This window comes from Triturus cristatus, chromosome 10 (genome assembly GCF_964204655.1).
Source record: "Triturus cristatus chromosome 10, aTriCri1.1, whole genome shotgun sequence".
In the NCBI taxonomy this organism is placed as follows: Eukaryota; Metazoa; Chordata; class Amphibia; order Caudata; family Salamandridae; genus Triturus; species Triturus cristatus.
Window position 1 is genome coordinate 738,421,554 of NC_140593.1, and position 72,089 is coordinate 738,493,642.

A 72,089-nucleotide genomic window follows, 5' to 3' on the forward strand; every position below is an offset into this window, starting at 1 on the left:
TGCGCCCAGGTGGAGCGCCGAGAGCATCTGGGGATGCTAGGGCTGCCCACCTGCGCCACCACCCGGTCCATGACCGCCCAACCAGCCGCTGCAGCGGCCCCCGACGAGCCTACGGGGCAAGAACTGCCACCCTCCTCCGGCACGGAGGAGCTTGACGATGAGGCCGGGCCATCCGAACTTTCCCCCGACGAGGCCGCCTCCCTCAGCGAGATCCCCGAGCTGGCCCAGTGGCGCCACGACGGGGGCCTCACCCGTGAACAATTCCAGCAAGAGCAGAAGGCCTGCCCGTCCCTCGAGGGGGCCCGACAGCAAGCGGCCGCCCAGGCCTCGGGGGACCCCACGGGAACCCACTGGATCTATTGGGACAATGACTTGTTGTATAGCGAGGAGAAAGTCGCCGAGCTGGGAGCCGGCCGGGTGTTGGTGGTTCCCCTCCGATTCCGAGAGTTCCTCCTGAACCTGGCGCATGACGTGCCTCTCGCCGGACACCTCGGGCGAGACAAAACTTACAGCCGCCTAGTGACCCATTTCTATTGGCCCCGAATGCGGAGAGACGTGGACCACCACTGCCGGTCCTGCCAGACCTGCCAGGCTAGCGGAAAGACTGGGGGTCGAGTCAAGGCCCCCCTCCAACCGTTTCCAGCCGTCCACACCCCGTTCGAACGAGTGGGGATCGACATCGCGGGGCCCCTCGACCCCCGAACCGCCCTGGGACACCGCTTCATCCTGGTACTGGTCGACCACGCCACCCGATACCCCGAGGCCATCCCACTCCGCACTGTGACAGCTCCAGTGGTGGGTCGGGCCCTGATGGGCATCTTCTCCAGGGTGGGGTTCCCCCGAGAAGTGGTGAGCGACAGGGATACGAACTTTATTTCGAAGTACATGAGATCCCTCTGGCAACAATGTGTGGTCACCTACAAATTCACCACCCCTTACCACCCCCAGGGGAACGGACTGGTCGAGCGGTTCAACAGAACCTTGAAGGGGATGATCAAGGGTCTGGAAGAGCCCCTGAGGAGGAGATGGGACGTCCTGCTGCCCTGCCTCCTGTTCGCCTATCGAGAGGTACCACAGAAATCCCTGGACTTCAGCCCCTTCGAACTGTTGTATGGGCACCCCGTCCGAGGGCCCCTCAGCCTGGTCAAGGAGGGCTGGGAGGCGAACGTCCAAGCTGCCCCCCCGACGTCTACCGGTACCTCCTGGCCCTGTGGAACCAAACTCGGAAGTTTCGGGCCCTGGCAGAAGCTAACCTCGAAGCCAGCCAAGAAGACATGAAACGCTGGTATGACGAAAATGCCTCGACCCTCGAGTTTGAGCCGGGCCAGCAAGTCTGGGTCATGTCGCCCGTGGACCCCGGCGCCCTGCAGGACAAGTGGACCGGGCCCTTCAAGGTGATTGAGAGGAAGAGCCCCATCACCTACCTGGTCGACATGGAGTCCCCAAGGAACCCCCTCCGGGTCCTACACGCCAACCGGCTCAAGCCCCACTTTGCCCGAACCGAACTAAGCCTGCTGCTGGCTACCGACGATGGGGGCGAAAGCGACTCCGAGCCCCTACCCGACCTCCTGGGGTCCTCGGGCCAAGACGGCTCCTTGGAGGGCGTCCACCTCTCCGCCACCCTGACCCCAGAACAGCGCCATGACTGCCGGAAGCTGCTGCAACCCTTCGTTGCCCTCTTCTCTCTCACGCCCGGGGTGACCCCCTGGTGTGTCCACGACGTGGACACCGGGGACAGCCCCCCTGTGCGACACCGCGCCTACAGAGTGCCCGACCGAGTCCGAGCCTGCATACAGACCGAGGTCTCCAAGATGCTCGCCCTCGGAGTCATCGAGCCATCCGACAGCCCGTGGCCGAAGGCCGCCGCCCCCGGCACCCCCCCCGGAACTCAGATTTTGTGTAGACTACCGGGGCCTGAACGCAGTCACCAAGACCGATGCCCACCCCCTGCCACGGGCAGACGAGCTGATCGATCGCTTAGGGGCCGCCCGCTACCTAAGCACCTTTGATCTTACCGCTGGGTACTGGCAGATCAAGCTCATCCCCGGCGCCCAGGAACGATCCGCTTTTTCCACCCCCGATGGGCACTACCACTTTCGGGTGATGCCCTTCGGTATGAAGAACGCCCCAGCGACCTTCCAGAGGCTGGTGAACAAGGTCCTGGCCGGACTCGAAGCTTTCAGCGCGGCCTACCTCGACGACATTGCAGTCTTCATCAACCACTGGGCCGCGCACCTAGGACACCTCGGAGAAGTCCTGGCCGCTCTCCAAAGGGCCGGGCTCACGATTAAGGCCAGCAAGTGCCAGATCGGTCAAGGATCTGTGACCTATCTGGGCCATCAGGTGGGGAGTGGCCAGGTGGCGCCCCTCCAGTTGAAGGTCGATGCCATTCAGGCGTGGGAGCCCCCCGCAACCCAAACCGCTGTCCGGGCCTTCTTAGGCCTCACCGGCTACTACCGGCGATTTATTAAGGATTATGGCAGTATTGTGGGGCCCCTCACGGAGCTCACTTCCAAGAAACAACCCAAGGCAGTGCACTGGACGCCCCGCTGTCAGACCGCTTTTGAAGCCCTCAAGGCGGCCATGTGCGCTGCCCCTGTGCTACAGGCCCCTGACTACAGCAAGGAATTTGTGGTTCAGACCGATGCCTCGGAGTACGGGGTTGGGGCGGTCCTCTCCCAGATGGACACCGAGGGCCTCGACCGACCTGTGGCCTTCATCAGCCGCCGACTGCTACCACGAGAACAGAGGTGGAGCACCATCGAGTGGGAGGCCTTCGCTGTGGTATGGGCTCTCAAGAAGCTCCGGCCCTACCTTTTCGGCACCCACTTCAGAGTCCAAACTGACCACCGGCCCTTGCGGTGGCTAATGCAAATGCGGGGCGAGAACCCCAAGTTGTTGCGATGGTCCATCTCGCTGCAAGGGATGGACTTCACCGTGGAGCACCGGCCCGGCAACGACCACGCCAATGCCGACGGCCTGTCCAGATTCTTCCGCCTCGGCGAGGAGAACCCCCAAGGAGATAGGTGACTCTCCCTGCCTTCAGCTGGGGGGGACGCGTGTTGGAGCCGGCCTCGTGGCGTGGTCCTGTTCCCCCTCGCTACGCCGCACGAGGTCCCATGCACCTCGGGGCTCCTCCATTTTGGATTGTACGTGACTCTACGTAACCCCCTACGTGACCCCGCTCCACCCAGCCTCGGTCCCAGCGAGGCCCGACATCGATGCGCCAACCCCTGGCCCGGGGGATACCACGTGAACCCTTACCACTCCCGGCGGAGGGCAGTATCGATGGGACCCCCAACCGTCCTTCCACACCTAGGTGCGATCGCCCACAGCTCTCTGGGGCCTGGCGCCTCTCCTGCTGGGCATCTGGCCGCTCCCAACCCGGCCTCGCCGCCCCCCCCGGCGCAAGGGTCCGGACATCAAAGGGCTCCAGACCTATATCTGGGGCGACCAGGCAACAAGAGGGCAGTTGTATCCCGGAGTCAGGAGCCCTGCTGATCAGATCGCGGCTGACCCTACGGAGAAAGACTCATCCTGAAACCACACTCTGAGCCCTGCTGACGACGTCGCGGCTCCACCGTGCTTAAAGACCTTCACGAACCTTTGGGGCCCTGCTGACGCTGTCGCGGCCCGACCTTGTTGAACGTACCATCGGAGCCCAGCTGACCTCGTCGCGGCTCGACCGAAGCGGAACTACCACCCGAGCCCTGCAGACGCCGTCGCGGCTCTCCACGTCCGAGCTGCTTTGAGACCAGCACGCAAGGTCTGGCGCAGAGCCTCCCCGTACCGGGCTGATACTAAGACTGTCCCGCTACCCTATCCCTTCAAGGACATTGAGACTCTTTCTGGATCACTCGATCCCACTGTAAATATTGAATGTGCTACCATTGATAAAGAACCAAGATAAGTAACTGATACGGAGCCCTGTGTGGTGGTGTTACTGGGCCTAGTACGATCACAGGAGAAGGACCTCTCCTAGGAGGCTTCTCAGCGGAGCTCGGCTATAACTTTGCGGTAGGAAGGTGTCCCGGAGTAGTCCCCCCGACTCCCCGGTGGTCCTCCCTCCTACAACTACTCTCTACTACTCACTCTCTACTACTCACTCTACTACTCACTCTCCTACTTGCTCTCTACTACTCACTCTACTAACTCTACTAATCACTCTCTACTAACTCTCTACTACTCCTACTACTCACTCTCTACTATTCTCTACTACTCTACTACTACTATAGTACTCTCTCTACTACTCTACTACTCTAGTACTCTCTCTCCTACTCTCTCTCTACTACTCACTCTATTACTCACAATTACTCACTCTCTACTACTCTACTACACACTCTCTACTACTCACTCTACCACTCACTCTACCACTCACTCTCTACTACTCACTCTCTACTACTCACTCTATTACTCTCTACTACTCACTCTCTACTACTCGCTCTCTACTACTGGCTCTCTACTACTCACTCTACTACTCACTCACTACTACTCACTCTCTACTACTCACTCTTTACTACTCACTCTCTACTACTCTCTACCATTCACTCTCTACTACTCTCTCTACTACTTGCTCTCTACTACTTGCTCTCTACTACTTGCCCTCTACTACTTGCTCTCTACTACTCTCTCTACTACTCGCTCTCTACTACTCACTCTCTACTACTCACTCTCTACTACTTTACTACTCACTCACTACTACTCTCTCTCTACTACTCGCTCTCTACTACTTGCTCTCTACTACTCTCTCTCTACTACTCACTCTCTACTACTCGCTCTCTACTACTCGCTCTCTACTACTCTACTACACTCTCTACTACTCACTCTACTACTCACTCTCTACTACTCACTCTCTACTACTCCCTCTCTACTACTCGCTCTCTACTACTCCCTCTACTACTCACTCTAATACTCACTCTACTACTCACTCTCTACTACTCTACTACTCACTCTCTACTACTCACTCTCTACTACTCTCTCTCTACTACTCACTCTCTACTACTCACTCTCTACTACTCACTCTCTACTACTCGCTCTCTACTACTGGCTCTCTACTACTCTCTACCATTCACTCTCTACTACTCTCTCTACTACTTGCTCTCTACTACTCGCTCTCTACTACTTGCTGCCTACTACTCGCTCTCTACTACTCCCTACTACTCACTCTCTACTACTCTCTCTCTGCTACTCACTCTCTGCTACTCACTCTACTACTCTCTCTCTACTACTCATTACTACTCACTCTCTACTAACTCTCTACTACGCACTCTCTACTACTCACTCTACTACTCTCTACTACTCACTCTCTACTACTCACTCTCTACTACACACTCTCTACTACTCACTCTACTACTCACTCTACTACTCTCTCTCTACTACTCGCTCTCTACTACTCGCTCTCTACTACTCGCTCTACTACTCACTCTACTACTCACTCTCTACTAACTCTCTACTACTCTCTACTACTACTCTACTACTCACTCTATACTACTCACTCCTACTCTCTACTACTCTCTACTACTATAGTACTCTCTACTACTCCCTACTACTATAGTACTCTCTCTAGTACTCTAGTACTCTCTCTACTACTCACTCTATTACTCTCTACTACTCTCTCTCTACTACTCTCTCTACTACTCTCTCTACTACTCTCTACTACTCACTCTCTACTACTCACTCTCTACTACTTGCTCTCTACTACTCTGTACTACTAGTCTACTACTCACTCTCTACTCCTCACTCTCTACTACTCACTAATACTCTCTACTACTCTCTGCTACTCTAGTACTCTGTCTACTACTCACTCTCTACTACTCTCGCTCTACTACTCATTACTACTCACTCTCTACTAACTCTCTACTACGTACTCTACTACTCGCTCTACTACTCTTTACTACTCACTCTCTACTACTCGCTCTCTACTACTCGCTCTCTACTACTTGCTCTCTACTACTTGCTCTCTAGTACTTGCTCTCTACTACTCACTCTACTACTCACTCTCTACTATCTCTACTACTCTCTACTAACTCTACTACTCTCTACTACTCTACTACTACTCACTCCTACTCTCTACTTCTCTATACTACTATAGTACTCTCTCTACTACTCTCTACTACTCTAGTACTCTCTCTACTACTCTCTCTCTACTACTCACTCTATTACTCTCCACTACTCACTCTCTACTACTCGCTGCATAGTACTCGCTCTCTACTACGCGCTCTCTACTACTCTACTACACTCTCTACTACACTCTCTATACTACTCACTCTCTAGTACTCACTCTAGTATTCACTGTACTACTCTCTACTACTCACTCTCTACTACTTGCTCTCTACTACTCTCTAGTACTCATTCTCTACTACTCTCTCTACTACTCATTACTACTCACTCTCTACTAAATCTCTACTACTCACTCTCCACTACTCACTCTACTACTCTCTACTACTCACTCTCTACTACTCATTCTACTACTCACTCTCCTACTTGCTCTCTACTACTCACTCTACTAACTCTACTAATCACTCTCTACTAACTCTCTACTACTCCTACTACTCACTCTCTACTACTCTCTACTACTCTACTACTATAGTACTCTCTCTACTACTCTACTACTCTAGTACTCTCTCTCCCACTCTCTCTCTACTACTCACTCTATTACTCTCAATTACTCACTCTCTACTACTCTACTACACACTCTCTACTACTCACTCTACCACTCACTCTACCACTCACTCTCTACTACTCACTCTCTACTACTCACTCTATTACTCTCTACTACTCACTCTCTACTACTCGCTCTCTACTACTGGCTCTCTACTACTCACTCTACTACTCACTCACTACTACTCACTCTCTACTACTCACTCTTTACTACTCACTCTCTACTACTCTCTACCATTCACTGTCTACTACTCTCTCTACTACTTGCTCTCTACTACTTGCCCTCTACTATTTGCTCTCTACTACTCTCTCTACTACTTGCTCTCTACTACTCACTCTCTACTACTTTACTACTCACTCACTACTACTCTCTCTCTACTACTCACTCTCTACTACTCTCTCTCTACTACTCGCTCTCTACTACTCATTCTCTACTACTCGCTCTCTACTACTCGCTCTCTACTACTCTACTACACTCTCTACTACTCACTCTACTACTCACTCTCTACTACTCACTCTCTACTACTCCCTCTCTACTACTCGCTCTCTACTACTCCCTCTACTACTCACTCTAATACTCACTCTACTACTCACTCTCTACTACTCTACTACTCACTCTCTACTACTCACTCTCTACTACTCTCTCTCTACTACTCACTCTCTACTACTCACTCTCTACTACTCGCTCTCTACTACTGGCTCTCTACTACTCTCTACCATTCACTCTCTACTACTCTCTCTACTACTTGCTCTCTACTACTCGCTCTCTACTACTTGCTGCCTACTACTCGCTACTACTCACTCTCTACTACTCACTCTCTGCTACTCACTCTCTGCTACTCACTCTACTACTCTCTCTATACTACTCATTACTACTCACTCTCTACTAACTCTCGACTACGCACTCTCTACTACTCACTCTACTACTCTCTACTACTCACTCTCTACTACTCACTCTCTACTACACACTCTCTACTACTCACTCTACTACTCACTCTACTACTCGCTCTCTACTACTCGCTCTCTACTACTCGCTCTCTACTACTCGCTCTACTACTCACTCTACTACTCACTCTCTACTAACTCTCTACTACTCTCTACTACTACTCTACTACTCACTCTATACTACTCACTCCTACTCTCTACTACTCTCTACTACTATAGTACTCTCTACTACTCCCTACTACTATAGTACTCTCTCTAGTACTCTAGTACTCTCTCTACTACTCACTCTATTACTCTCTACAACTCTCTCTCTACTACTCTCTCTACTACTCTCTCTACTACTCTCTACTACTCACTCTCTACTACTCACTCTCTACTACTTGCTCTCTACTACTCTCTACCACTAGTCTACTACTCACTCTCTACTTCTCACTCTCTACTACTCACTAATACTCTCTACTACTCTCTGCTACTCTAGTACTCTGTCTACTACTCACTCTCTACTACTCTCGCTCTACTACTCATTACTACTCACTCTCTACTAACTCTCTACTACGCACTCTACTGCTCGCTCTACTACTCTTTACTACTCACTCTCTACTACTCGCTCTCTACTATTCGCTCTCTACTACTTGCTCTCTACTACTTGCTCTCTAGTACTTGCTCTCTACTACTCACTCTACTACTCACTCTCTACTAGCTCTACTACTCAATACTAACTTTACTACTCTCTACTACTCCACTACTACTCACTCCTACTCTCTACTTCTCTATACTACTATAGTACTCTCTCTACTACTCTCTACTACTCTAGTACTCTCTCTACTACTCTCTACTACTCTCTCTCTACTACTCACTCTATTACTCTCTACTACTCACTCTCTACTACTCACTCTCTACTACTCGCTCTCTACTACTGGCTCTCTACTACTCACTCTACTACTCACTCACTACTACTCACTCTCTACTACTCACTCTTTACTACTCACTCTCTACTACTCTCTACCATTCACTCTCTACTACTCTCTCTACTACTTGCTCTCTACTACTTGCTCTCTACTACTTGCCCTCTACTACTTGCTCTCTACTACTCTCTCTACTACTCGCTCTCTACTACTCGCTCTCTACTACTCTACTAAACTCTCTACTACTCACTCCACTACTCACTCTCTACTACTCACTCTCTACTACTCCCTCTTTACTACTTGCTCTCTACTACTCACTCCACTACTCACTCTCTACTACTCACTCTCTACTACTCCCTCTCTACTACTCGCTCTTTACTACTCCCTCTACTACTCACTCTAATACTCACTCTACTACTCACTCTCTACTACTCTACTACTCACTCTCTACTACTCACTCTCTACTACTCTCTCTCTACTACTCACTCTCTACTACTCACTCTCTACTACTCGCTCTCTACTACTCTCTACCATTCACTCTCTACTACTCTCTCTACTACTTGCTCTCTACTACTCGCTCTCTACTACTTGCTGCCTACTACTCGCTACTACTCACTCTCTACTACTCACTCTCTGCTACTCACTCTCTGCTACTCACTCTACTACTCTCTCTATACTACTCATTACTACTCACTCTCTACTAACTCTCGACTACGCACTCTCTACTACTCACTCTACTACTCTCTACTACTCACTCTCTACTACTCACTCTCTACTACACACTCTCTACTACTCACTCTACTACTCACTCTACTACTCGCTCTCTACTACTCGCTCTCTACTACTCGCTCTCTACTACTCGCTCTACTACTCACTCTACTACTCACTCTCTACTAGCTCTCTACTACTCTCTACTACTACTCTACTACTCACTCTATACTACTCACTCCTACTCTCTACTACTCTCTACTACTATAGTACTCTCTACTACTCCCTACTACTATAGTACTCTCTCTAGTACTCTAGTACTCTCTCTACTACTCACTCTATTACTCTCTACAACTCTCTCTCCACTACTCTCTCTACTACTCTCTACTACTCACTCTCTACTACTCACTCTCTACTACTTGCTCTCTACTACTCTCTACCACTAGTCTACTACTCACTCTCTACTTCTCACTCTCTACTACTCACTAATACTCTCTACTACTCTCTGCTACTCTAGTACTCTGTCTACTACTCACTCTCTACTACTCTCGCTCTACTACTCATTACTACTCACTCTCTACTAACTCTCTACTACGCACTCTACTGCTCGCTCTACTACTCTTTACTACTCACTCTCTACTACTCGCTCTCTACTATTCGCTCTCTACTACTTGCTCTCTACTACTTGCTCTCTAGTACTTGCTCTCTACTACTCACTCTACTACTCACTCTCTACTATCTCTACTACTCTCTACTAACTCTACTACTCTCTACTACTCTACTACTACTCACTCCTACTCTCTACTTCTCTATACTACTATAGTACTCTCTCTACTACTCTCTACTACTCTAGTACTCTCTCTACTACTCTCTACTACTCTTTCTCTACTACTCACTCTATTACTCTCTACTACTCACTCTCTACTACTCACTCTCTACTACTCGCTCTCTACTACTGGCTCTCTACTACTCACTCTACTACTCACTCACTACTACTCACTCTCTACTACTCACTCTTTACTACTCACTCTCTACTACTCTCTACCATTCACTCTCTACTACTCTCTCTACTACTTGCTCTCTACTACTTGCTCTCTACTACTTGCCCTCTACTACTTGCTCTCTACTACTCTCTCTACTACTCGCTCTCTACTACTCGCTCTCTACTACTCTACTAAACTCTCTACTACTCACTCCACTACTCACTCTCTACTACTCACTCTCTACTACTCCCTCTTTACTACTTGCTCTCTACTACTCACTCCACTACTCACTCTCTACTACTCACTCTCTACTACTCCCTCTCTACTACTCGCTCTCTACTACTCCCTCTACTACTCACTCTAATACTCACTCTACTACTCACTCTCTACTACTCTACTACTCACTCTCTACTACTCACTCTCTACTACTCTCTCTCTACTACTCACTCTCTACTACTCACTCTCTACTACTCGCTCTCTACTACTGGCTCTCTACTACTCTCTACCATTCACTCTCTACTACTCTCTCTACTACTTGCTCTCTACTACTCGCTCTCTACTACTTGCTGCCTACTACTCGCTACTACTCACTCTCTACTACTCACTCTCTGCTACTCACTCTCTGCTACTCACTCTACTACTCTCTCTATACTACTCATTACTACTCACTCTCTACTAACTCTCGACTACGCACTCTCTACTACTCACTCTACTACTCTCTACTACTCACTCTTTACTACTCACTCTCTACTACACACTCTCTACTACTCACTCTACTACTCACTCTACTACTCGCTCTCTACTACTCGCTCTCTACTACTCGCTCTCTACTACTCGCTCTACTACTCACTCTACTACTCACTCTCTACTAGCTCTCTACTACTCTCTACTACTACTCTACTACTCACTCTATACTACTCACTCCTACTCTCTACTACTCTCTACTACTATAGTACTCTCTACTACTCCCTACTACTATAGTACTCTCTCTAGTACTCTAGTACTCTCTCTACTACTCACTCTATTACTCTCTACAACTCTCTCTCTACTACTCTCTCTACTACTCTCTACTACTCACTCTCTACTACTCACTCTCTACTACTTGCTCTCTACTACTCTCTACCACTAGTCTACTACTCACTCTCTACTTCTCACTCTCTACTACTCACTAATACTCTCTACTACTCTCTGCTACTCTAGTACTCTGTCTACTACTCACTCTCTACTACTCTCGCTCTACTACTCATTACTACTCACTCTCTACTACGCACTCTACTGCTCGCTCTACTACTCTTTACTACTCACTCTCTACTACTCGCTCTCTACTATTCGCTCTCTACTACTTGCTCTCTACTACTTGCTCTCTAGTACTTGCTCTCTACTACTCACTCTACTACTCACTCTCTACTAGCTCTACTACTCAATACTAACTTTACTACTCTCTACTACTCCACTACTACTCACTCCTACTCTCTACTTCTCTATACTACTATAGTACTCTCTCTACTACTCTCTACTACTCTAGTACTCTCTCTACTACTCTCTACTACTCTTTCTCTACTACTCACTCTATTACTCTCTACTACTCACTCTCTACTACTCACTCTCTACTACTCGCTCTCTACTACTGGCTCTCTACTACTCACTCTACTACTCACTCACTACTACTCACTCTCTACTACTCACTCTTTACTACTCACTCTCTACTACTCTCTACCATTCACTCTCTACTACTCTCTCTACTACTTGCTCTCTACTACTTGCTCTCTACTACTTGCCCTCTACTACTTGCTCTCTACTACTCTCTCTACTACTCGCTCTCTACTACTCGCTCTCTACTACTCTACTAAACTCTCTACTACTCACTCCACTACTCACTCTCTACTACTCACTCTCTACTACTCCCTCTTTACTACTTGCTCTCTACTACTCCCTCTACTACTCACTCTAATACTCACTCTACTACTCACTCTCTACTACTCTACTACTCACTCTCTACTACGCACTCTCTACTACTCTCTCTCTACTACTCTCTACTACTCACTCTGTACTACTCACTCTGTACTACTCACTCTCTACTATTCACTCTCTACTACTGGCTCTCTACTACTCTCTACCATTCACTCTCTACTACTCTCTCTACTACTTGCTCTCTACTACTCGCTCTCTACTACTTGCTGCCTACTACTCGCTCTCTACTACTCCCTACTACTCACTCTCCACTACTCACTCTCTACTACTCACTCTCTACTACTCTACTACTCTCTCAATTACTCACTCTACTACTCTACTACACTCTCTACTACACACTCTTTACTACTCACTCTACTACTCACTCTACTACTCACTCTCTACTACTCACTCTCTACTACTCACTCTCTGCTACTCACTCTCTGCTACTCACTCCACTACTCTCTCTCTACTACTCCTTACTACTCACTCTCTACTAACTCTCTACTACGCACTCTCTACTACTCACTCTACTACTCTCTACTACTCACTCTCTACTACTCACTCTCTACTACTCACTCTCTACTACTCACTCTACTACTCACTCTACTACTCGCTCTCTACTACTCGCTCTCTACTACACGCTCTCTACTACTCGCTCTACTACTCACTCTACTACTCACTCTCTACTAACTCTTTACTACTCTCTACTACTACTCTACTACTCACTCTCTACTACTCACTCCTACTCTCTACTACTCTCTACCACTATAGTACTCTCTACTACTCCCTACTACTATATTACTCTCTCTAGTACTCTAGTACTCTCTCTACTACTCACTCTATTACTCTCTACTACTCTCTCTCTCTACTCTCTCTACTACTCTCTCTACTACTCTCTACTACTCACTCTCTACTACTCACTCTCTACTACTTGCTCTCTACTACTCTCTACTACTCTCTACTACTAGTCTACTACTCACTCTCTACTACTCACTACTACTCTCTACTACTCTCTGCTACTCTAGTACTCTCTCTACTACTCACTCTCTACTACTCTCGGTCTACCACTCATTACTACTCACTCTCTACTAACTCTCTACTACGCACTCTACTACTCGCTCTACTACTCTTTACTACTCACTCTCTACTACTCACTCTACTACTCGCTCTCTACTACTCGCTCTCTACTACTTGCTCTCTAGTACTTGCTCTCTACTACTCACTCTACTACTCACTCGTTACTAACTCTACTACTCTCTACTAACTCTACTACTCTCTACTAACTCTACTACTCTCTACTACTATTCTACTACTACTCACTCCTACTCTCTACTACTCTATACTACTATAGTACTCTCTCTACTACTCTCTACTACTCTAGTACTCTCTCTACTACTCTCTCTCTACTATTCACTCTATTACTGTTGGACCCGGCCTCGTGGCATGGTCCTTACCCCCGTGGATTGTGCCCGTTCCCCGCCCCGGCCTTCACGGGCCACCCTTCTGAACTGCACCGAGGCCCTTCATCCTGAGCTGCACGAGGTCGCTTACCCCTCGTGGCTCCGCCATCTTGTTGGCACCCACGTGACTCTGTGCACCAGCCAGCGCGACCCCGCTCAACCCGGCCTCGATCCCAGCGAAGCCCCGACATCGAGGCACCACGAACTGGCCAGGGGGTGCCGCAGGAACCATTCATCGCCCCCGGCGGAGGACAGTATCGATGGGACCCCCAACTGTCCTCCCCTCTGGAGGTGTGATCGCCCTGCAACTCCCCTGGGCCTGGCGCCTCTCCTGCTGGGCGTCTGGCCACCTCCACCCGGCCTCTCCGCCCCCACCGGGCGCCTGGGTCCGGACATCAAAGGGCTCCAGACCTATATCTGGGGCAACCCCGCCACAGATCGGCAGTTGTATCCCAGTTTCGAGAGCCCTGCTGATTGAATCGCGGCTGACCCTACGGAGAAGTACTCTTGTCGGAACCATCACGAGCCCTGCTGACTGCGTCGCGGCTCCTTCTTGTGAACACTTTGAAACCACCTGGAACATCGGAGCCCTGCTGACGCTGTCGCGGCCCAACCTCGCTGAAAGCTCCCTCGGAGCCCTGCTGACGACGTCGCGGCTCGAGCTGAGCAGAAACCATCTTGAGAGCCCTGCTGATTGGATCGCGGCTCTCCACGAACTGTATGCCAGAGCCCTGCTGACGCCGTCGCGGCTCGACCCCTCCGAGATCCGGAGGTCCTCCCGCTTGAGGATAAGAACTGGGCCCCAGGTACCCTCGTACCGCACTCCTGCCAAAGACTGTCCCGCTACCCCTACCCTTCCAAAGAGACACTGAGACTTTTGGTGGATCCCTCGATCCCTTCGTGTAAATATTGACCTCGTAACCGTTTTATTGCTGATAAACAATTGCTTGTCTTGAGACAACCTCCTTGAGTCCTGTGTGGTGGTGTTACTGGGCTAGTACGTGATAGGAGAAGGATCTCTCAGGAGTGGTCTCGCCAACTCCTCGGGGTCCGCCTTCCAACAATTACTCTCCACTACTCACTCTCTACTACTCGCTGCATAGTACTCGCTCTCTACTACTCCCTACTACTCACTCTCCACTACTCACTCTACTACTCACTCTCTACTACTCTACTACTCTCTCAATTACTCACTCTACTACTCTACTACTCTACTACACTCTCTACTACACACTCTCTACTACTCACTCTACTACTCACTCTACTACTCACTCTCTACTACTCACTCTATTACTCTCTACTACTCACTCTCTGCTACTCACTCTCTGCTACTCACTCTCTGCTACTCGCTCTCTACTACTCACTCTCTGCTACTCACTCTCTACTACTCTCTCTCTACTACTCTCTCTCTACTACTCTCTACTATTCACTCTACTACTCACTCTCTACTACTTGCTCTCTACTACTTGCTCTCTACTACTCACTCTACTACTCACTCTACTACTCACTCTCTACTAACTCTCTACTACTTTACTACTCACTCTCTACTACTCACTCCTACTCTCTACTACTATAGCACTCTCTCCTACTCTCTACTACTATAGTACTCTCTCTACTACTCTCTACTACTCTAGTACTCTCTCTACTACTCTCTCTACTACTCTTTCTCTACTACTCACTCTATTAGTCTCTACTACTCACTCTCTACTACTCGCTGCGTACTACTCGCTCTCTACTACTCCCTACTACTCACTCTCCACTACTCAATCTCTACTACTCACTCTCTAATACTCTACTACTCTCTCAATTACTCACTCTCTACTACTCTACTACACTCTCTACTACACACTCTCTACTACTCACTCTACTACTCACTCTCTACTACTCACTACTACTCACTCTATTACTCTCTACTACTCACACTCTACTACTCACTCTCTACTACTCTATACTACTTGCTCTCTACTACTCTCTCTACTACTCTCTCTACTACTCTCTCTCTACTACTCTCTCTCTACTACTCTCTACTTTACTACTCACTCTCTACTACTCTCTCTCTACTACTCGCTCTATACTACTCGCTCTCTACTACTCGCTCTCTACTACTCCCTCTATTACTCTCAATTACTCACTCTCTACTACTCTACTACACACTCTCTACTACTCACTCTACCACTCACTCTACCACTCACTCTCTACTACTCACTCTCTACTACTCACTCTATTACTCTCTACTACTCACTCTCTACTACTCACTCTCTACTACTCGCTCTCTACTACTGGCTCTCTACTACTCACTCTACTACTCACTCACTACTACTCACTCTCTACTACTCACTCTTTACTACTCACTCTCTACTACTCTCTACCATTCACTCTCTACTACTCTCTCAACTATTTGCTCTCTACTACTTGCCCTCTACTACTTGCCCTCTACTACTTGCTCTCTACTACTCTCTCTACTACTCGCTCTCTACTACTCACTCTCTACTACTCACTCTCTACTACTTTACTACTCACTCACTACTACTCTCTCTCTAGTACTCTCTCTCTACTACTCGCTCTCTACTACTCACTCTCTACTACTCGCTCTCAACTACTCTACTACACTCTCTACTACTCACTCTACTACTCACTCTCTACTACTCACTCTCTACTACTCCCTCTCTACTACTCGCTCTCTACTACTCCCTCTACTACTCACTCTAATACTCACTCTACTACTCACTCTCTACTACTCGCTCTCTACTACTCCCTCTACTACTCACTCTAATACTCACACTACTACTCACTCTCTACTATTCTACTACTCACTCTCTACTACTCACTCTCTACTACTCTCTGTCTACTACTCACTCTCTACTACTCACTCTCTACTACTCGCTCTCTACTACTGGCTCTCTACTACTCTCTACCATTCACTCTCTACTACTCTCTCTACTACTTGCTCTCTACTACTCGCTCTCTACTACTTGCTGCCTACTACTCGCTCTCTACTACTCCCTACTACTCACTCTCTACTACTCACTCTCTACTACTCACTCTCTGCTACTCACTCTCTGCTACTCACTCTACTACTCTCTCTCTACTACTCATTACTACTCACTCTCTACTAACTCTCTACTACGCACTCTCTACTACTCACTCTACTACTCTCTACTACTCACTCTCTACTACTCACTCTCTACTACTCACTCTACTTCTCACTCTACTACTCCCTCTCTACTACTCGCGCTCTACTACTCGCTCTCTACTACTCGCTCTACTACTCACTATACTACTTACTCTCTACTAACTCTCTACTACTCTCTACTACTACTCTACTACTCACTCTCTACTACTCACTCCTACTCTCTACTACTCTCTACTACTATAGTACTCTCTACTACTCCCTACTACTCTAGTACTCTCTCTACTACTCACTCTATTACTCTCTTCTACTCTCTCTCTACTACTCTCTCTACTACTCTCTACTACTCACTCTCTACTACTCACTCTCTACTACTTGCTCTCTACTACTAGTCTACTACTCACTCTCTACTTCTCACTCTCTACTACTCACTACTACTCTCTACTACTCTCTGCTACTCTAGTACTCTGTCTACTACTCCCTCTCTACTACTCTCGCTCTACTACTCATTACTACTCACTCTCTACTAACTCTCTACTATGCACTCTACTACTCGCTCTACTACTCTTTACTACTCACTCTCTACTACTCGCTCTCTACTACTCGCTCTCTACTACTCGCTCTCTACTACTTGCTCTCTAGTACTTGCTCTCTACTACTCACTCTACTACTCACTCTCTACTAACTCTACTACTCTCTACTAACTCTACTACTCTCTACTACTCTACTACTTCTCACTCCTACTCTCTACTTCTCTATACTACTATAGTACTCTCTCTACTACTCTCTACTACTCTCTCTCTACTACTCACTCTATTACTCTCCACTACTCACTCTCTACTACTCGCTGCATAGTACTCGCTCTCTACTACTCCCTACTACTCACTCTCCACTACTCACTCTACTACTCACTCTCTACTACTCTACTACTCTCTCAATTACTCACTCTACTTCACTCTACTACACACTCTCTACTACTCACTCTACTACTCACTCTACTACTCACTCTCTACTACTCACTGTCTGCTACTCACTCTCTGCTACTCACTCTCTACTACTCACTCTCTGCTACTCACTCTCTACTACTCTCTCTCTACTACTCTCTCTCTACTTCTCATTACTACTCACTCTCTGCTAACTCTCTACTACGCACTCTACTACTCTCTACTACTCACTCTACTACTCACTCTCTACTACTTGCTCTCTACTACTTGCTCTCTACTACTCACTCTACTACTCACTCTACTACTCACTCTCTACTAACTCTCTACTACTTTACTACTCACTCTCTACTACTCACTCCTACTCTCTACTACTCTCTACTACTATAGTACTCTCTCCTACTCTCTACTACTATAGTACTCTCTCTACTACTCTAGTACTCTCTCTACTACTCTCTCTACTACTCTTTCTCTACTACTCACTCTATTAGTCTCTACTACTCACTCTCTACTACTCGCTGCGTACTACTCGCTCTCTACTACTCCCTACTACTCACTCTCCACTACTCACTCTCTACTACTCACTCTCTACTACTCTACTACTCTCTCAATTACTCACTCTCTACTACTCTACTACACTCTCTACTAATCACTCTACTACTCACTCTACTACTCACTCTATACTACTCACTACTACTCACTCTGTTACTCTCTACTACTCACTCTCTACTACTCACTCTCTACTACTCTCTCCTACTCACTCTCTACTGCTCACTCTCTACTACTCACTCGCTACTACTCTCTACTACTCACTCTACTACTCTCTACTACTCTCTCTCTACTACTCTCTACTACTCTCTCTACTACTACTCTCTACTACTCTCTAGTTCTACTCACACTCTACCACTCTGTACCATTCACTCTCTACTACTCTCTACTTTTCACTCTACTACTCTCTCTACTACTCACTCTCTACTACTCTATACTACTTGCTCTCTACTACTCTCTCTACTACTCTCTCTACTACTCTCTCTCTACTACTCGCTCTCTACTACTCTCTACTTTACTACTCACTCTCTACTACTCTCTTCTACTCTCTCTCTACTACTCGCTCTATACTACTCGCTCTCTACTACTCGCTCTCTACTACTCTACTACACTCTCTACCAACAATTACTCTCCACTACTCACTCTCTACTACTCGCTGCATAGTACTCGCTCTCTACTACTCCCTACTACTCACTCTCCACTACTCACTCTACTACTCACTCTCTACTACTCTACTACTCTCTCAATTACTCACTCTACTACTCTACTACTCTACTACACTCTCTACTACACACTCTCTACTACTCACTCTACTACTCACTCTACTACTCACTCTCTACTACTCACTCTATTACTCTCTACTACTCACTCTCTGCTACTCACTCTCTGCTACTCACTCTCTGCTACTCGCTCTCTACTACTCACTCTCTGCTACTCACTCTCTACTACTCTCTCTCTACTACTCTCTCTCTACTACTCTCTACTACTCACTCTACTACTCACTCTCTACTACTTGCTCTCTACTACTTGCTCTCTACTACTCACTCTACTACTCACTCTACTACTCACTCTCTACTAACTCTCTACTACTTTACTACTCACTCTCTACTACTCACTCCTACTCTCTACTACTATAGCACTCTCTCCTACTCTCTACTACTATAGTACTCTCTCTACTACTCTCTACTACTCTACTACTCTAGTACTCTCTCTACTACTCTCTCTACTACTCTTTCTCTACTACTCACTCTATTAGACTCTACTACTCACTCTCTACTACTCGCTGCGTACTACTCGCTCTCTACTACTCCCTACTACTCACTCTCCACTACTCAATCTCTACTACTCACTCTCTAATACTCTACTACTCTCTCAATTACTCACTCTCTACTACTCTACTACACTCTCTACTACACACTCTCTACTACTCACTCTACTACTCACTCTCTACTACTCACTACTACTCACTCTATTACTCTCTACTACTCACACTCTACTACTCACTCTCTACTACTCTATACTACTTGCTCTCTACTACTCTCTCTACTACTCTCTCTATTACTCTCTCTCTACTACTCTCTCTCTACTTTACTACTCACTCTCTACTACTCTCTCTCTACTACTCGCTCTATACTACTCGCTCTCTACTACTCGCTCTCTACTACTCCCTCTATTACTCTCAATTACTCACTCTCTACTACTCTACTACACACTCTCTACTACTCACTCTACCACTCACTCTACCACTCACTCTCTACTACTCACTCTCTACTACTCACTCTATTACTCTCTACTACTCACTCTCTACTACTCACTCTCTACTACTCGCTCTCTACTACTGGCTCTCTACTACTCACTCTACTACTCACTCACTACTACTCACTCTCTACTACTCACTCTTTACTACTCACTCTCTACTACTCTCTACCATTCACTCTCTACTACTCTCTCAACTATTTGCTCTCTACTACTTGCCCTCTACTACTTGCCCTCTACTACTTGCTCTCTACTACTCTCTCTACTACTCGCTCTCTACTACTCACTCTCTACTACTCACTCTCTACTACTTTACTACTCACTCACTACTACTCTCTCTCTAGTACTCTCTCTCTACTACTCGCTCTCTACTACTCACTCTCTACTACTCGCTCTCAACTACTCTACTACACTCTCTACTACTCACTCTACTACTCACTCTCTACTACTCACTCTCTACTACTCCCTCTCTACTACTCGCTCTCTACTACTCCCTCTACTACTCACTCTAATACTCACTCTACTACTCACTCTCTACTACTCGCTCTCTACTACTCCCTCTACTACTCACTCTAATACTCACACTACTACTCACTCTCTACTACTCTACTACTCACTCTCTACTACTCACTCTCTACTACTCTCTGTCTACTACTCACTCTCTACTACTCACTCTCTACTACTCGCTCTCTACTACTGGCTCTCTACTACTCTCTACCATTCACTCTCTACTACTCTCTCTACTACTTGCTCTCTACTACTCGCTCTCTACTACTTGCTGCCTACTACTCGCTCTCTACTACTCCCTACTACTCACTCTCTACTTCTCACTCTCTACTACTCACTCTCTGCTACTCACTCTCTGCTACTCACTCTACTACTCTCTCTCTACTACTCATTACTACTCACTCTCTACTAACTCTCTACTACGCACTCTCTACTACTCACTCTACTACTCTCTACTACTCACTCTCTACTACTCACTCTCTACTACTCACTCTACTTCTCACTCTACTACTCCCTCTCTACTACTCGCGCTCTACTACTCGCTCTCTACTACTCGCTCTACTACTCACTATACTACTCACTCTCTACTAACTCTCTACTACTCTCTACTACTACTCTACTACTCACTCTCTACTACTCACTCCTACTCTCTACTACTCTCTACTACTATAGTACTCTCTACTACTCCCTACTACTCTAGTACTCTCTCTACTACTCACTCTATTACTCTCTTCTACTCTCTCTCTACTACTCTCTCTACTACTCTCTCTACTACTCTCTACTACTCACTCTCTACTACTCACTCTCTACTACTTGCTCTCTACTACTAGTCTACTACTCACTCTCTACTTCTCACTCTCTACTACTCACTACTACTCTCTACTACTCTCTGCTACTCTAGTACTCTGTCTACTACTCCCTCTCTACTACTCTCGCTCTACTACTCATTACTACTCACTCTCTACTAACTCTCTACTATGCACTCTACTACTCGCTCTACTACTCTTTACTACTCACTCTCTACTACTCGCTCTCTACTACTCGCTCTCTACTACTCGCTCTCTACTACTTGCTCTCTAGTACTTGCTCTCTACTACTCACTCTACTACTCACTCTCTACTAACTCTACTACTCTCTACTAACTCTACTACTCTCTACTACTCTACTACTTCTCACTCCTACTCTCTACTTCTCTATACTACTATAGTACTCTCTCTACTACTCTCTACTACTCTCTCTCTACTACTCACTCTATTACTCTCCACTACTCACTCTCTACTACTCGCTGCATAGTACTCGCTCTCTACTACTCCCTACTACTCACTCTCCACTACTCACTCTACTACTCACTCTCTACTACTCTACTACTCTCTCAATTACTCACTCTACTTCACTCTACTACACACTCTCTACTACTCACTCTACTACTCACTCTACTACTCACTCTCTACTACTCACTGTCTGCTACTCACTCTCTGCTACTCACTCTCTACTACTCGCTCTCTACTACTCACTCTCTGCTACTCACTCTCTACTACTCTCTCTCTACTACTCTCTCTCTACTTCTCATTACTACTCACTCTCTGCTAACTCTCTACTACGCACTCTACTACTCTCTACTACTCACTCTACTACTCACTCTCTACTACTTGCTCTCTACTACTTGCTCTCTACTACTCACTCTACTACTCACTCTACTACTCACTCTCTACTAACTCTCTACTACTTTACTACTCACTCTCTACTACTCACTCCTACTCTCTACTACTCTCTACTACTATAGTACTCTCTCCTACTCTCTACTACTATAGTACTCTCTCTACTACTCTAGTACTCTCTCTACTACTCTCTCTACTACTCTTTCTCTACTACTCACTCTATTAGTCTCTACTACTCACTCTCTACTACTCGCTGCGTACTACTCGCTCTCTACTACTCCCTACTACTCACTCTCCACTACTCACTCTCTACTACTCACTCTCTACTACTCTACTACTCTCTCAATTACTCACTCTCTACTACTCTACTACACTCTCTACTACACACTCTCTACTAATCACTCTACTACTCACTCTACTACTCACTCTATACTACTCACTACTACTCACTCTGTTACTCTCTACTACTCACTCTCTACTACTCACTCTCTACTACTCTCTCCTACTCACTCTCTACTGCTCACTCTCTACTACTCACTCGCTACTACTCTCTACTCACTCTACTACTCTCTACTACTCTCTCTCTACTACTCTCTACTACTCTCTCTACTACTACTCTCTACTACTCTCTAGTTCTACTCACACTCTACCACTCTGTACCATTCACTCTCTACTACTCTCTACTTTTCACTCTACTACTCTCTCTACTACTCACTCTATACTACTTGCTCTCTACTACTCTCTCTACTACTCTCTCTACTACTCTCTCTCTACTACTCGCTCTCTACTACTCTCTACTTTACTACTCACTCTCTACTACTCTCTACTACTCTCTCTCTACTACTCGCTCTATACTACTCGCTCTCTACTACTCGCTCTCTACTACTCTACTACACTCTCTACTACACTCTCTATACTACTCACTCTCTACTACTTGCTCTCTACTACTCTCTACTACTCACTCTCTACTAACTCTCTGCTACTCACTCTACTACTCTCTATTACTCACTCTCTACTACTCACTCTCTACTACTCACTCTACTACTCACTCTCTACTACTTGCTCTCTACTACTCTCTACTACTCTCTACTACTAGTCTACTACTCACTCTCTACTTCTCACTCTCTGCTACTCACTACTACTCTCTACTACTCTCTACTACTCTAGTACTCTCTCTACTACTCACTCTCTACTACTCTCGCTCTACTACTCATTACTACTCACTCTCTACTAACTCTCTACTACGCACTCTACTACTCGCTCTACTACTCTTTACTACTCACTCTCTACTACTCACTCTACTACTCGCTCTCTACTACTCGCTGCGTACTACTCTCTCCTACTCACTCTCTACTACTCACTCACTACTACTCTGTACTACTCTCTCCTACTCACTTTCTACTACTCACTCTCTACTACTCTCTGCTATTCACTCTACTACTCTCTACTACTCTCTCTCTACTACTCTTTCTACTACTACTCTCTCCTACTCTCTAGTACTACTCACATTCTACAACTCTGTACCATTCACTCTCTACTACTCTCTACTATTCACTCTACTACTCTCTCTACTACTCACTCTCTACTACTCTCTCTACTACTCTCTCTACTACTCTTTCTACTACTCACTCTCTACTACGCGCTCTCTACTACTCATTGCTACTCACTCTCTACTAACTCTCTACTACGTACTCTACTACTCGCTCTACTACTCTTTACTACTCACTCTCTACTACTCACTCTACTACTCGCTCTCTACTACTCGCTCTCTACTACTTGCTCTCTACTACTTGCTGTCTACTACTGTTTGTACTACTCACTCTCTACTAACTCTACCACTCTCTACTAACTCTACTACTCTCTACTACTACTCTACTACTACTCACTCCTACTCTCTACTACTCTATACTACTATAGTACTCTCTCTACTACTATCTACTACTCTTTCTACTACTCTCTCTACTACTCACTCTCTACTACTCACTCTCTACTACTATCTACTACTCACTCTCTACTACTCTGCTACTTACTCTCTACTACTCTCTATAGTACTCTCTCTACTACTCTCTCTACTACTCTCTCTACTACTCTCTACTACTTGCTCTCTTCTACTCGCTCTCTACTACTCGCTCTCTACTACTCATTGCTACTCACTCTACTACTCACTCTCTACTACTCACTCTCTACTACTCACTCTCTACTACTCACTCTACTACTCACTTTCTACTACTTGCTCTCTACTACTCTCTACTACTCTCTCTACTACTTACTCTCTACTGCTCACTGTCTACTTCTCTCTACCACTTTACTACTCACTCTCTACTACTCTCTACTACTCCCTCTAGTATCCTCTCTACTACTCACTCTCTACTACTCGCTCTCTACTACTCACTCTCTACTACTCGCTCTCTAATACTCTATTACACTCTCTACTGCACTCTCTCTACTACTCATTGCTACTCACTCTCTACTAACTCTCTGCTTCTCACTTTACTACTCTCTATTACTCACTCTCTACTACTCACTCTCTACTACTCACTCTACTACTCACTCTCTACTACTTGCTCTCTACTACTCTCTACTACTAGTCTACTACTCACTCTCTACTTCTCACTCTCTACTACGCACTACTACTCTCTACTACTCTCTGCTACTCTAGTACTCTCTCTACTATTCTCTCTACTACTCTCTACTACTCTAGTACTCTCTCTACTACTCTCGCTCTACTACTCATTACTACTCACTCTCTACTAACTCTCTACTACGCACTCTACTACTCGCTCTACTACTCTTTACTACTCACTCTCTACTACTCACTCTACTACTCGCTCTCTACTAACTCTACTACTCTCTACTAACTCTACTACTCTCTACTACTACTCTACTACTACTCACTCCTACTCTCTACTACTCTCTACTACTATAGTACTCTCTCTACTACTCTCTACTACTATAGTACTCTCTCTACTACTCTCTACAACTCTCTCTACTACTCTCTACTACTCACTCTATTACTCTCTACTACTCACTCTCTACTACTCGCTGCGTACTACTCTCTCATACTCACTCTCTACTACTCACTCACTACTACTCTGTACTACTCTCTAATACTCACTTTCTACTACTCACTCTCTACTACTCTCTGCTATTCACTCTACTACGCTCTACTACTCTCTCTCTACTACTCTCTCTACTACTACTCTCTACTACTCTCTAGTACGACTCACATTCTACAACTCTGTACCATTCACTCTCTACTACTCTCTATTATTCACTCTACTACTCTCTCTACTACTCACTCTCTACTACACTCTGCTATTCACTCTACTACTCTCTACTACTCTCTCTCTACTACTCTCTCTACTACTACTCTCTACTACTCTCTAGTACTACTCACATTCTACAACTCTGTACTATTCACTCTACTACTCTCTCTACTACTCACTCTTTACTACACTTTGCTATTCACTCTACTACTCTCTACTACTCTCTCTCTACTACTCTCTCTACTACTACTCTCTACTACTCTCCAGTACTACTCACATTCTACAACTCTGTACCATTCACTCTCTACTACTCTCCACTCTACTACTCTCTCTACTACTCACTCTCTACTACTCTTTCTACTACTCTCTCTACTACACTCTCTACTACTCTCTCTACTACTCACTCTCTACTACGCGCTCTCTACTACTCATTGCTACTCACTTTCTACTAACTCTCTACTATGCACTCTACTACTCGCTCTACTACTCTTTACTACTCACTCTCTCCTACTCACTCTACTACTCACTCTCTACTACTCGCTCTCTACTACTTGATCTCTACTACTCACTCTACTACTCACTCTCTACTAACTCTACTACTCTCTACTAACTCTACTACTCTCTACTACTACTCACTCCTACTCTCTACTACTCTATGACTCTCTACTACTCACTCTCTACTACTCGCTGCGTACTACTCTCTCATACTCACTCTCTACTACTCACTCACTACTACTCTGTACTACTCTCTAATACTCACTTTCTACTACTCACTCTCTACTACTCTCTGCTATTCACCCTACTACGCTCTACTACTCTCTCTCTACTACTCTCTCTACTACTACTCTCTACTACTCTCTAGTACTACTCACATTCTACAACTCTGTACCATTCACTCTCTACTACTCTCTACTATTCACTCTACTACTCTCTCTACTACTCACTCTCTACTACACTCTGCTATTCACTCTACTACTCTCTACTACTCTCTCTCTACTACTCTCTCTACTACTACTCTCTACTACTCTCTAGTACTACTCACATTCTACAACTCTGTACCATTCACTCTCTACTACTCTCTACTCTACTACTCTCTCTACTACTCACTCTCTACTACTCTCTCTACTACTCTCTCTACTACTCTCTCTACTACTCACTCTCTACTACGCGCTCTCTACTACTCATTGCTACTCACTCTCTACTAACTCTCTACTACGCACTCTACTACTCGCTCTACTACTCTTTACTACTCACTCTCTACTACTCACTCTACTACTCGCTCTCTACTACTCACTCTCTACTACTTGCTCTCTACTACTCACTCTACTACTCACTCTCTACTAACTCTACTACTCTCTACTAACTCTACTACCCTCTACTACTACTCTACTACTACTCACTCCTACTCTCTACTACTCTATACTACTATAGTACTCTCTCTACTACTCTCTCTACTACTCTCTCTACTACTCACTCTCTCCTACTCACTCTCTACTACTATCTACTACTCACTCTCTACTACTCTACTACTTACTCTCTACTACTCTCTCTACTACTCTCTCTTCTACTCTCTCTACTACTCTCTACTACTTGCTCTCTTCTACTCACTCTACTACTCACTCTCTACTACTCACTCTCTACTACTCACTCTACTACTCGCTCTCTACTAACTCTACTACTCTCTACTAACTCTACTACTCTGTACTACTACTCTACTACTACTCACTCCTACTATCTACTACTATAGTACTCTCTCTACTACTCTCTACTACTATAGTACTCTCTCTACTACTCTCTACTACTCTCTCTACTACTCTCTACTACTCACTCTATTACTCTCTACTACTCACTCTCTACTACTCGCTGTGTACAACTCTCTCCTACTCACTCTCTACTACTCACTCACTACTACTCTGTACTACTCTCTCCTACTCACTCTACTACTCTCTACTACTCTCTCTCTACTACTCTCTCTACTACTACTCTCTACTACTCTCTAGTACGACTCACATTCTACAACTCAGTACCATTCACTCTCTACTACTCTCTATTATTCACTCTACTACTCTCTCTACTACTCACTCTCTACTACACTCTGCTATTTACTCTACTACTCTCTACTACTCTCTCTCTACTACTCTCTCTACTACTACTCTCTACTACTCTCTAGTACTACTCACATTCTACAACTCTGTACCATTCACTCTCTACTACTCTCCACTCTACTACTCTCTCTACTACTCACTCTCTACTACTCTTTCTACTACTCTCTCTACTACACTCTCTACTACTCTCTCTACTACTCACTCTCTACTACGCGCTCTCTACTACTCATTGCTACTCACTCTCTACTAACTCTCTACTACGCACTCTACTACTCGCTCTACTACTCTTTACTACTCACTCTCTACTACTCACTCTACTACTCGCTCTCTACTACTCGCTCTCTACTACTTGCTCTCTACTACTTGCTCTCTACTACTCACTCTACTACTCACTCTCTACTAACTCTACTACTCTCTACTAACTCTACTACTCTCTACTACTACTCACTCCTACTCTCTACTACTCTATACTACTATAGTACTCTCTCTACTACTCTCTCTACTACTCTCTCTACTACTCTCTCTACTACTCACTCTCTCCTACTCACTCTCTGCTACTATCTACTACTCACTCTCTACTACTCTACTACTTACTCTCTACTACTCTCTCTACTACTCTCTCTACTACTCTCTCTACTACTCTCTACTACTTGCTCTCATCTACTCGCTCTCTACTACTTGCTCTCTACTACTCATTGCTACTCACTCTACTACTCACTCTCTACTACTCACTCTCTACTACTCACTCTACTACTCACTTTCTACTACTTGATCTCTACTACTCTCTACTACTCTCTCTACTACTCAGTCTCTACTGCTCACTCTCTACTACTCTCTACCACTTTACTACTCACTCTCTACTACTCTCTACTACTCTCTCTAGTACCCTCTCTACTACTCACTCTCTACTACTCACTCTCTACTACTCACTCTCTACTACTCGCTCTCTACTACTCTCCACTACTCTCTACTACAAGTCTACTACTCACTCTCTACTTCTCACTCTCTACTACTCAATACTACTACCTACTACTCTCTGCTACTCTAGTACTCTCTCTACTATTCTCTCTACTACTCTCTACTACTCTAGTACTCTCTCTACTACTCACTCTCTACTACTCTCACTCTACTACTCGTTACTACTCACTCTCTACTAACTCTCTACTACGCACTCTACTACTCACTCTCTACTACTCACTCTACTAGTCGCTATCTACTAACTCTACTACTCTCTACTAACTCTACTACTCTCTACTACTACTCTACTACTACTCACTCCTACTCTCTACTACTCTATACTACTATAGTACTCTCTCTACTACTCTCTACTACTGTAGTACTCTCTCTTCTACTCTCTCTACTACTCTCTACTACTCACTCTATTACTCTCTACTACTCACTCTCTACTACTCGCTGCGTACTACTCTCTCCTACTCACTCTCTACTACTCACTCACTACTACTCTGTACTACTCTCTCCTACTCACTTTCTACTACTCACTCTCTACTACACTCTGCTATTCACTCTACTACTCTCCACTACTCTCTCTCTACTACTCTCTCTACTACTACTCTCTACTACTCTCTAGTACTACTCACATTCTACAACTCTGTACCATTCACTCTCTACTACTCTCCACTATTCACTCTACTACTCTCTCTACTACTCACTCTCTACTACACTCTGCTATTCACTCTACTACTCTCTACTACTCTCTCTCTACTACTCTCTCTACTACTACTCTCTACTACTCTCTAGTACTACTCACATTCTACAACTCTGTACCATTCACTCTCTACTACTCTCTACTATTCACTCTACTACTCTCTCTACTACTCACTCTCTACTACTCTCTCTACTACTCTCTCTACTACTCTCTCTACTACTCCCTCTCTACTACACGCTCTCTACTACTCATTGCTACTCACTCTCTACTAACTCTCTGCTACTCACTCTACTACTCTCTATTACTCACTCTCTATTACTCACTCTCTACTACTCACTCTCTACTACTCACTCTACTACTCACTCTCTACTACTTGCTCTCTAATAGTCTCTACTACTCTCTACTACTAGTCTACTACTCACTCTCTACTTCTCACTCTCTGCTACTCACTACTACTCTCTACTACTCTCTGCTACTCTAGTACTCTCTCTACTATTCTCTCTACTACTCTCTACTACTCTAGTACTCTCTCTACTACTCACTCTCTACTACTCTCGCTCTACTACTCATTACTACTCACTCTCTACTAACTCTCTACTACGCACTCTACTACTCGCTCTACTACTCTTTACTACTCACTCTACTACTCACTCTACTACTCGCTCTCTACTAACTCTACTACTCTCTACTAACTCTACTACTCTCTACTACTACTCTACTACTACTCACTCCTACTCTCTACTACTCTCTACTACTATAGTACTCTCTCTACTACTCTCTGCTACTCTAGTACTCTCTCTACTACTCTCTACTACTATAGTACTCTCTCTACTATTCTCTACTACTCTCTCTACTACTCTCTACTACTCACTCTATTACTCTCTACTACTCACTCTCTACTACTCGCTGCGTACTACTCTCTCCTACTCACTCTCTACTACTCACTCACTACTACTCTGTACTACTCTCTCCTACTCACTTTCTACTACTCACTCTCTACTACTCTCTGCTATTCACTCTACTACTCTCTACTACTCTCTCTCTACTACTCTCTCTACTACTACTCTCTACTACTCTCTAGTACTACTCACATTCTACAACTCTGTACCATTCACTCTCTACTACTCTCTACTATTCACTCTACTACTCTCTCTACTACTCACTCTCTACTACACTCTGCTATTCACTCTACTACTCTCTACTACTCTCTCTCTACTACTCTCTCTACTACTACTCTCTAATACTCTCTAGTACTACTCACATTCTACAACTCTGTACCATTCACTCTCTACTACTCTCCACTCTACTACTCTCTCTACTACTCACTCTCTACTACTCTCTCTACTACTCTCTCTACTACTCTCTCTACTACTCACTCTCTACTACGTGCTCTCTACGACTCATTGCTACTCACTCTCTACTAACTCTCTACTACGCACTCTACTACTCGCTCTACTACTCTTTACTTCTCACTCTCTACTACTCACTCTACTACTCGCTCTCTACTACTCGCTCTCTACTACTTGCTCTCTACTACTCACTCTACTACTCACTCTCTACTAACTCTACTACTCTCTACTAACTCTACTACTCTCTACTACTCTCTACTACTACTCTACTACTACTCACTCCTACTCTCTACTACTCTATACTACTATAGTACTCTCTCTACTACTCTCTCTACTACTCTCTCTACTACTCACTCTCTCCTACTCACTCTCTACTATCTACTACTCACTCTCTACTACTCTAATACTTACTCTCTACTACTCTCTCTACTACTCTCTCTACTACTCTCTCTACTACTCTCGACTACTTGCTCTCTTCTACTCGCTCTCTACTACTCGCTCTCTACTACCCATTGCTACTCACTCTACTACTCACTCTCTACTACTCACTCTCTACTACTCACTCTACTACTCACTTTCTACTACTTGCTCTCTACTACTCTCTACTACTCTCTCTACTACGCACTCTCTACTGCTCACTCTCTACTACTCTCTACCACTTTACTACTCACTCTCTACTACTCTCTACTACTCTCTCTAGTACCCTCTCAACTACTCACTCTCTACTACTCGCTCCCTACTACTCACTCTCTACTACTCGCTCTCTACTACTCTATTACACTCTCTACTGCACTCTCTCTACTAATCATTGCTACTCACTCTCTACTAACTCTCTGCTACTCACTTTACTACTCTCTATTACTCACTCTCTACTACTCACTCTCTACTACTCACTCTACTACTCACTCTCTACTACTTGCTCTCTACTACTCTCTACTACTAGTCTACTACTCACTCTCTACTTCTCACTCTCTACTACTCACTACTACTCTCTACTACTCTCTGCTACTCTAGGACTCTCTCTACTATTCTCTCTACTACTCTCTACTACTCTAGTACTCTCTCTACTACTCACTCTCTACTACTCTCGCTCTACTACTCATTACTACTCACTCTCTACTAACTCTCTACTACGCACTCTACTACTCGCTCTACTACTCTTTACTACTCACTCTCTACTACTCACTCTACTACTCGCTCTCTACTAACTCTACTACTCTCTACTAACTCTACTACTCTCTACTACTACTCTACTACTACTCACTCCTACTCTCTACTACTCTATACTACTATAGTACTCTCTCTACTACTCTCTACTACTATAGTACTCTCTCTACTACTCTCTCTACTACTCTCTACTACTCACTCTATTACTCTCTACTACTCACTCTCTACTACTCGCTGCGTACTACTCTCTCCTACTCACTCTCTACTACTCACTCACTACTAGTCTGTACTACTCTCTCCTACTCACTTTCTACTACTCACTCTCTACTACACTCTGCTATTCACTCTACTACTCTCTCTCTACTACTCTCTCTACTACTACTCTCTACTACTCTCTAGTACTACTCACATTCTACAACTCTGTACCATTCACTCTCTACTACTTTATACCATTCACTCTACTACTCTCTCTACTACTCACTCTCTACTACACTCTGCTATTCACTCTACTACTCTCTACTACTCTCTCTCTACTACTACTCTCTACTACTCTCTAGTACTACTCACATTCTACAACTCTGTACCATTCACTCTCTACTACTCTCTACTATTCACTCTACTACTCTCTCTACTACTCACTCTCTACTACTCTCTCTACTACTCTCTCTACTACTCTCTCTACTACTCCCTCTCTACTACGTGCTCTCTACTACTCATTGCTACTCACTCTCTACTAACTCTCTGCTACTCACTCTACTACTCTCTACTACTCACTCTCTACTACTCACTCTCTACTACTCACTCTACTACTCGCTCTCTACTACTTGCTCTCTACTACTCTCTACTACTCTCTACTTCTCACTCCCTGCTACTCACTACTACTCTCTACTACTCTCTGCTACTCTAGTACTCTCTCTACTATTCTCTCTACTACTCTCTACTACTCTAGTACTCTCTCTACTACTCACTCTCTACTACTCTCGCTCTACTACTCATTACTACTCACTCTCTGCTAACTCTCTACTACGCACTCTACTACTCGCTCTACTACTCTTTACTACTCACTCTCTACAACTCACTCTACTACTCGCTCTCTACTAACTCTACTACTCTCTACTAACTCTACTACTCTCTACTACTACTTTACTACTACTCACTGCTACTCTCTACTACTCTCTACTACTATAGTACTCTCTCTACTACTCTCTACTACTATAGTACTCTCTCTACTACTCTCTACTACTCTCTCTACTACTCTCTACTACTCACTCTATTACTCTCTACTACTCACTCTCTACTACTCGCTGCGTACTACTCTCTCCTACTCACTCTCTACTACTCACTCACTACTACTCTGTACTACTCTCTCCTATTCACTTTCTACTACTCACTCTCTACTACTCTCTGCTTTTCACTCTACTACTCTCTACTACTCTCTCTCTACTACTCTCTCTACTACTACTCTCTACTACTCTCTAGTACTACTCACATTCTACAACTCTGTACCATTCACTCTCTACTACTCTCTACTAGTCACTCTACTACTCTCTCTACTACTCACTTTCTACTACACTCTGCTATTCACTCTACTACTCTCTACTATTCTCTCTCTACTACTCTCTCTACTACTACTCTCTACTACTCTCTAGTACTACTCACATTCTACAACTCTGTACCATTCACTCTCTACTACACTCCACTCTACTACTCTCTCTACTACTCACTCTCTACTACTCTCTCTACTACTCTCTCTACTACTCTCTCTACTACTCACTCTCTACTACGCGCTCTCTACTACTCATTGCTACTCACTCTCTACTAACTCTCTACTACGCACTCTACTACTCGCTCTACTACTCTTTACTACTCACTCTCTACTACTCACTCTACTACTCACTCTCTACTACTCGCTCTCTACTACTCGCTCTCTACTACTTGCTCTCTACTACTTGCTTTCTACTATTCACTCTACTACTCACTCTCTACTAACTCTACTACTCTCTACTAACACTACTACTCTCTCTACTACTCACTCTCTACTACTCGCTGCATACTACTCTCTCCTACTCACTCTCTACTACTCACTCACTACTACTCTCTACTACTCTCTCCTACTCACTTTCTACTACTCACTCTCTACTACACTCTGCTATTCACTCTACTACTCTCTACTACTCTCTCTCTACTACTCTCTCTACTACTACTCTCTACTACTCTCTAGTACTACTCACACTCTACAACTCTGTACCATTCACTCTCTACTACTCACTCTACTACTCTCTCTACTACTCTCTCTCTACAACTCTCTCTACTACTCACTCTCTACTACTCTCTACTACTCACTCTCTACTACTCACTCTCTACTACTCACTGTACTACTCTCTACTACTCACTCTCTACTACTCTCTACTACTCACTCTCCTACTTGCTCTTGTTGGAGGGAGGACCACCGGGGAGTCGGGGGGACTGCTCTGGCCACCTTCCTTCCGCAAAGTTATAGCCGAGCGCCGCTGAGAAGCCTCCGAGGAGAGGTCCTTCTCCTGAGATCGTACTAAGCCCAGTAACACCACCACACAGGACTCTGTATCAGTTGCTTATCTTGGTTCTTTATCAAAGGTAGCACATTCAATATTTACAGTGGGATCGAGTGATCCAAAAAGAGTCTCAATGTCTTTAAGGGGATAGGGTAGCGGGTCAGTCTCAGTACCAGCCAGGTACGGGGAGGCTCTGCGCCCGACCTTGCGTGCTGGCCTCAAAGTAGCTCGGACGTGGAGAGCCGCGACGGCGTCTGCAGGGCTCGGGTGGTAGTTCCGCTTGGGTCAAGCCGCGACACAGTCAGCAGGGCTCCGGTGGTAGGTCCGCTTCGGTCGCGCCGCGACGAGGTCAGCTGGGCTCTGATGGCAAGTTCAACAAGGTCGGGCCGCGACAGCGTCAGCAGGGCCCCAAAGGTTCGTGAAGGTCTTTAAGCACGGTGGAGCCGCGATGTCGTCAGCAGGGCTCAGGGGGTAGTTTCAGGATGAGTCTTTCTCCGTAGGGTCAGCCGCGATCCGATCAGCAGGGCTCTTGACTCCGGGATACAACTGTTGTCTTGTTGCCGGGTCGCCCCAGATATAGGACTGGAGCCCTTTGATGTCCAGACCATTGCGCCCGGGGGGGGCGGAGAGGCCGGGTAGGGAGCGGCCAGACGCCCAACAGGAGAGGCGCCAGGCCCCAGAGAGCTGTGGGGCGATCGCACCTAGGTGTGGAAGGACGGTTGGGGGTCCCATCGATACTGCCCTCCGCCGGGAGTGGGAAGGGTTCACGTGGTATCCCCCGGGCCAGGGGTTGGCGACTCGATATCGGGCCTCGCTGGGACCGAGGCCGGGTAGAGGATGGTCACGTAGGTGGTCACGTGGAGTGACGTATAATCCAAAATGGAGGAGCCCCGAGGTGCATGGGACCTCGTGCGGCTTAGCGAGGGGGAACAGGACCACGCCACGAGGCCGGCTCCAACAGCTCTCTACTACTCACTCTACTAACTCTACTACTTACTCTCTAACTCTCTACTACTCCTCTACTACTCACTCTCTACTACTCACTACTACTCTCTACTACTCTACTACTATAGTACTCTCTCTACTACTCTACTACTCTAGTTCTCTCTCTACTACTCTCTCAATTACTCACTCTACTACTCACTCTACTACTCACTCTACTACTCACTCTCTACTACTCACTCTCTACTACTCACTCTCTAGTACTCACTCACTACTACTCTCTACTACTCTCTCCTACACACTTTCTACTACTCACTCGCTACTACTCTCTACTACTCACTCTACTACTCTCTCTCTTCTACTCTCTACTACTCTCTCTTCTACTACTCTCTGCTACTCTCTAGTACTACTCACACTCTACCACTCTGTACCATTCACTCTCTACTACTCTCTACTATTCACTCTACTACTCTCTCTACTGCTCGCTCTCTACTACTCACTACTACTCTCTACTACTTGCTCTCTACTACTCTCTCTACTACTTTCTCTACTACTCACTCTCTACTACTCGCTCTCTACTACTCACTCTATTACTCTCTACTGCTCACTCTCTACTACTCACTCTCTACTACTCTCTCCTACTCACTTTCTACTACTCACTCACACTACTCACTCACTACTACTCTCTACTACTCTCTCCTACTCACTTTCTACTACTCACTCTCTACTACACTCTGCTATTCACTCTCTGCTACTCTACTACTCTCTATCTACTACTCACTCGCTACTACTCTCTACTACTCACTCTACTACTCTCTACTACTCACTCTCTACTACTCTCTACTACTCTCTCTACTACTACTCTCTAGTACTACTCACACTCTACCACTCTGTACCATTCACTCTCTATTACTCTCTACTATTCACTCTACTACTCTCTCTACTACTCTCTCTACTACTCTCTCTACTACTCGCTCTCTACTACTCGCTCTCTACTACTCGCTCTACTACTGACTCACTACTACTCACTCTCTACGACTCACTTCGTGGAGAAGTGTGGCTCACTGGTTAGAGGAGGCAGACCTGGAAGCAGAGGTCAGCCCGGGACCAGGGTTCAATTCCTGGCTCGGCTGGGTCTTGAGTCCATAAATGTCCATGGACTCGATAATTCTCGCTCCAGTGCATACTCGACTCATGGGTTCACACTCTGCGACTCTGGGCAATAGTTTGCTTAATCTCCCCATGGGCCCCTCGTGGCGGGATGCCTGGCTTTCACCTTGCGGATGCCCTGCCGGGTAATCTCACAGGGGAATACCAGGACGGGTTCCCTAAGCAAGCGCTTAGAGACCGCTTGGTGATTTGCGCTATATAAATTCCTGCACATTTACATTTACATAAGTATTCACTCCACTTCTCTCTACTACTCACTCTCTATTACTTGCTCTCTACTACTCTCTGTTAGACCTGGCACCTTGGCGTGAGTTTCCCTTCCACTTTTTGATGGTGTGCCTCGATTGTTTTTCTGGTGTTGTCCGCTCAGGGCGCTGCGCCACGGCTAATCCGTGCCGCAGCGCAAGTGCTCCCTAAGATAAAGTGTACCTGTAATTGATGTTCATGATTGGTTTATTGGATTCACTGTCAGTCCCCAGTAAAGTGCACCCGGAGTGCCAGGGCTTGTGAATGCCAATGCCGCTAGTGGGCTGCAGCGCTGGTTGCGCCACCCACACCAGCGGCCATGTAAAATGTGTCCTGGGTCTGCCACTGCCGACCCCGCGTGCAGTCCCGTGCTGTCACGCTGGCTGGGCAAGCGCACACACTTGCCAGCCCCCAGAACCTTCCCTTAGCCTCATGTTAGTCACCCCTATGGTAGGCCCGCAGGAAGGGTGCGTTGTAGGTGTAAGGTAGGACAGGCCCTGGTTGTGAGGCCTGTCCTAATAGTGAATCACCGCCATCTTCGTGGTTCACTATTGCAAGGCTACCTGTTCCCCTTAGGCCAGATGAGCTGCTGGAATTATTACATCCTATAATCCCAGCAGGCTCAGGGAACGTGGTAGAGAGATATGTTTAGTATGCCTGAACTCGGAATGGTAAAATACTTCTTGTAGTCAAGTTTATTTTACTATCCTGGGTTTGTAAATACGACTTTTAGAAAGTCCGTATTTACTCGCTTAACCATCTCAGCCCGCCTCTGCTGTGTGTGTATCTGACTGTCTGGGCTATGTGAGTGACAGGGCTGGGGGGATGACAGGTAGCGAATGGCAGGAGAGCACCTTGGTGGGAGGTGGGGGTGTCCCTTGGACTCTGAATAGGGCAGTGCTCCACCACCACAAAGCTGGCTCCGCCCCCTGGGGAGCGACTGATGACTCAGCCTGCACCTGGCCCCGGACGGGCGAAGCGCTGTCCACAAGGTGATCCTGAAAGTACTTGTCCCCTGAATGCCGGCTCCACCTCCTGTGGAGCGGCTGATGTGCCTGCCCCTCACACTGAAAGCAGAAGTCAGAGTACCCCCAACAAAGTGCTCAGGACTGAGAACGACTATGCGAAGGCCCCCCTGGCCTGAAAGAACAAAAGAAATGTGGTAGGAGCCCTGCTCCTTGCAAATCAGAATCCTGTTTACCACAAAGGACCTCTGCCCGACTAGAAGGAGAAGAAGACGCTGGAAGGACTGGCCTGCTGCTTGCCTTGCTGAGAAAGGAGAGGAAAAAGACTTGCTGAAAAGACTTTGCTACTTTGTGCTTGAACATTCTCCAAGGGCTTGATCTGAGCTTGCCCCCTGAACTGAACCCCAGGACCAGTGGGTTCTCTGTGCTTTTGCTCGTCCTCCAATTCGAGCCGTGTGTGCATCCCGCTGGAAAGAGACTGCGCCCCTCATCGCCCCTCCTAGGGCCGTGACACTCAGGAGCTTGCCTGCCTTTACCCCGTGAGAGCCCCGCTCCATCCGGAGCCGCTCTCTGTCCCCGGGCTAGGTTGCCTGCGCCCCTGTCACCGCCTGTCACTGGAGTGCGCTGAATGCGCTGTCACCCCTCCCGCTGGAATCCGTCCGACGACTGTGATCTACGCCGGGTCATCCAGCTGCACTGTCCATGCCCTGTGACCCCGCTTCGCTATCCCCGGACATCTCAGGCTGCGCCGCCCCCGCTGTGGAGACCCCCCCTGCACCGCCGTGCTAAGGGTCGCTGGCCGCACCTGCCTGTTGCCCACACCCGCTGATTGAGGATCCAAGAACACTTCCCCAAAGCCGAGAGTCGCACCGATCTGTGCCGACTCTCTCCACGCAACAGTGCTACAGGAATTCCAGTATCGGGCTCGGGGCCCGCACCGCCTTACTTCCCCGTTAACTCCTCTGAAGTAAGTCAAGACTGGAATCTCCCAAGCGACATTGAGAAACGACTAAAAAAGTATCCACTTAAAGAACTGTTTGCCTGCTTTATAATCTGGTGGCATAGAAACAACGTTACTGGTCTTGTGATAAGTCTGCATATTAATATAACTATTTTTATATAAAGAACCGTATTTTCACATACCTAAGCCTGGTGTCCGTTTCTGGGGGGATTCATGTATTTACTGTGTGTGTGATTATAATTGCTTAACCAACAACGCCTGAAGAATCGCCTTGGCTGCTCACGCCACACACCTAGAGGGTGAGCAAGGGTCATTCCAAAAGGGGTTATCCTGTGCCCTGACGTGGAGGAGAGGGTCCCTGCTTGACACAAGGACATCCTTGCGCCAATCAGAGATCCCCGACTCTAACATTGGTGGCAGCGGTGGGATTTCGGATTTGCATTTGTAATTTGCATACAGTGAATTATTAATCACCAGATAGTGAGAGCAGACCAAGTAACGCAGCCACAGTTTTTTTTCATTTGTGAACCGTTGAGACATCTGCCATTACTGCAGCCATGCCTGGCTCACTTCCTGCTGGAAGAGCACTCTCTGTGATTTCTGGAATGGATGAGGTAGATTGGGAGAAACTGGAGGACTGCCCCGTGGAGCAATTGAAAGGCTACAGTGTGAAATTCAGAGTTCCCCATACTGTATTCAGGAAGAAGAACCAGTACCTCAAGGCGTTGAGAGCCTTGAAAGAGTCAAGAGACCCACAGAATGCGGGGGACATCGTTCCGCCCGACCACTTTGTGGAGCCCACCAGAGGCCTGTCCCCAGAAGAGCTGGCGGACAGGGCAGCAGACAGGGCACATGCAATGGAGATGGCAAAGTTGGCAGGACAAATGGAAATGGAAAAGCAGAAGTTGGCCTTGGAGGCACAACAACGCCGAATGGATCATGATCTGAAAGTGAAGGAGTTGGAGCTGAAGGCGAAAAGTTTGGAAACCGCTCCTTCTGGTGGCAGCACTCCACCGGTGCAGGTAGAGTCCAAGGTGTACATCCCCAAAGATGTAGTAAAGGAGTATTTTAGAAAGGATGACATAGGGCAGTGGTTTAGAGCCTATGAGGTGGCCATGTCTTCACACCGGGTCCCTGAGAAAGACTGGGGAGCGGGGTTGTGGGGAAGGTTCCTTGCTGAAGGGCGTGACACACTGCTAGATTTACCCTTAGATCTCCAAGCCTCATACCCCCATATGAAGGAAGCTTTAATGACCAGGTATGGCTTAACTCCTGAGCTATATAGACAGAGGTTCAGGGAGACTAAGAAGATCCCTGAGAGTATGTATGTGGAGTATGTAACTTTTTTCTGCAGAGCACTGGATGGTTGGGTGAAGGGTAGCAAGGTGAATGATTATCAAGGGCTGCTTGATTTAATTGCATGGGAGCACTTGTCCAGTGAATGTTTTCCTGAGCTACGCCAGCACCTGATTGATAGCAAGCTGTCCAACCCAAGGAAGCTTGCTGAGGAGGCGGACCGCTGGCTCAGCACCAGGGTCCACAAGGGTCAAGTGGGAGACTCCGCCAAAGGTGGGCAGGGTCCCCAGCAGAAGAGTGGGGGGGACAAGGGTAAACAGAAAGGGTTCCAAAAAGGCCCCCAAAGTAATCCCTAAGGGAACCAGCAGAAGGGTTCTCAGCCTCCCCCACCCCCGCAGCAGAACGGGGCCCCGACAGGTAGGCCTGTTCCCAAGGGGCCCTTCAATTGTCACAAGTGTGGTGACCCGGGTCACATTGCCTCTGATCCTAAGTGTCGCCTGTTTGGTAAGACAGCACCCACTGGTGCTCCACCCCGGCAAGTAGCTAATGTTAATTTTGGGGAGGAGGTAGCAGTCCAGGGGGGTGGGGGTCCTGCGCATATGACCCTAGTCTCGCTAGGAGACAGTGAGATGGTCCCTGAAACCTACTTACCCTCTAACACTAAGAAATATGGGCAAGTAGTGACCATCAATGGAAAGAAGGTTGAGGCTCTTAGAGATACAGGAGCCAGCGTGACCTCGGTGAGGCAACACCTGGTGTCTCAAGAGCAAATTGTACCCAATGCCTACTGTAGGGTTGTCAATGCTGACAACATGGAGAGTCGTTGTCCAATGGCTCAAGTTCCCTTTGAGTGGGGGGAGGTCTCTGGTACTCTAAAAGTCGCTGTGAGAACTGACATGCCTGTAGACTGTCTGCTAGGGAACGACCTGGAGAGCTCCCCTTGGGAAAAGGTGGAGAAGACCACGCATCTGAGGATGGTGGGTTACCCGACTGGGCGTGCGTGACCACCCGGTCCATGGCAGCCAGTAGGGGTGTTGAGAGGGTCCTGGAGCCTGAGGGAGAGGTCCAGGAACCGGCCTTAGGGAGAAGGCGCAGGAGGCGCGGGAAACCGGCCCCCGAAGTTCCCACGGCCGAGGAGGAAGTAGACCCCGAGGGGGATGCTCTGGAGCCTACCGGGGAACAGATTGCCGAACTGGGAGACCTGCCTGAGCTGACCCATTGGCAGCAAGAAGGAGGTCCCTCCAGGGAGGAATTCTGCAGGGAGCAGAAAGAATGCCCTTCTCTCGTGGGTATGCGGCAGCAGGCTGCAGACCAGGCCAATGGTGTTCAGGCCAAGACACACTACGTGTACTGGGAGAGTGACCTCCTGTATTCAGAGCCTAAGGCTGCTGAACCTGGGTCGGCCCGTGTGCTGGTGGTACCCCAGAAGTTCAGAACCTTCCTACTGGGGCTGGCTCATGATGTGCCTTTAGCAGGACATTTGGGGATGGACAAGACATATGACAGGCTTGTCACCCACTATTACTGGCCCCAAATGCACAAGAATTCAGATTCCTACTGCAGAACCTGTCAGACTTGCCAGGCAAGTGGTAAGAGCGGAGGGAAGCACAAGGCTCCTCTGCAGCCCTTCCCCGTGATCGGTACGCCATTCCAGCGAGTGGGTATTGATATTGTGGGGCCTCTGGACCCCAAGACAGCCCTGGGCAACAGGTTCATCCTGGTCTTGGTGGACCATGCCACCCGGTACCCTGAAGCCATCCCTCTGAGGACAGTGACGGCCCCCGTGGTGGGACGAGCACTGATGGGAATTTTCTCCCGAGTGGGATTCCCTCTAGAGGTGGTGAGCGACAGGGGGACCAATTTCATATCCACATATATGAAATCCCTGTGGAAGGAGTGTGGGGTAACTTACAAGTTCACCACTCCTTACCACCCCCAAGGAAATGGGTTGGTTGAGAGATTCAACCGAACCCTCAAAGGCATGATCATGGGCCTAGACGGTCCAATGAGGCGTAAGTGGGACATCCTCTTGCCATGCCTGCTCTTCGCTTACCGAGAGGTGCCACAGAAGTCTCTAGGGTTCAGCCCCTTTGAGCTTCTGTATGGTCACCCGGTAAGAGGACCTCTGAGTTTGGTAAAGGAAGGCTGGGAGCAATCTCCCAGGAAACCTCCCCAGAATGTATACAGTTACATGCTGGCCTTCCGAAACCAGACTAGGCGTTTCAGGCAACTTGCTGAGGCAAATCTGGAAGCCAGCCAGGAGGAGATGAAGCAGTGGTACGACCGGAATGCCACTCTGGTAGAGCTTCAACCTGGACAAAAGGTGTGGGTCTTGGCCCCAGTGGAGCCTTGTGCACTTCAGGATAAGTGGACAGGTCCATTTGAGGTTGTGGAGCGCAAAAGTCCTATCACCTACTTGGTGGACATGCAGTCTCCCAGTAACCCTTTGAGGGTCCTACATGTTAACCGCCTTAAGCCCCACTTAGAGAGGACCGAAGTGGGCATGCTGCTGGCCACTGATGATGGAATGGAAGAGGAGACCGAGCCTCTTCCTGACCTCTTAGTAGCCTCTGAGAAAGATGGGTCAGTGGATGGAGTTAACCTCTCACCCACCCTGACGCCCGAACAACAGGAAGATTGCCGCCACTTGCTGGGGCAGTTTCCCGATAGTTTCTCCCTGGTTCCTGGTGTCACAGATTGGTGCGTCCATGATGTGGACACAGGAGACAGCTTACCTGTGAAGCACAAGGCTTACAGGGTAACTGACAGGGTCAGAGCTTGCATCAAGGAGGAGGTCTCCAAAATGCTTGCGCTAGGGGTGGTTGAGTCCTCCAGCAGTCCTTGGTCCAGCCCCGTGGTCTTGGTCCCCAAAGCTGCTGCGCCGGGAGCCACACCTGAACTCCGGTTCTGTGTGGACTACAGAGGACTCAATTCAGTAACTAAGACTGACGCGCACCCCATCCCCAGAGCTGATGAGCTCATTGATCGGCTAGGGGCTGCCCGGTTCCTCAGCACGTTTGATTTAACGTCTGGGTACTGGCAGATCGCCTTGACCGATGGGGCCAAAGAGAGGTCAGCATTATCTACACCAGATGGGCACTTCCAGTTCCGAGTCATGCCATTTGGAATGAAGAATGCCCCTGCCACCTTTCAGAGGTTGGTCAACCAGGTACTGGTTGGGCTGGATGCGTTCAGTGCCGCCTACCTGGATGACATCGCAGTGTTCAGTGCCACCTGGCCCGAACACCTGCGCCACCTCTGGGAAGTGTTGATGGCTCTGCGCCGAGCAGGCCTCACGATCAAGGCAAGCAAGTGCCAGATCGGGCAGGGTTCCGTGGTGTACTTGGGACACCAAGTGGGGAGTGGCAAGGTGGCACCCTTGCAACCCAAAATTGAGACCATCCTGGCTTGGGAGCCCCCCAAGATGCAGACCGCAGTGAGGGCCTTCCTGGGGCTCACTGGGTACTACAGGAGGTTTGTCAAGGGCTATGGAACGATTGTTGCCCCCTTGACAGAGCTGACTTCCAAGAAGCAGCCCAGGAACGTGATCTGGACTGACACCTGTCAGAAAGCTTTCGACACCCTGAAGACTGCCATGTGCACAGCGCCCGTTCTCTTGGCCCCTGACTTCTCCAAGGAATTCCTAGTGCACACAGACGCTTCAGAGCATGGTGTAGGGGCTGTTCTCTCAGAGATGACTGAGGAGGGCTGGGACCAACCCGTAGCCTTCATCAGTAGGAGGTTACTTCCACGGGAAAGTAGGAGGAGTGCAATTGAGCGAGAAGCATTTGCTGTGGTCTGGGTGCTGAAGAAGCTAAGACCCTACTTGTTTGGGTCTCACTTCCGGGTTCAGACGGACCACAGGCCCCTCAGATGGTTGATGCAAATGAGGGGTGAAAACCCAAAGCTGTTGAGGTGGTCCATCTCCCTACAGGGTATGGACTTTACGGTGGAACACCGTCCTGGTACAGATCACGCCAACGCTGACGGTCTGTCCAGGTATTTCCGCCTTAGTGACGAGGAACCCCCTGGGCAAGGGTAGTTCTCCCCACATTTCAGCTGGAGGGGACACGTGTTAGACCTGGCACCTTGGCGTGAGTTTCCCTTCCACTTTTTGATGGTGTGCCTCGATTGTTTTTCTGGTGTTGTCCGCTCAGGGCGCTGCGCCACGGCTAATCCGTGCCGCAGCGCAAGTGCTCCCTAAGATAAAGTGTACCTGTAATTGATGTTCATGATTGGTTTATTGGATTCACTGTCAGTCCCCAGTAAAGTGCACCCGGAGTGCCAGGGCTTGTGAATGCCAATGCCGCTAGTGGGCTGCAGCGCTGGTTGCGCCACCCACACCAGCGGCCATGTAAAATGTGTCCTGGGTCTGCCACTGCCGACCCCGCGTGCAGTCCCGTGCTGTCACGCTGGCTGGGCAAGTGCACACACTTGCCAGCCCCCAGAACCTTCCCTTAGCCTCATGTTAGTCACCCCTATGGTAGGCCCGCGGGCAGGGTGCGTTGTAGGTGTAAGGTAGGACAGGCCCTGGTTGTGAGGCCTGTCCTAATAGTGAATCACCGCCATCTTCGTGGTTCACTATTGCAAGGCTACCTGTTCCCCTTAGGCCAGATGAGCTGCTGGAATTATTACATCCTATAATCCCAGCAGGCTCAGGGAACGTGGTAGAGAGATATGTTTAGTATGCCTGAACTCGGAATGATAAAATACTTCTTGTAGTCAAGTTTATTTTACTATCCTGGGTTTGTAAATACGACTTTTAGAAAGTCCGTATTTACTCGCTTAACCATCTCAGCCTGCCTCTGCTGTGTGTGTATCTGACTGTCTGGGCTATGTGAGTGACAGGGCTGGGGGGATGACAGGTAGCGAATGGCAGGAGAGCACCTTGGTGGGAGGTGGGGGTGTCCCTTGGACTCTGAATAGGGCAGTGCTCCACCACCACAAATCTGGCTCCGCCCCCTGGGGAGCGACTGATGACTCAGCCTGCACCTGGCCCCGGACGGGCGAAGCGCTGTCCACAAGGTGATCCTGAAAGTACTTGTCCCCTGAATGCCGGCTCCACCTCCTGTGGAGCGGCTGATGTGCCTGCCCCTCACACTGAAAGCAGAAGTCAGAGTACCCCCAACAAAGTGCTCAGGACTGAGAACGACTATGCGAAGGCCCCCCTGGCCTGAAAGAACAAAAGAAATGTGGTATAAAAGTAGGAGCCCTGCTCCTTGCAAATCAGAATCCTGTTTACCACAAAGGACCTCTGCCCGACTAGAAGGAGAAGAAGACGCTGGAAGGACTGGCCTGCTGCTTGCCTTGCTGAGAAAGGAGAGGTAAAAGACTTGCTGAAAAGACTTTGCTACTTTGTGCTTGAACATTCTCCAAGGGCTTGATCTGAGCTTGCCCCCTGAACTGAACCCCAGGACCAGTGGGTTCTCTGTGCTTTTTCTCGTCCTCCAATTGGAGCCGTGTGTGCATCCCGCTGGAAAGAGACTGCGCCCCTCATCGCCCCTCCTAGGGCCGTGACACTCAGGAGCTTGCCTGTCTTTACCCCGTGAGAGCCCCGCTCCGTCCGGAGCCGCTCTCTGTCCCCGGGCTAGGTTGCCTGCGCCCCTGTCACCGCCTGTCACTGGAGTGCGCTGAACGCACTGTCACCCCTCCCGCCGGAATCCGTCCGACGACTGTGATCTACGCCGGGTCATCCAGCTGCACTGTCCGTGCCCTGTGACCCCGCTTCGCTATCCCCGGACATCTCAGGCCGCGCCGCCCCCGCTGTGGAGACCCCCCCTGCACCGCCGTGCTAATGGTCGCTGGCTGCGCCTGCCTGTTGCCCACACCCGCTGATTGAGGATCCAAGAACACTTCCCCAAAGCCGAGAGTCGCACCGATCTGTGCCGACTCTCTCCACGCAACAGTGCTACAGGAATTCCAGTATCGGGCTCGGGGCCCGCACCGCCTTACTTCCCCGTTAATTCCTCTGAAGTAAGTCAAGACTGGAATCTCCCAAGCGACATTGAGAAACGACTAAAAAAGTATCCACTTAAAGAACTGTTTGCCTGCTTTATAATCTGGTGGCATAGAAACAACGTTACTGGTCTTGTGATAAGTCTGCATATTAAGATAACTATTTTTATATAAAGAACCGTATTTTCACATACCTAAGCCTGGTGTCCGTTTCTGGGGGGATTAATGTATTTACTGTGTGTGTGATTATAATTGCTTAACCAACAACGCCTGAAGAATCGCCTTGGCTGCTCACGCCACGCACCTAGAGGGTGAGCAAGGGTCATTCCAAAAGGGGTTATCCTGTGCCCTGACGTGGAGGAGAGGGTCCCTGCTTGACACAAGGACATCCTTGCGCCAATCAGAGATCCCCGACTCTAACACTCTCTACTACTCACTCTCTACTACTCTCTCTCTACCACTCATTACTACTCACTCTCTATTAACTCTCTACTGCTCACTCTCTACTACTCACTCTACTACTCTCTACTACTCACTCTCCTACTTGCTCTCTACTCCTCACTCTACTAACTCTACTACTCACTCTCTACTAACTCTCTACTACTCCTCTACTACTCACTCTCTACTACTCACTACTACTCTCTACTACTCTACTGCTATAGTACTCTCTCTACTACTCTACTACTCTAGTTCTCTCTACTACTTGCTCTCTACTACTCTCTCCACTACTCTCTCTACTACTCGCTCTCTACTACTCGCCCTACTACTCGCTCTCTACTACTCTCTCTACTACTCACTCTCTACTACTCACTCTCTACTACTTGCTCTATACTACTCTCTACTACTCACTCTCTTCTACTCACTCTCTACTACTCGCTGCATACTACTGGCTCTCTACTACTCCCTACTACTCACTCTCCACTACTCACTCTCTACTACTCTCTCAATTACTCACTCTCTACTACCCTACTACACATTTTACTACACCCTCTCTACTACTCACTCTACTACTCACTCACTACTACTCTACTACTCTCTCTACTACTCACTCTCTACTACTCACTCTCTACTACTCTCTACTACTCTCTCCTACTCACTTTCAACTACTCTCTCCTACTCACTCTCTCCTACTCACTACTACTCTCTAATACTCTACTACTATAATACTCTCTCTACTACTCTAGTTCTCTCTCTACCACTCTCTACTACTCACTCTATTACTCTCTTCTACTCACTCTCTACTACTCGCTGCGTACTACTGGCTCTCTACTACTCCCTACTACTCACTCTCCACTACTCACTGTTGGAGGGAGGACCACCGGGGAGTCGGGGGGACTACTCCGGGGCACCTTCCTACCGCAAAGTTATAGCCGAGCGCCGCTGAGAAGCCTCCTAGGAGAGGTCCTTCTCCTATGATCGTACTAGGCCCAGTAACACCACCACACAGGACTCCGTATTAGTTGCTTATCTTGGTTCTTTATATAAAAAGGAGCACGGTTCAATATTTACAATGGGATCGAGTGATCCGGTAAGAGTCTCAATGTTCTTGAAAGGATAGGGTAGCGGGACAGTCTTAGTACCAGCCAGGTACGGGAAGGCTCTGCGCCAGACCTTGGGTGCTGGTCTCAGAGCGGCTCAGACGTGGAGAGCCGCAACGGCGTCTGCAGGGCTCAGGTGGTAGTTCCGCTTGGGTCGAGCCGCGACACGGTCAGCAGGGCTCCGGTGGTAGGTCCGCTTGGGTCGAGCCGCGACGAGGTCAGCTGGGCTCTGGTGGTACGTTTCAACAAGGTCGGGCCGCGACAGCGTCAGCAGGGCCCCAAAGGTTCGTGAAGGTCTTGTAAGCACGATGGAGCCGCGACGTCGTCAGCAGGGCTCAGAGTGTCGGTTCAGGAAGAGTCTTTCTCCGTAGGGTCAGCCGCGAACCGATCAGCAGGGCTCTTGACTCCGGGATACAACTGTCGTCTTGTTGCCGGGTCGCCCCAGATATAGGTCTGGAGCCCTTTGATGTCCGGACCCTTGCGCCCAGGAGGGCGGAGAGGCCGGGTAGGGCGCAGCCAGACGCCAGCAGGAGAGGCGCCAGGCCCCAGAGAGCTGTGGGGCGATCGCACCTAGGTGTGGAAGGACGGTTGGAGGTCCCATCGATACTGCCCTCCGCCGGGAGTGGGAAGGGCTCACGTGGCATCCCCCAGGCCAGGGGTTGGCGCCTCGATGTCGGGCCTCGCTGGGACTGAGGCCGGGTAGAGCAGGGTCATGTAGGTGGTCACATGGAGTGACGTATAATCCAAAATGGAGGCGCCCCGAGGTGCATGGGACCTCGTGCGGCTTAGCGAGGGGGAACAGGACCACGCCACGAGGCCGGCTCCAACACGCGTCCCCCCCAGCTGAAGGCAGGGAGAGTCACCCATCTCCTTGGGGGTTCTCCTCGCCGAGGCGGAAGAATCTGGACAGGCCGTCAGCATTGGCGTGGTCGTTGCCGGGCCGGTGTTCCACGGTGAAGTCCATCCCTTGCAGCGAGATGGACCATCGCAACAACTTGGGGTTCTCGCCCCGCATTTGCATGAGCCACCGCAAGGGCCGGTGGTCAGTCTGGACCCTGAAGTGGGTGCCGAAAAGGTAGGGCCGGAGCTTCTTGAGAGCCCATACCACAGCGAAAGCCTCCCGCTCGATGGTGCTCCACCTCTGTTCTCGGGGCAGCAGTCGGCGGCTGATAAAGGCCACAGGTCGGTCGTGGCTATCGGCGTCCATCTGGGAGAGGACCGCCCCGACCCCGTACTCTGATGCGTCGGTCTGCACCACAAATTCCTTGCTGTAGTCAGGGGCCTGTAGCACCGGGGCAGCACACATGGCCGCCTTGAGGGCTTCAAAAGCGGTCTGACAGCGGGGCGTCCAGTGCACCACTTTGGGCTGTTTCTTGTAAGTGAGCTCCGTAAGGGGGCCCACAATGCTGCCATAATCTTTAATAAAGCGCCGGTAGTAGCCTGTGAGGCCTTCAGAAGGCCCGGACAGCGATTTGGGTTGCGGGGGGCTCCCACGCCTGGATGGCATCGACCTTCAACTGGAGGGGCGCTACCTGGCCACTCCCCACCTGGTGGCCCAGATAGGTCACAGATCCTTGACCGATCTGGCACTTGCTGGCCTTAATTGTGAGCCTGGCCCTTTGGAGAGCAGCCAGGACTTCTCCGAGGTGCCCTAGGTGCGCGGCCCACTGGTCGCTGAAGACTGCAATGTCATCGAGGTAGGCCGCGCTGAAGGTTTCTACCCCGGCCAGGACCTTGTTCACCAGCCTCTGAAAGGTCGCTGGGGCGTTCTTCATACCGAAGGGCATCACCCGAAAGTGGTAGTGCCCATCGAGGGTAGAAAAGGCGGATCGTTGCTGGGCGCCGGGAGTGAGCTTGATCTGCCAGTACCCAGCGGTGAGATCAAAGGTGCTTAGGTAGCGGGCGGCCCCTAAGCGGTCGATCAGCTCGTCTGCCCGTGGCAGGGGGTGGGCATCGGTCTTGGTGACTGCGTTCAGGCCCCGGTAGTCTACACAAAATCTGAGTTCCGGAGAGGTGCCGGGGGCGGCGGCCTTCGGCACCAAGACCACCGGGCTGGCCCACGGGCTGTCGGAGGGCTCGATGACTCCGAGGGCGAGCATCTTGGCGACCTCGGTCTGTATGCAGGCTCGGACTCGGTCAGGTACTCTGTAAGCGCGGTGTCGCACAGGGGGGCTGTCCCCGGTATCCACGTCGTGGACGCACCAGGGGGTCACCCCGGGCGTGAGAGAGAAGAGGGCAGCGAAGGGTTGCAGCAGCCTCCGGCAGTCATGGCGCTGTTCCAGGGTCAGCGTGGCGGAGAGGTGGACGCCCTCCAAGGAGCCGTCTTGGCCTGAGGACCCCAGGAGGTCTGGTAGGGGCTCGGAGTCGCTTTCGCCCCCATCGTCAGTAGCCAGCAGCAGGCTTAGTTCAGTTCGGGCAAAGTGGGGCTTGAGCCGGTTGGCGTGTAGGACCCGGAGGGGGTTCCTCGGGGACTCCATGTCGACTAGGTAGGTGATGGGGCTCTTCTTCTCAACCACCTTGAAGGGCCCGGTCCACTTGTCCTGCAGGGCGCAGGGGTCCACGGGTGACATGACCCAGACTTGCTGGCCCGGCTCGAACTCGATGGTCGAGGCATTTGCGTCATACCAGCGCTTCATGTCCTCTTGGCTGGCTTCGAGGTTGGCTTCTGCCAGGGCCCGGAACTTCCGAGTCTGGTTCCGCAGGGTCAGGAGGTACCGGTAGACGTCGGGGGGGCCTCTTGGACGTTCGCCTCCCAGCCCTCCTTGACCAGGCTGAGGGGCCCTCGGACGGGGTGCCCATACAATAGTTTGAAGGGGCTGAAGCCCAGGGATTTCTGTGGCACCTCCCGATAGGCGAACAGGAGGCAGGGTAGCAGGACATCCCACCTCCTCCTCAGGGGCTCTTCCAGGCCCTGGATCATCCCTTTTAGGGTTCTGTTGAACCGCTCGACCAGTCCGTTCCCCTGGGGGTGGTAAGGGGTGGTGAATCTGTAGGTGACCCCACATTGTTGCCAGAGGGATTTCATGTACTTTGAAATAAAGTTCGTACCCCTGTCGCTCACCACTTCTCGGGGGAACCCCACCCTGGAGAAGATGCCCATCAGGGCCCGGCCCACCACTGGAGCTGTCACAGTGCGGAGTGGGATGGCCTCGGGGTATCGGGTGGCGTGGTCGACCAGTATTAGGATGAAGCGGTGTCCCAGGGCGGTTCGGGGGTTGAGGGGCCCCACGATGTCGATCCCCACTCGTTCGAACGGGGTGTGGACGGCTGGAAATGGTTGGAGGGGGGCTTTAACTCGACCCCCAGTCTTTCCGCTAGCCTGGCAGGTCTGGCAGGACCGGCAGTGGTGGTCCACGTCTCTCTGCATTTGGGGCCAATAGAAATGGGTCACTAGGCGGCTGTAAGTCTTGTCCCGCCCGAGGCGTCCGGCGAGGGGCACGTCATGCGCCAGGTTGAGGAGGAACTCCTGGAACCGGAGGGGAACCACCAACACCCGGCCGGCTCCCAGTTCGGCGATTTTCTGCTCGCTGTATAGTAAGTCATTGTCCCAATAGACCCAGTGGGTTCCCGTGGGGTCCCCCGAGGCCTGGGCGGCCGTTTGCTGTCGGGTCCCCTCGAGGGACGGGCAGGCCTTCTGTTCCTTCTGGAATTGTTCGCGGGTGGGGCCCCCATCGTGGCGCTACTGGGCCAGCTCGGGGATCTCGCTGAGGGAGGCGGCCTCGTCGGAAGAAAGTTCGGATGGCCCGGCATCATCGTCGGGTTCCTCCGTGCCGGAGGATGGTGATAGTTCTGGGCCCGTAGGCTTGTCGGTGGCCGCGGCAGCGGCTGGTTGGGCGGTCATGGACCGGGTGGTGGCGCAGGCCCACTCGGGCAGCCCTAGCATCCCCAGATGCTTGCGGCGCTCCACCTGGGCCCAGGGGGAGCTCTCTAGGTCATTCCCCAGGAGGCAGTCCACAGGGGCGTCGTCGCGGACAGTCACTTTTAGGGTGCCGGACACTCCTCCCCACTCGAAGGGGATCCTGGCCATCCGGCACATGCTCTCGGTGTTGTCCGCGGTCCGGACAGGGCATAGGACATGTGGCAGGATTTGTTTGGGGGTCACCAGGTGGCAGCAGACAGCGGTCACGCTGGACCCAATGTCCCGGAGGGCTTCGGCCCATCGTCCATTGATGGTGACCCACTGCTGGTACTTCTGGGTGTTGCTGGGGATGGCCACTCGGGGCACCATTTCTCGGGAGCCCAGGCATACGAGCGACATGGCAGCGGGTTCCCACTCGGGGGATCCGTCGTCGCGGTTTTCCTCCTCGTCCTCTCCTTCCCCCAGGGCTGCGGCTGCTATTTGTCGGGGAGGGGGCCCAGCGGTCCCGTTCCGCCGGTTCACGGGGCAGGCCGGGTCGCTGGCATAGTGGCCGGTCTGCTGGCAGCCGAAGCAGGTCACTGGTGGTCGGGGTCCAGGCCGGGCGATGGGGGTCCCCCTTCTGCCCATGGTCGGGGACGTGTGGTTGGCGGCTTGGCCTCGTGGCGGGCTTCTGGGTGGTCAGGCCGGGAATTCTCGACTGCGGTGGGACCCCCCACCTCCGCCTCGCTGGCGAGGAGGACCCGTGGTACTCCGTTGGTAGTCGCCCACGGGGTTCCGGGGGACCCGGGTGTTGACCCATCGGTCTGCTTCGGCGGCGAGCTTCCGGGGCTCGGTCAGTTTACTGTCCAGGAGGTGTTGCCTTAGTTCCACAAAGCAGTTGTTGGCGAGGTGCTCCCAGACAATGAGGTCGAACAGTTCATTGTACGATGTGACCTTGCTCCCTTTTATCCACCCTTCAAAGGCCCGGCTGAAGAAGTCCACGTACTCGACCCATGTGGTACCGGGGAGCTTCTTGCAGTCCTGGAAGAGCTGCCGGTACATCTCGGCCGATAGTCCGTAGCGGGTGAGTAGGGCTTCTTTCATGTGGTCGTAGGAGGTCATCACTGCGTCGGGGAGTTGCAGCAGGGTATCACGGCCCTCGCTGAGGAACCTCCCCCATAGGCCGGCACCCCAATCCTTCCGGGGTACCCGATGGGAGGTCATGGCTACCTCGTAGGCTCGGAACCATTGCTGGATGTCGTCGTTCTTGTAGTATTCTTTGACGACATCCTTGGGGATATGAACCTTTGGCTCGGTCAGTGGCGGAGCGCCCCGGTTCCCGGGGGTGCTGGTCTCCCCCGTTTTGGCTTTCAGTTCGAGTTCTTTGAGGCTCCTCTCGTGCTCGAGGGTTAGCCGTCTCTCTTCGAGTTCCCGATGCCGTTTCTTTTCTTCAATTTCCTCTTGCAGCCGTAGTTGCTCCGGGGCTATTTTCTTCTCCGCCAGTTGGAGCTCGCCGTCCAGCCGGAGTCGTGCGATGTCCATTTCGTGTGCCCGGACCCTCTCTCGCTCTCGCATTTCTTCGTGGGATAGGCTTGCTTCGGGGATGCCTCGCCCCCCATCTGTCGGGGTTGTGGTCGGCAGGTTTTCGTCCCGGGCCGAGGTCCCTTCGGTGCGGGGTGGAGTGGCCTCGGCTTCTGCCCAGGCTTTCAGGGCTTTCTGCATTTCCTCCTTGGTGCCCAATCCGGTGGTTGGGATCCCTTTGTCCTTGCAGAATTGTTTGAGTTCTTTGTGGGTGTACTCTTCCAGTTTTTCCAGCTGGAAGGTTGCGGCCACGGTTGCTTCTTGGCCGTCCATGGTTCCCTTTTTCTTTTTCCGTCTGGTTAGGTAGTGGGTGCGTTACTTGCCTGTACGATTGCGGCTGGCTCGGATCCCGTCGCTGGCCACCAAATGTTGGAGGGAGGACCACCGGGGAGTCGGGGGGACTACTCCGGGGCACCTTCCTACCGCAAAGTTATAGCCGAGCGCCGCTGAGAAGCCTCCTAGGAGAGGTCCTTCTCCTATGATCGTACTAGGCCCAGTAACACCACCACACAGGACTCCGTATTAGTTGCTTATCTTGGTTCTTTATATAAAAAGGAGCACGGTTCAATATTTACAATGGGATCGAGTGATCCGGTAAGAGTCTCAATGTTCTTGGAGGGATAGGGTAGCGGGACAGTCTTAGTACCAGCCAGGTACGGGAAGGCTCTGCGCCAGACCTTGGGTGCTGGTCTCAGAGCGGCTCGGACGTGGAGAGCCGCGACGGCGTCTGCAGGGCTCAGGTGGTAGTTCCGCTTGGGCCGAGCCGCGACACGGTCAGCAGGGCTCCGGTGGTAGGTCCGCTTGGGTCGAGCCGCGACGAGGTCAGCTGGGCTCTGGTGGTACGTTTCAACAAGGTCGGGCCGCGACAGCGTCAGCAGGGCCCCAAAGGTTCGTGAAGGTCTTGTAAGCACAATGGAGCCGTGACGTCGTCAGCAGGGCTCAGAGTGTCGGTTCAGGAAGAGTCTTTCTCCGTAGGGTCAGCCGCGATCCGATCAGCAGGGCTCTTGACTCCGGGATACAACTGTCGTCTTGTTGCCGGGTCGCCCCAGATATAGGTCTGGAGCCCTTTGATGTCCGGACCCTTGCGCCCAGGAGGGTGGAGAGGCCGGGTAGGGCGCAGCCAGACGCCAGCAGGAGAGGCGCCAGGCCCCAGAGAGCTGTGGGGCAATCGCACCTAGGTGTGGAAGGACGGTTGGGGGTCCCATCAATACTGCCCTCCGCCGGGAGTGGGAAGGGCTCACGTGGCATCCCCCAGGCCAGGGGTTGGCGCCTCGATGTCGGGCCTCGCTGGGACTGAGGCCGGGTAGAGCAGGGTCATGTAGGTGGTCACGTGGAGTGACGTATAATCCAAAATGGAAGCGCCCCGAGGTGCATGAGACCTCGTGCGGCTTAGCGAGGGGGAACAGGACCACGCCACGAGGCTGACTCCAACACTCACTCTCTACAACTCTCTCAATTACTCACTCTCTACTACCCTACTACACACTCTACTACACCCTCTCTACTACTCACTCTACTACTCACCCTCTACTACTCACTCTCTACTACTCTCTACTACTCTCTCCTACTCACTTTCTACTACTCTCTCCTACTCACTCTCTCCTACTCACTCTCTACTACACTCTCTACTACACTCTCTACTACACACTCTCTACTACTCACTCTACTACTCACTCTACTACTCTCTCTACTACTCACTCTCTACTACTCACTCTCTACTACTCACACTCTACTACTCTACTTCTCTCTCTGCTACTCACTCTCTACTACTCTCTCTACTACTCACTCTCTACTACTCTCTCTACTACTTGCTCTCTACTACTCTCTACTACTCGCTCTCTACTACTCACTCTCTACTACTCACTCTCTACTACTCACACTCTACTACTCTACTACTCACTCTCTACTACTTACTCTCTACTACTCACACTCTACTACTCTACTACTCTCTCTACTACTCACTCTCTACTACTCACACTCTATTACTCACTCTCTACTACTTTACTACTCACTCTCTACTACTCTCTCTCTAGTACTCTCTCTCTACTACTCTCTCTCTACCACTCACTCTCTAATACTCGCTCTCTACTACTCGCTCTCTACTACTCTACTACACTCTCTACTACTCTCTACTACTCACTCTACTACTCACTCTACTACTCACTCTACTACTCACTCACTACTACTCTACTACTCTCTCTACTACTCACTCTCTACTACTCCCTCTCTACTACTCTCTCTCTACTACTCTACTACTCACTCTACTACTCACTCTCTACTACTCTACTACTCACTCTCTACTACTCTACTACACTCTCTATTACACTCTCTACTACACACTCTACTACACACTCTCTACTACACTCTCTACTACACACTGTACTACTCACTCTACTACTCACTCTACTACTCACTCTACTACTCACTATCTACTAACTACTACTCTCTACTACTCTCTCTACTACTCCTCACTCTCTTCTACTCACTTAACTACTCACTCTACTACTCACTCTCTTCTACTCACTCTACTACTCACTCTCTACTACTCACTCTCTACTACTCTCTCCTACTCACTCTCTACTACTCATTCTCTACTACTCTCTACAACTCTCTCCTACTCACTCTACTACTCACTCTACTACTTGCTCTCTACTACTTGCTCTCCACTACTCTCTCTACTACTCTCTCTCTAGTACTCTCTCTCTACTACTCTCTCTCTACTACTCACTCTCTACTACTCGCTCTCTACTACTCGCTCTCTACTACTCTATTATACTCTCTACTACTCTCTACTACTCACTCTACTACTCAATCTACTACTCACTCTACTACTCACTCTACTACTCACTCACTACTACTCTACTACTCTCTCTTTACTACTCTCTACTACTCACTCTCTACTACTCGCTCTCTACTACTCGCTCTCTACTACTCGTTCTCTACTACTCACTCTCTACTACTCGCTGCCTACTACTTGCTCTCTACTACTCCCTACTACTCACTCTCTACTACTCACTCTCTACTACTCACTCTCTACTACTTACTCTCTACTACTCACTCTCTACTACTCACTCTCTACTACTCACTCTCTACTACTCACTCTCTACTACTTGCTCTCTACTACTCTCTACTACTCACTCTCTACTACTCGCTCTCTACTACTCGCTCTCTTCTACTCGCTCTACTACTCGCTCTACTACTCGCTCTACTACTCACTCTCTACTACTCACTCTCTACTACTTTCTACTCTCTCTACTACTCACTGTACTACACTCTCTACTACTCACTCTACTACTCACTCACTACTACTCTACTACTCTCTCTACTACTCACTCTACTACTCACTCTCAACTAACTCTCTACTATTCACTCTCTACTGCTCTCTACTAGTCTCTCTACTAGTCTCTCTACTACTCTCTCTACTACTCACTCTCTACTACTCACTCTCTACTACTCACCCTACTACTCACTCTCTACTACTCACTACTACTCTCTACTACTCGCTCTCTACTACTCTCTACTACTCGCTCTCTACTACTGTCTCTACTACTCACTATTTATTACTCTCTACTACTCACTCTCTACTACTAACTCTTTACTACTCACTCTCTACTACTCTCTCTACTACTCTACTACTCTCTAGTACTACTCTCTAGTACTACTCTCTACTACTCTCTAGTACTACTCTACTACTCACTCTCTAGTACTACTCTACTACTCACTCTCTACTACTCACACTACTAATCTCTACTACTCTACTACTCTCTACCATTCACTCTCTACTACTCTCTATTATTCACTCTACTACTCTCTCTGCTACTCACTCTCTACTACTCGCTCTACTACTTACTCTCTACTACTTACTCTCTACTACTCACTCTGTACTACTCTCTACTATTCCCTCTACTACTTTCTCTGCTACTCACTCTCAACTACTCGCTCTACTTCTCACTCTCTACTACTCACTCTCTACTACTCACTCTCTACTACTCGCTCTCTACTACTCGCTCTCTACTACTCACTCTCTACTACTCACTCCCTTCTACTTTACTACTCACTCTCTACTACTCTCTCTCTAGTTCTCTCTCTCTAGTACTCTCTCTCTACTACTCACTCTCTACTACTCACTCTCTACTACTCACTCTCTACTACTCTACTACACTCTCTACTACTCACTCTCTATTACTCACTCTCTACTACTGTCTACTACTCTCTACCATTCACTCTCTACTACTCTCTATTCACTCTCTACTTCTCTCTCTGCTACTCACTCTCTACTACTCTCTCTACTACTCACTCTCTACTACTCTGTTGGAGCCGGCCTCGTGGTGTGGTCCTGTTCCCCCTCGCTAAGCCGCACGAGGTCCCATGCACCTCGGGGCTCCTCCATTTTGGATTATACGTCACTCCACGTGACCACCTACGTGACCCTGCTCTACCCGGCCTCGGTCCCAGCGAGGCCCGACATCGAGGCGCCAACCCCTGGCCCGGGGGATACCACGTGAGCCCTTCCCACTCCCGGCGGAGGGCAGTATCGATGGGACCCCCAACCGTCCTTCCACACCTAGGTGCGATCGCCCCACAGCTCTCTGGGGCCTGGCGCCTCTCCTGCTGGGCGTCTGGCCGTGCCCTACCCGGCCTCTCCGGCCTCCTGGGCGCAAGGGTCCGGACATCAAAGGGCTCCAGACCTATATCTGGGGCGGCCCGGCAACAAGACGACAGTTGTATCCCGGAGTCAAGAGCCCTGCTGATCGGATCGCGGCTGACCCTACGGAGAAAGACTCTTCCTGAAACCACACTCTGAGCCCTGCTGACGACATCGCGGCTCCATCGTGCTTACAAGACCTTCACGAACCTTTGGGGCCCTGCTGACGCTGTCGCGGCCCGACCTTGCTGAAACGTACCACCAGAGCCCAGCTGACCTCGTCGCGGCTCGACCGAAGCGGACCTACCACCGGAGCCCTGCTGACTGTGTCGCGGCTCGACCCTAGCGGAACTACCACCTGAGCCCTGCTGACGCCGTCGCGGCTCTCCACGTCCGAGCCGCTCTGAGACCAGCACCCAAGGTCTGGCGCAGAGCCTTCCCGTACCTTGCTGGTACTAAGACTGTCCCGCTACCCTATCCCTCCAAGGACATTGAGACTCTTATTGGATCACTCGATCCCACTGTAAATATTGAACGTGCTCCTTTTTATATAAAGAACCAAGATAAGTAACTGATACGGAGTCCTGTGTGGTGGTGTTGCTGGGCCTAGTACGATCATAGGAGAAGGACCTCTCCTAGGAGGCTTCTCAGCGGCGCTCTGCTATAACTTTGCGGTAGGAAGGTGCCCCGGAGTAGTCCCCTCGACTTCCCGGTGGTCCTCCCTCCAACATTTAGTGGCCAGCGACGGGATCCGAGCCAGACGCAATCGTACAGGCAAGTAACGCACCCACTACCTAACCAGACGGAAAAGAAAAAGGGAACCATGGACGGCCAAGAAGCAACCGTGGCCGCAACCTTCCAGCTGGAAAAACTGGAAGAATACACCCACAAAGAACTAAAACAATTCTGCAAGGACAAAGGGATCCCAACCACAGGATTGGGCACCAAGGAGGAAATGCAGAAAGCCCTGAAAGCCTGGGCAGAACCCGAGACCACTCCACCCCGAGCCGAAGGGACCTCGGCCCGGGACGGAAACCTGCCGACCCCAACCCTGACAGATGGGGAGCGAACCGTCCCAGAAACCAGCCTTTCCCACGAAGAAATACGAGAACGGGAAAGGGTCCGGACACACGAAATGGACCTCGCCCGACTCCGGCTGGACGGTGAGCTCCTACTGGCGGAGAAGAAGATAGCCTTGGAGCAACTACGGCTGCAAGAGGAAATCGAGGAAAAGAAACGGCATCGGGAACTAGAGGAGAGACGGCTAACCCTCGAGCACGAGAGGAGCCTTAAGGAACTTGAACTAAAAGCTAAAACAGGGGAGACCAGCAACCCCGGAGCCCGGGACGCTGTGCCCCTGACCGAGCCAAAGGTTCACATCCCCAAGGATGTCGTCAAGGAGTACTATAAAAATGACGACATCCAGCAATGGTTCCGAGCGTACGAAGTAGCAATGACCTCCCATCGGGTACCCCGGAAGGATTGGGGTGCCGGCCTATGGGGGAGGTTCCTCAGCGAGGGCCGGGATACCCTGCTGCAACTCCCCGACGCGGTGGTGACCTCATACGACCACATGAAAGAAGCCCTACTCACACGCTACGGACTATCAGCCGAGATGTACCGGCAACGCTTCCGGGACTGCAAGAAGCTCCCCGGTACCACATGGGTAGAATACGTGGACTTCTTCAGCCGAGCGTTGGAAGGATGGATAAAAGGAAGCAAGGTCACCTCATATAATGAACTGTTCGACCTCATTGTCTGGGAGCACCTCGCCAACAACTGCTTTGTTGAACTAAGGCAACACCTCCTGGACAGTAAACTGACCGAGCCCCGGAAGCTCGCCGCCGAAGCGGACCGATGGGTCAACACCCGGGTCCCCCGGAACCCCGTGGGGGACTACACACGGAGTACCACGGGACCTCCCCACCAGCGAGGCGGCGAAGGGGGGTCCCACCGCAGTCGAGAATTCCCGGCCGGGCCGCCCAGAAGCCCGCCACAGGGTCAAGCCACCAACCACACTTCCCCGACACAGGGCCGAAGGGGGACCCCTATCGCACGGCCTGGGCCACGACCGACAGTGACCTGCTTCGGCTGTCAGCAGACCGGCCACTATGCGAGTGACCCGGCCTGCCCCGTGAACCGACGGAACGGGACCGCTGGGCCCCCTCCCCGACAAATAGCCGCCGCAGCCCTGGGGGAGGGACGAGGAGGAAAACCACGACGACGGGTCCCCCGAGTGGGAACCAGCTGCCATGTCGCTTGTATGCCTGGGCTCCCGAGAAATGGTGCCCCGAGCCGCCATCCCAAGCAACACCCAGAAGTACCAACAGTGGGTCACCATCAATGGGCGACGGGCCGAGGCCCTCCGGGACACTGGGGCCAGTGTGACCGCTGTCCGCTGCCACCTGGTGACCACCGAACAAATCCTGCCGCATGTCCTATGCCCTGTCCGGACCGCGGACAACACCGAGAGCATGTGCCGGATGGCCAGGATCCCCTTCGAGTGGGGAGGAGTGTCCGGCCCCCTAAAAGTAACTGTCCGCGACGACGCCCCGGTGGACTGCCTCCTGGGGAACGACCTAGAGAGCTCACCCTGGGCACAGGTGGAACGCTGAGAGCATCTGGGGATGCTAGGACTACCCGAGTGGGCCTGCGCCTCCACTCGTTCCATGACCGCCCAACCAGCCGCTGCCACGGCCCCCGGCACAGAGGAACCTGACGAGGAGGCCGGGCCATCCGAACTTTCTCCCGACGGGGCCGCCCCCCTCAGCGAGATCCCCGAGCTGGCCCAGTGGCGCCACGACGGGGGCCACGACGGGGGCCCCACCCGCGAACAATTCCAGCAAGAGCAGAAGGCCTGCCCGTCCCTCGAGGGGGCCCGACAGCAAGCGGCCGCCCAGGCTGCGGGGGACCCCTCGGGAACCCACTGGGTCTATTGGGACAATGACTTATTGTATAGCGAGTAGATAGTCGCCGAACTAGGGGCCGGCCGGGTGGTGGTGGTCCCCCTCCGATTTCGAGAGTTCCTCCTGAACCTGGCACATGACGTGCCCCTCGCCGGACACCTCGGGCGGGACAAGACTTACAGCCGCCTGGTGACCCATTTCTATTGGCCCCGAATGAGAAGAGACGTGGACCAGCACTGCCGGTCCTGCCCGACCTGCCAAGCTAGCGGGAAGACTGGGGGACGAGTGAAAGCCCCCCTCCAACCATTTCCAGCCGTCCACACCCCATTCGAACGGGTGGGAATCGACATCGTGGGGCCCCTCGACCCCCGAACCGCCCTGGGGCACCGCTTCATCCTGGTACTGGTCGACCACGCCACCCGGTACCCAGAGGCCGTCCCCCTCCGAACTGTGACAGCTCCAGTGGTGGGCCGGGCCCTGATGGGCATCTTCTCCAGGGTGGGGTTCCCCCGAGAAGTGGTGAGCGACAGGGGTACGAACTTTATTTCGAAGTACATGAGATCCCTCTGGCAACAATGTGGGGTCACCTATAAATTCACCACCCCTTACCACCCCCAGGGGAACGGACTGGTCGAGTGTTGGACAGGCCACATGAAGGGCTTGCTCCCTCCCCGCATGACACCGGCCCTCCAGGTGTTACCCACAAGAGCAACCCGCACCCCGTCTCCCGACGGAACTCCTGCCCCCGGACATCCATGTATCATGGGGCCGAACCACTACCGGCTCCCCCGGCCGGACCAGCCGCCATCTTGGACACTGCACCACGAGGCCGCGTGGCCTCAGCTCGACCCTAACCCTGGGCCTGGCCAGGCCCCGACATCCCGGCACCACCATCCACCCAGGAGGTGAACGGACCACTTGGCAGGTCAGTGGGAGAAAGAAATGTCGCTCCCTCCCCGCATGACAGGGCCCAAGCCCCGGCCCTCCAGGTGTTACCCACAAGAGCAACCCGCACCCCGTCTCCCGACGGAACTCCTGCCCCCGGACATCCATGTATCATGGGGCCGAACCACTACCGGCTCCCCCGGCCGGACCAGCCGCCATCTTGGACACTGCACCACGAGGCCGCGTGGCCTCAGCTCAACCCTAACCCTGGGCCTGGCCAGGCCCCGACATCCCGGCACCACCATCCACCCAGGAGGTGAACGGACCACTTGGCAGGTCAGTGGGAGAAAGAAATGTCGATGGCTCTCCCCCGCCAGGTGCCGATCGCCCTCCAGCTCCCCCGGGCGCTGGCTCCACCCCCCTGCTGGGTGTCTGGACTCCCTCATCCCGGACCTTCCGACCTCCAAGCGCGAGGGTCCGGACATCAAAGGGCGCCAGACCTATAACTAGGGCAGCTCCAGAGCAGGAAGGCAGTTGTATCCTGGAGTCGAGAGACACCGAGAAGAACTCAGCCTTGACGGACTACCGGCGCTGCCGTAGCCCTGCCTTGTGAGCTATCGTCCTGCCTGCTGGCGCTGCCGCAGCCTTCTGCATCGTCCATCCTCGTCGGGACCTGCTGGCGCTGCCGCGGACCGTTGTAACGACCACCTTCATCGGGACCTGCTGGCGCTGCCGCGGACCGTGTAACGACCACCTTCATCGGGACCTGCTGGCGCTGCCGCGGACCGTGTAACGACCATCTTCACCGGGACCTGCTGGCGCTGCCGCGGCCCGTCCAAAGCTAGAACATCGAGCTCGAGGATTGTGAGCTATCCATCATACCATCTCAGCTACCAGATTGGTAACCAGACTGTCCCGCTACCCCCTTTCCCAAACCAAGAGACTAGAATCGAGGGGACCCCTGAGTCCAGACCTCCTTGTACCATTCCATCGTACCTTAAGAAATCGCTTATAAAGAACGTTAAATCCTATCCTTGTGTGGTGTATATCTGTGGGGGGGAAGTTACTCGTCTGTACGATCGCTGGAGACGGCTCTCCCCGGAGACCTCTCCCCTTGTCCTCGGCCGACCCTCCCGGTCCGTCTAACATTGGTGGCCAGCGGCGCGATCCGAATCAACGCGTAATCGTACAGAGAGTAGCTCACCCCACGACAAAACCACAATGTCAACCAAAGAGAGCGGATCCACCGAGAAATTCCAGATGGATAAATTGGAAGAGTACAGCCATCGTGAATTGAAACAATTCTGCATGGAACTAGGCATTGCTACCACCGGCCTGAGTACCAAAGACGATTTTAAGCACGCCATTGAGTCGTGGGCAGAAACCGGGGTCGCCAGATCCCCAGACCGAAACGGTGCAGCATCAGAGAGGAACGCCACGGCTCCCGAGGAGCGAGGAACGGGCCTCTCACAGGAAGAGATCCAAGAAAGAGAAAAAAACAGACTACATGAGCTAGAAATGGCACGGCTCAAAATGGACGGTGAACTAAAATTAGCCGAGCAAAAACTGAACCTAGAACATCTGCGGCTCCGAGAAGAACGGGAAGAAAAACAGAGGCAGAGAGAGCTCGAAGAAAAAAGATTAGCATACGAACACGAGCGCAAACTGGCAGAAATAGAACTACGGAAGCAGAACAAAGAACCGGAGGTGCCCGAGCGACCGCGCACCCCGGGAGCGACAGAAAAGAAAGTCCACATCCCCAAGGATGTCATCCGAGAGTATGTCCGAGAGGACGACATACAACAGTGGTTCAAGGCCTACGAGATCGCCATGACCTCCCACCGGATCGATCGAAGTGACTGGGGAGCCGGCCTATGGGGGAGGTTCGTCAACGAAGGCCGCGATGCCCTGCTACAGCTCCCAGACCATCAGATGTCATCCTATGACCACATGAAGGCTGCCCTCCTCACCCGATATGGGCTCACACCCAAAATGTACCGCCAGAGGTTTCGGGACTGCACCCGGATCCCGGGTACAACTTGGGTGGAATATGTCAACTATTTCAGCCGAGCCTTCGAGGGTTGGATCAAGGGAAGCCACGTAACGACCTACGAGCAACATTTTAACCTCATGGTGTGGGAGCACCTCTCTAACAACTGCTTCGTCGAGCTCAGGCAGCACCTCCTCGACAGTAAATTGACTGACCCACGGCAACTCGCCGCCGAAGCTGACCGGTGGGAAAGCACCCGAGTGGGCCGGAGAGGGCCACACGAGCAGAACCGGAACAACCAAGGTCAGCACCGTCCCCGAGGAGGAGGAGGAGGCCAGGGGCGAGGGAGAGACACCGTCCCGGCCGCTCCCACTGCCAGCACCCCGCCCCCGGCCAGCCGGGGGAACCCCCCGATGCGCCCGGGGTTCCGAGCCAACGTCACGTGTCACCGATGCCAGCGAGTCGGCCACTACGCCAATGACCCGAACTGTCCACAGAACCAAACTCCAAAACCCCGCCAGGTAGCTGCCGCCGCCCTGGGGGGAGAACAAATCTCCGAAGAACAAGAAGAATACGAGCAGGCACAACAAGAGTGGGAACCGGCCGCCATGGTTCTAGCGTGCCTAGGGGGAAAAGACATGGTCCCGCGGGCCCCCCTACCCGCCAACACCAGAAAATATAGCCAGTGGGTGAACATTAATGGGCGCCGGGCCGAAGCCCTACGTGACACAGGGGCCAGTGTGACGGCCGTCCGCTGTCACCTGGTAAAACCAGAGCAGATCCTGCCGAACATTCTCTGCCCCGTCCGCTCAGCCGACAATTCAGAGAGTCTATGTCGGATGGCCTGCGTCCCCTTCGAATGGGGAGGGGTCTCCGGCATGTTGAAGGTGACGGTCCGGGATGATGCCCCCATGGACTGTCTCCTGGGGAATGATCTTGAGAGTTCCCCGTGGGCCGCCGTCGAAAGAAGAGAGCACCTGGGGATGCTGGGCCTCCCGGACTGGGCGTGCGTAACCACCCGGTCCATGGCCGCCCGTGCCATCCCCCGACCAGAAGAACCAGAATGGCCTGCACCTCCTCCCCCGATCGCTCCAGTAGAGGACACCGACTATACCGACCCCCCAGAGCAAACCCCCGAAGGGGTCGCCCAGCCCCAGGACCTTCCCGACCTGGCTCAGTGGCGTCAAGAAGGGGGGCCCACCCAGGAACAGTTCCGCCAAGAGCAGAAGACCTGTCGTTCCCTCGAGGGACTCCGCCAGCAAGCCATCGCCCAGAGCGCAGGGGACACCACCGGAGCCCATTGGGTCTATTGGGATAACGACCTGTTATACAGTGAACAGAGAATCGCGGAGTTAGGGGCCAGTCGAGTGCTGGTGGTGCCCCTCCGTTTCAGAGACTTCCTGTTAAATTTGGCCCACGATGTCCCTCTGGCTGGACACCTGGGCCAGGACAAAACCTACAGTCGCCTGGTGACCCACTTTTTCTGGCCGAGGATGCGAAACGACGCCCTCAACCACTGCCGGTCCTGCCCCACGTGCCAGGCCAGCGGCAAGAGCGGCCGCAAGCTCAAAGCACCTCTGCAACCCTTCCCAGTTGTCACCACCCCGTTCGAGAGGGTGGGAATAGACATTGTGGGGCCCCTGGACCCCCGCACAGCACAAGGACATCGGTTCATCCTGGTACTGGTGGACCACGCCACCCGCTACCCCGAGGCTGTGCCCCTGCGAACTGTAACAGCTCCGGTGGTCGGCCGGGCCTTAATGGGGATCTTCTACCGGGTGGGCTTCCCCCGAGAAGTTGTCAGCGACCGAGGCACAAACTTTATTTCGAAATATATGAAGTCACTCTGGCAACAGTGCGGGGTCACCTACCGATTCACGACCCCCTATCATCCTCAAGGAAACGGACTAGTTGAGCGATTCAACCGCACGCTCAAGGGAATGATTGGGGGATTGGAAGAGCCCCTCCGTCGCCAGTGGGATGTACTACTTCCGTGCCTCCTCTTCGCCTATCGAGAAGTTCCCCAGAAGTCCCTCGGTTTTAGCCCTTTCGAACTCTTGTACGGGCACCCTGTGCGAGGGCCCCTCAGCCTAGTCAAAGAAGGTTGGGAGATGGCCCCCCTAAAGACCCCTCCAGACGTCTTCAAGTACCTCCTGGCACTACGCAATCAGACCAGGCGATTCAGGGAAATGGCAAAAGCGAATCTTGAGGCCAGTCAGGAGGACATGAAAAAATGGTACGATCAAAATGCCTCCTCCGTCGAATTTGAACCTGGTCAACAAGTGTGGGTGATGTCCCCCACCGAACCATGTGCCTTGCAGGACAAGTGGACGGGGCCCTTCAAAGTGGTCGAACGCAAGAGCCCCGTCACCTATCTCATCGATATGGAGTCTCCCCGGAACCCCCTCCGGGTCCTCCACACCAACAGACTCAAACCCCACTTTGTGCGCTCGGAACTCAGCCTCCTGATGGCTACAGACAGTGGGGCGGAAGAAGACTCCGAGCCTCTCCCTGATCTCCTGAAGACTCAGGAGAAAGATGGTTCCGTGGACGGGGTCCGGCTCTCCGAGGCCCTCACCCCAGAGCAGCGCCAAGGCTGCCGGGACCTCCTGCTGCAGTTTGCTACTTTGTTTTCCCTCACCCCAGGGGTCACCCCCTGGTGCTTGCACGACGTGGACACTGGGGACAGTCCCCCTATCAGACACTGGGCATACCACGTACCAGATCAGGTGCGGGCCTGCATCCAAGAGGAAGTGTCCAAGATGCTCACTGTCACGATCCGCGCTCGGGTGGCGCTGAGAGACGCATCTCCTCTACCCCTGGACTACGGACGAGCAACTCGGCGACAGCAAGAACTACATCCCCCAGAACTCCCAGTAGTTCCCGTCCCACGTGACAGTTCGCGCTGCCGGAAACGCTGAAAAGCGGCCAATCCCGGGGAAGCAGTGCCGATGATTCTCTGAAGCCTTCGGTTCCTGAAGACCCGAGCGGATGGTTCTCCTCAGCGGCTTGAACTCCGGACCTCGAGAGACTCCGACCACGCCTCTACTGCTTCTTGTTCCTCGCTCGGCAGCCTGTGAGTATTTGAGACAGGAGCTGCCCGACTTTAGCCCTTTCGACTTAGACGCGACCTCGGACCATCGAGGGAAAGCGCTAAGAGACAGACAACGCCCACGGATTTCCGGGCATCTCCGCCTGGGGTTTTCGCTCCTCTGCTCCCGGCTCCTCCTGGAGCATTGAGTAGCAGCGCAACGCCACAGGCAGCGCCCACGGATTTCCGGGCACCTCCACCTGGGGTTTCGCTCCTCTGCTCCCGGCTCCTCCTGGCGCATTGAGTAGCAGCGAAACACCGCAGGCAGCGCCCACGGATTTCCGGGCCACAGCTTTCCCATAATATCGCGCTCCTCGGCTCGAGACCTTGCTGAGCCTAGAGTAGCAGCGCAGACACCCGACAAGACCAACCTCCACCTCCTCCGCGATTCTGATCGCCACAGCAAGGTTCTTACAGTTCCGTGACGTAACGGTGCTGGAGGCCTTCGTGCGCTCGGAAAGGAGGAGAAGATACGTTGGTATTGCCGAGACCAGTCACCCTGCGACACCAGTTCCCGTAAAGGGACTCTCGAGAAGCGGACCCTTCTCGATCCCTCCACAGTTAGACGGAAAGAGACGACCGGTAAGAGAGCTACTCACAAGGGGAAGCCAGGGGAAGGGGTAAAGGGAGCCATCACTCATTGTGTGTTTGTCTAATTCACAGATCTCCCGCCCAGCCGTCCCTACCCGTCCTTCCCTCGCTCACCTACCCCTTTCGTCCGAGTGTATTACACATCCGCCGGACTAGGGGCAGATGGGAGGTGGACCCCTTTAAACTTCAGCGTCATCCTGAGGAGCGGAACCAGTGGGATACCGACAGAATCATCGGCCCACGAATTATCTCCTCCCGATCACGCTGTCGTAGACCATGACCACCTTAGAGGATGTGGTAGCCGCTCTTGCCCTAGTGCAAGCAGAATTAGCTGCTTCTCGTTCAGACACAGCCGCTCTACATGCACGGATAGATCGGCTCCAAAGGAACCCCTTCGATGCAGGGACCCCGTTCCCGTCCACAACCCCACCTGTAGTGGTAGAAATGCCCACACACGTCCCGTTGGCCCCTCCTGAACGCTTTCATGGAGACATACAGAAGGTGCAAGTCTTCATGACCCAAGTACTGTTGCATTTCCATTGTAAGCCAAAACTCTTCCTTACCAACCAAGCCCGGGTAGCCTTTCTGATTTCCTACTTGGCAGGGGATGCGGCTCAATGGGCGGTTCCCATAGTCCGTCGAGACGAAGCCCTGTTGTACGATTGGGATGCCTTCCGCATCGCCTTTGAAAGAACCTTTGACCGCAGAGCTGATACCTTCTCGGCTGACCGAGACCTGCTGAAACTACGGCAACACCCCAATGACTTCCTAGGCTACCTCAACAACTTCCGTCGGTTGGTGGCAGAAACCGACTGGCCAGAAACCAAACAGTCTGCCATTTTCTACGGAGGACTAACGGACAAATTAAAGGACGTCATCGCCCAAATTGACCCCCAACCCCAAACCTGTTCGGTGATGGTGGAATTGGCCGCCCGTTTGGAGCATCGGCTCAGAGAACGAAAAGGGGACCAGAAACGGAAAGATAAAACACCGTACTCCTATGACCATGCCCGAGCTTCGGAACAGGCGGCCTCCAAGTCTGAGCCCATGGACTTCGGAACAGTGAGAGCCTCGCTAACCCTGAGCGAACGTGATCACCGCCGTAAACAAGGCCTGTGTTTGTACTGCGGGAAGAAGGGGCACTTCCTTCGAGAATGTCCGGTGAGACCCAAGACGAGCAGACCACGCCCCGGACAATCTGCTATGGCCACAGAAGAAGGAACCGCGGGAAACTACAGAGCTTGAAGGTACCGGAAGGGAAGCCTCCAAGCCACCACTCCATCCCTTCCATGGAATCCGACACCTCTCGAGAACCAGATCACTTCTTCATCTCCCTGGAAGCAGTGATAAACCAGCAAACACAAACCATAAGAGCCATGATAGACTCCGGGGCTACCGGATGTTTCCTGGACAAGCAGGAAGCAGAAAGGCTAGGGATTCACTTAACGCCCAAGGAACAGCCCGAACTCGTTTTTTGCGGTCGACGGGAAGGAACTGGAGTCGGGACCCATCCGATACGTCACCCCGTTTCTCTGGGTAACCATAGGAGGGGACCATGGCGAGTGGCTGCAGTTAAACATCATACAAGCTCCCCATTGCAACCTAATCCTAGGTTTACCGTGGTTACGAAAACATGAACCTACTATCGAATGGTCCACCAACACCATCTCGTTCCACTCCGCCTCATGCCAACGACGGTGCATCAGCCCTAACCCACACCCGGACACGGGCCGAACCTCTGCTCAACACGTGGCAACTGCCGCAGAAAAGGACGTGGCGCTCCCTACCTGGTATCTACCCTATAAAGAGGTGTTCAACGTGCAGATGGTGGAAGAGCTACCCCCGCACCGAGAGTACGACTGCCGCATCGATCTAGTGCCAGGCGCGGTTGTTCCGTGTGGTAGGATATACGCTCTCACCGGGCCAGAAACACTCCATTTGAAGGAGTATCTAGACACCTACCTCCGGTTGGGGTTCATCCGTCCCTCCCGGTCGCCCGCAGCGTCCCCGCTCTTCTTCATCCCGAAGACCAGTGGTGAGCTGAGATGTTGCATTGACTACCGCGCCCTCAATGCGCTGACGATTAAGAACAGATACCCCTTACCACTGATTCCGGTTCTATTGGAGCAAGTCCGCGAAGCGCACATCTACACCAAGCTGGACCTCCGAGGGGCGTATCATTTGGTGAGAATGAGAGAAGGCGATGAGTGGAAAACCGCCTTCAAAACACGGTTTGGACTCTTCGAATACTTAGTGATGCCCTTTGGACTGTGTAACGCCCCGGCAGCCTTCCAGTTTTTCCTCAATGAGGTACTACGAGAATTTCTGGATAGGTTCGTCGTGGTGTACATTGACGACATCCTGATATTTTCCACCACCCCGGAGGAGCACGTCGTTCATGTCAGGCTCGTGCTCCAAGCATTGAAAACCAACCGCCTCTTTTGCAAACTCACCAAATGTGAGTTCCATGTTACGACAGTGGAGTTCCTCGGAGTTCACCTAACCCCCACAGGACAGGTCATGTCCGTCCGAAAGGTGCAGGCGGTGGAACAATGGCCCCAGCCCCAGTCAGTCAAGGAAGTCCAAAGCTTCCTTGGCTTTGCGAATTTTTACCGCCGGTTCATTCACCACTTTTCTCACCTGGTATCACCTCTCACCAGACTAACGCGAAAGAACGTGTCGTTCCACTGGTCTCCCGACGCCCAACGCTCGTTCGAACAGCTCAAGACGGCCTTTACATCTGCGCCCATTCTGAGGCACGCCCGGCCCGAGCTCCCCTTCATAGTGGAGGCAGATGCGTCCGACGTCGCCGTGGGAGCTGTCCTATCCCAACGCCATCCAGACACCGGCCACCTCCACCCAGTGGCCTACATGTCCCGGAAATTGAACCCCGCCGAACACAATTACTCTGTGTCCGAAAAAGAACTTCTTGTGATCCGGGAGGCGTTTGTGGAATGGCGACACTGGCTCATGGGAGCACAGCACCAAATCACTGTTTTCACCGACCACAGGAACCTCCAGTTCCTGCGATCAGCTCGACATCTCTCTCCTCGGCAACGCAGATGGATGTTGTTCTTCGCAGAATACCACTTTATAGTCACCTACCAGCCTGGCTCACAAAACCAAAAAGCCGATGCCCTCTCCCGGCAAGGTACGACCCACATGCCGGCAGTGGAACCAAAAAGGGCTATCCTGTCCCCTAGTCAAGTGGTAGGAGGGATGACAACAGACACCTTTCTGAGGGCAGTGAAGCGCGGACTCGCCACCTTCTCTTGGAAAGCTTGGTTAAAAGGACACAAGGAATGGAGCCTACGACATGGCGTCCCCATGTGTGGCTCCAGAATGCTAATCCCCACGCTTCCTCTACAGAAGCTCGTTTTCCATTGGTGCCATGAACTACCCTGTGCAGGGCATATGGGAAGTACGAAAACCCTGGAGAAGGTATTGAGACAGTTCTGGTGGCCGTCAGTGAGACCAGATGTTTTGCTATGGGTAAAACGCTGTGACGTCTGTTCCCAAATGAAATCAGACCATCGTAAACCACAAGGCCTCCTACGTCCACTTCCTACACCCCAGACACCATGGGAAAGAATCTCGGTGGATTTCATCGTTGGATTGCCCAAAGACCAGAACTGTACCGCTATCGTGGTGGTGATCGACTACCTTACCAAAATGGGACACTTTCTACCGTGTAAGCAGGTACCCACGGCAGGGGCACTGGCAAGGCTCCTGTTGGTGAACGTGGTGCGACTCCACGGCCTTCCTAGCGGCATTGTTTCAGACAGAGGGTCCCAGTTTACGGCGCGGTTTTGGAAGGTCTGGTGTGCCGAACTGGGCATTCAGTCATCCTTGTCCACCAGTTTCCATCCCCAGACCGACGGGCAGACCGAGAGACTTAACCAAACCCTGAAACAATTTCTCCGGTGTTATGTGGACAAGGCATCAAACGCCTGGGTGGACTGGTTGTGGGTTGCCGAGGTCGCCTACAACGACTCCGTCCATACATCCACACAACATACCCCTTTCTTTCTTTCCTCAGGGTACCATCCTCGATTCACCCCATTTCAACTCCCTCACACGAATCTCAGCGTTCCAGAGGTACAGGACAGGCTTTCGGCGATTCGCTTAACCCTCACCAAGGCCCGTGAGACCCTGAGACTGGCCAAAGCCCGATACAAACTTCATGCGGACAAACGTCGCAGACCCACTCCTGTGTACCATAAAGGCGATAGGGTATGGCTGTCCACAAAAAACATCAAATTCAAACGTCCCAGCGTCTTTAATCCGAAATTCATAGGTCCCTATCCCGTGGTGAAACATGTCAACCCGGTATCGGTGCAACTGAAGCTCCCGACCCATTTACGCATTCACCCAGTCTTCCATGTCTCCTTGCTTAAGCCCTCGTTCAGTCCCGTGCGTAAGGTTCCCGCTCCCGTATGGGTTCACCATGAACGCGAGTACGTGGTGCAACGCGTGCTGGACTCCAAGACTGTTCGGGGTAGACTCTGGTATCTTTTGGCTTGGAAGGTGTTAGACCTGTCAGCCCTAGGGTGGTCTCCCCCTGTATTTTTCATCGTGCCTCATTTTTTCCACCCTCATTTTTGTGTTGGACTTAGGTCTCCGGGCGCCTTTTCATTGCCAATCAGTGTTAAGGTGCAGGTGCTCCCTTCCCCTAAGATGGCTGCCACAGGCCCCTGCTACTGCGGAGTGGCCTTTCTAGTAGCACCCTAGCTGCCAGGAGCTGGCTGGGACCCCACAACAATGTTGCGACACCAGCCCGCCTTTTTTTGTCCTATACCTAGAGTGGGGAAGCTCCTGGAATGTGCTGGAACCTTCTAGAAGAAGGGTGGGGTTTTACTTTTGCCGCCTTAGGAGGTGGTCACCTGACCTAGGGCTACTTAACAGAGGGAGGGAACTTTTTCTAGTTAGTTGGGGTAAAGCAGACCTGGGGAACCCACGCAGGAGTTTTAGGCGGTAGGGCCTAGACAGGGACTTATGCCTCTGAAGGTGACAGGGTTTAGGCACTGCCCTTTAAGTGAGTGAGGGATCCTGTACTACCCACTGATCTGGCCCAGCGATAGGGAGACCCCGGAATGACCTGCCAAGCCTGACTAGGAGGGAACTAGTCACCAGCTCACCCCCCCCCCCCAAGGAACAGAACTTTTAAGGGCGCGAGAACCAACTGCGCCACCAAGACTGCAAAGACCTACTTCTGAAACTACTGCTGAAACTACTGCTAGAAGTTACT